General features: G+C 40.5%; 1 protein-coding gene and 1 pseudogene across 2 annotated transcripts; both read left to right on the top strand.

The window, feature by feature from the left end:
- Positions 1-22558: 22558 nt before the first annotated feature.
- On the top strand, positions 22559-31237 carry Zic3 (Zic family member 3). 2 transcript variants are annotated; one of them, XM_060374601.1, is made up of 5 exons: positions 22559-22928; positions 23036-23108; positions 25695-26915; positions 28017-28180; positions 29013-31237. In XM_060374601.1, the coding sequence occupies exons 2-5, from the start codon at positions 23075-23077 to the stop codon at positions 29190-29192; spliced, it is 1599 nt and encodes a 532-aa protein (XP_060230584.1). In that variant the 5' UTR covers positions 22559-22928; positions 23036-23074; the 3' UTR covers positions 29193-31237. The 2 variants fall into 2 exon arrangements, with proteins under 2 accessions (XP_060230584.1, XP_060230585.1); XM_060374602.1 differs by lacking the exons at positions 22559-22928; positions 23036-23108 and adding an exon at positions 25336-25460.
- Positions 31238-58754: 27517 nt separating this feature from the next.
- On the top strand, positions 58755-59172 carry LOC110562724 (large ribosomal subunit protein eL31-like; annotated as a pseudogene).
- The last annotated feature ends 12917 nt before the right edge of the window (positions 59173-72089 follow it).

A 72089-nucleotide genomic window follows, 5' to 3' on the forward strand; every position in this document is an offset into this window, starting at 1 on the left:
GTAGGGAGAGAGGGAGGGAAGAAGGGAGCAAGGGAGGGAAAACAGGAAGGGAGGAAGAAATGAAGGAAGAAAAGGAGGGAGGGAGGGATGGAAAAGAGGGAGGAAAGGAGAAAGGAAGGAGAAAAAGAATTTCTTCCAGTCAACAAAGAACCCCATTTATGAATGGACTACGACTATTTCTACAAAGATTTACAAATAGTCAATCAACACATGAAAAGAAATTAAGCACAATTCCTCCCATAGAAATGCAAATTACAAGCACAATGAGATACTGCTTCAGACCTACACAGGTGGCCATAATAAAAAAATAAATAAATAAGCAAACAGTAGCAAGGAAGTGATGTTAAATGGTACAGCCAGTGTGGATGGGAAGTAGTTTTTCAAAAGAGTAAACCTAGAATGATGAGTTGACCTATCATTTGTACTCCTAGGTTATAACCAAAAGAATTGAAAGCAGGGATTCAAACAAATTCATTTATTCACAACAGCCACAAGGTGGACACAGTACAAGCAAGAATACATAAGCAAATTTTCATGTATACATATACATACAGAGAAATATCACTCCACTTTAAAATACGGGAAACTTGGCAAACACTACAACATAGATAAAATTGAAAATATGAATTAAAAAAAGAAAATATGAATTTTAAAAGTTAACAAAAATAAGTTGACTCTACTTAAAGAAAATACCTAGAGTAGTCAGAATGCTACTTTGAGTAGAGAATGAGTAGTTAGAAGGGCTGAGGGGACTGGTAAATGGAGAGTAATGGTTGAAATGACAGTTTCTATTTGAAAGATGGAATCTTTGTGAAGAGGGATGGTGGGATGGTTGCAAAGCAATAAGAAATAATTTCATGACACTAAAGTGGAAGCTTTAAAATAGTTACAGTAGTAAATATTATGTTTTACATGTTTTATAATAGTAAAACATAAACCTGAGAGATTTCTTGATTTAAAAGAAACTCAACCAGAAATCTATCATGTCTTTTTCTAATTAATACCCTCAGGAAAAAAACAAAACAAAAACCTAATTTCTCCATTTCTCCACCTTCATTCTATTGTCTATTTCCTTCTCCAAGTTCCCCACTGCACATTGAAGACAGAGGGAGTCTTTTGTTATGATTATAGGCTTTGGATGCTGTTAGGCCTTCAAAGCCCAACTCCAAATCTTCCACTTGATTAGCCAAGGGACCTTAAACAAATGATTGAGTCTCTCTGACTGCTTTCTGCCTGAAAAACTACACTCCATTCTAAATGAGATGACACAGATGACATGGAGGTTATGGAGATGACTTAAGAGCTTTTATTTTCTTTTCAGAGCACCTACGTTTGATTCTCAGCACCTACATAGTGACCTACAACCATATGTAACTCCAGTTCCAGGAGATCCAACAGGCATGCATGTGGTATACATACAAGAGTGCAGGAAAAACATCCATCCATATTAAGTGAAATAAATAAATTCCAAAAATATGTAAGCAGATATACATGTAATGTGCCTGGAAACAAACCTACTCAAAAACTAGTTGCAATAACAATAACTATTGTAATTATACATATTAAATGATCCTAGTATAAAAATAGCAAATTTGCTAAACATAATGACTGGTAGTACAAGTTTTGTTTTCTTTTTTTTTTTTTTTTCTTTTTCTTTTTGGTTTTTAGAGGAGATAGGATTTTTCTGTATAGCCTTGGCTGTCCAGGACTTGCTTTATAGACCAGGTTAGCCTTGAACTCATAGAGATCTGTCTGCTTCTGCTTCCCAAAGTGCTGGGATTACAGGTGTGTCCAGCTAGTAGAAGTATTTGTATGCTTTAAAGATTTTTTTATTTTTATTTTTTATTCACGTACCTGTGTCTGTGCATGTGGTACCTGAGGAATCCAGAAGAGGGTGTCTGATTTTATCAGTAAAAGTTACAGGTAGGCTGGACGAGGTGTGAAACACCTTTAATCCCAGATCTAGGGAGGCAGAGGCAGGCTGGTCTCTGTGAATTTGAATTTGAATTTGAATTTGAATTTGAATTTGAATTTGAATTTGAATTTGAATTTGAAGCCAGCTTGATCTACAGAGCAAGTCACAAGACAACCTGGGCTACACCAAGAAACCCTGACTTGAAAAACCAAAATAATAACAACAACAACAATGATAATAATAATAAAGTTACAGATAATAGGGACTGCTTATCTGTAAGTGCAAGGAACAGAACTCAGGTCCTATACAAGAGTAGCGAACAATCTTAACTGCTGAGCCATCCCTCCAGCTCTGTGTTACAAATGTTATAGTCAACATCCAACACATAATGGCAAAGGTGCTGGTAGATAGCAAAAAACTTGTGTTTACCAAACCCTAACTGCCAACAACAATTCATTCTTTTTTAATAATTAATTTAATTTAATTTTATGTATATTAGTATAAGGGTGTCAGATCCCTTGGAACTAGAGTTACAGACAATTGTGAGCTGCCATGTGGTTGCTGAAAAGTGAACCCAGGTCTTCTTAAAGAACACTCAGTGCTTTTAACTACTGAGCCATCCTTCCAGGACCAATTTATTCTTTTTTTAACTGTCCTCTTCACTACACTGGAAGTTCACTGATGACTCAATCTGTACATTAGCTCAGCCAGTACATGGATCATAGTAGAAACTCAATACATGGCAGCTTGTGAACTAGCTCCCAAGGGCCTGTTTTGGCCACTTGGTGATACTGTTTTGGGACCCTATGGAAACTGGAAGATGTGGAGTCAGCTGTTCAAAGTAAGGTGGGGGGGCAGGTGTTTGAAGGCTACAACTAGCTCCTATTTTTAATCCCCTCTTCTGCTTCATCCTGATTTACCTATGATGTGGTAGGAGCCCTACCACATGCTCCTGTCACTATGAATCCTGCCATAGTGTCCTGAAATCCCTGAAACAGTGGGCAAAAATAAATTTATCCCTCTTTCAAGATGATCCATAGAGTTGATTTGGTGGCTTTTGCTGTTGCTGCTCTACAGTAATGTGATACAAAAGGAACTAGTAACTTTGGAAACCCACAAGTGGAAACCCCCAGAAGGAGCAAGAAAGGAAACAGTACTTCAATTCTCTACAGGTCTCCTATACTTCTTCTTAAGACTTGGGAGGTCTTGATTTATTTTTAATAAGGAATGGCATTTCCTTTTCCATGCTTAAGGGTTAGCTGCCATGGATTTGCCTGTTTCGTTTCTTTGCCTCTCTTCTCCAGACTGTGTGCTCCTGGAGGAAAGACTGTCTCCTGTTCAATTTTGTATGCCAGCCATTTAAAGCAGTGCCTGACGGATAGTCACAGGTGTTCAGTCCATGTTTAATGATGCCTGGAAGAACATAGACGAGAAGTGGGTCTGAGGTGTACATTTTACTTTATGACAGGAGACTACCATGAAGTCTGGGTACAGTGCTTTCCTAACAGAAAAACATCAGTGAACTGTCTTAAATAAATGATTTGCTCTTGTTTTTTATTGATTGATGTGGAAGCAGACTTTTCACTGTGTAACTTAGACTACAGTAGAACTTGAGGCCTCCCACCCCACTTCAACCTCCCAAGCACAGGAATTATATGTGTATGCCCCAATGTCAAGTCCTGATTCTCTGTTTACACAGTGTTTGACCTATGTTTGTCTTCAAAACAATGCAACAAAATTTTCCTTGTTTCGTGTATTTTAAATATGTTTTAAGTGAGGTGCTTATAATGACCTCTGACATACAAACCAATAGGAATGCCAATGCTTTGAAGGTATTATAGTAGGGAAATAGGAAAGATGAAGGAGTGAAAGATATACCTGAAGGTAATAGTAAAACCATCACAAATTAAAACATCAAAATGTCAGATAAATAGGCCACTGTATCACACACCTGGAAAGAAACCAGCTAAGGTAGGAGGAATGCTGAATGTTCAAGGCTAGTATGTGCTACATAGCAAGTTCCAGGCCAGCCAAGGCTGCATATTAAGACCCTGTCTCAAGTACAGACAAAAAAAATTAATCAGCGAATTAATAGTTATAAAAACATGAGATAAAGAGACAGACAAAAAATGTAGGGATATGTGAGAAAGAGTACTCATTGATATGTTTCCTATAATAGGAAGGACAGAAATTAATAACATTGTTTCTATTTAGAATAACTGTATTCTTATTTTGAGGCAACGCACTTCTACCTCTCTACCCTTCTACTGTAAGCCCTTACAAACTGGTTTCTTTTTTATTTACTTCATAAATTGTACTTTTTAGCTGTTTTCAATTTGGGGAGACAAGGTTAAAAATTCACCTACTTGACTCTATTCTGTCAGTTTTCTTGGTTTTTCAGAGATCATGTAACAGTTTAGGCAGCCATGGTAGTTCATGCCTTTAATTACAGCATTTGGGAGGCAGATGTAGGTGGATCTCTGAGCTCGAGGCCAGCCTGCTCTACAGAGAGTTCCAGGATAGCCAGGGATACACAGAGAAACCCTGTCTTGAAAGAATCGAAACAAACAAACAAACAAACAAAATGCATCATTTTAAGAGCTGCTGTGATGGCTCAGTGGATAAAGGCACTTGTTGCTAACCCTAGTGACCTAAATATAATCCACCCAGGACCCATTTGGGAAAAGGAGAGGAAAAAAAATACTGAAGGTTGTCCTCTGACCTCCACATGCTCATTCACACACATACACACACACAAATGGAAAAATTAAAGACAAAATGTTAAGATTACCTGAAACATATGTTTATCCTTGAATAAGTTGTACTATCTTAAAACATTCTCTGATAATAGGTCACTTTATTCTAGATGGTTTTCAGCAACATCTTTCACCATCATCAATAAACATACAAACATTTAGGTTAGCCAGGTAACCATTTTAACCAACAGTATTAATTATGGGTCATAGTCTGTTGCATTTGGTTTCATGAAGATGTCAGCTGTCCCTGCAAACAATACTGTGTAGAATAAATTCTTCATGACCACTCCTGCACCTCATCTATCCTTAACTCGGGCATCAGAGAAACCTAGAATTTAGCTCCAGTAACAGGACAAATTCTGTTAAAACAAACTGTGTGCTATAAAGGAATTCAGCTATAGCAAATAGTGCTTGGAATCCAGCCATCCAGGGGATTTCCTGCAACCATTTGGAGTGTATGTGTGTATGTGTGTGTGCTTGTGTGTTTCTTGTAGCACAAGTTGACCTGGGGCCCAGCCCTGCTTCCTTCCCAAACTTGAATATCTGAAGATGGCCAGATACAAAGACTACTGCTTTGAATTGATCCTTCTGTTTTAAAACATTTAGAGGATTAAGAAACACAAAGGTGTCAAGTCTCCATTTTCACAAAGAAGACTTAAGTATTTCTAATTACAAAAGGCTACTAAGTTTCTGTTTGTGAAAAATGCCAAAGAGAAGACAATGATGCTAAAACCTTTTGTGGATTTACAAAGAAACTGTACATATGGCAAACTTTTATGTCTCATTACGTAGCCTAATCTCATCTTTCTAATTCCCTTTGCATTTCTGAAGGAAAGAAGTTTGAAATTCCTCCACATACATCCAGGTGTGCCCATTCACACTCTTTCACAACTTCTTAAGCCTATTGTCACTCTGCTTGGAATTTCCATATTATATTAGATCTCATCTTCGCCGAGGCCGTTTGGCATCTGAAACAATCTATTGCCCCAATCCTAATAATACCGTCTTACATCATGAGATATTTCCTTGTATTAACTCTTTAATCAGTAGCAAAGCTGTACTTGACAAACTAAATATCAGGAAACTTAAGTAACTTGTGATAATCATACAGTCAGGTAGCTCCAGGTTTGAAATTTGTGTACAGACTCTTTTTTTTTTTCTCATGAGGATGTCTAAGTCATACATTAATGTTAACATTGTATTTTTTTTCTCATTCCGTTACTGAGGCCAGACATTCCATATTGTATATTGAAACTGAAATGTATTTTTACTTAAGGATATGTATTATAGACAGTATTGGTGAGATGAGAGAGAAAATAGTCAGAGGATTAAGTTAGAGACAAAAAGCCCAGACAGAAACCACTGACCAATGGGAAAGATGCTACTGTGTCCACACTTATAAAAATGAGGTTCATTTCTTCTAAAACTGATACATTATCACAGGAGTCAATTATTATAATATAGATGCAGGCAGCGTGTGGTAAAGCAATTACCTAAGTATAGATGCTGGAAGCTTAAAAACGTGTATTGCCTCCCTAACCCAGATAGAAAGTGCCTGCTAACAACAAAGTGTCATTTCTCTAAAATTATATTCACAGCAATTGTGAATACAACACAGAAAGCCAGGGACTCTCAACCCACAGGGCCCAAACCGCATAATTTTACTTGCTAAGCAGAGAAAAGCTATGCTATTTTTAGAGCCATTTACCCTAACTACCCTGTGTCTTTTCTCCAGTAATCCAAAGCTGAGGAAAAGCCAACTGTAGCTATGCTGCCAAATCCAGTGGCATACCTATCTAAATACTCAAATATTCGGTTGAATAAAATCATGAGTCAAACTACAACCACCTAATGCCAGAACAGTTTAGAAATCCCTTTGCTTTCTTTGTCTATAAGTTCAGAATTTTTGACACACACACAAAAAATAACACTTATTAGAAAACCAACTTAAAATATGCTGTGAGTCATGTGAGGATCCTTAAAATTAAAAACCACTGGTTCCAGAATGATGTGTTTGAAGTAGCTATTATAGAGGCTTGATAAAAATTTAAATGGTACAAACCAAAGGAGCACACGGAAATATTTTTCTTCACTGAGAAACATTTTATAAACGCACTTCTTACATGTCAGAAAGCTATCCTTCCAAGAATCGGACAAGAGAAAAGCTGAATAATGTGAATAGTTCCTCAGGAAGCAAATGTTAACCTCTAAATGGCATACATTCTCTTTGTCAAGAAAAGGAAAATAAAAACAAGTACTTCTCTGTCCATGCAAGAAAGAGAGAGAGAGAGAGAGAGAAAGTTATACTTCATCATGAAAAGATTCCTGCAGTCAATACATCTGCTTATGTGGATGGGCATTTGGTGACATGAGGGGCCAATTTCATGCATAACTTGTAAGCTGAGATGGATATGTTGCTGCTAGAGTGGTCAGTTGCCTAACGTAGCCATCTGATAGCTATGGATGACTCTGGAAAGCCTGGGAAACAGATGTGCCCTACCTTAGAAAGGATGAAAAGAAAAACATTTTCATCCCCTGATTTTCCACCACTGAACTACTTGAGGAACCAAAAACAAGGAATGCACAGGGGCTAGCCAAAAATACATAAAAACACCATAGGGATTTAGAAGAATTCCATCTAGAGGCGTTGAACACTTTCCAATACAGGTGTAATTAGGGTGTACGTTGACACTTCAATTGTGATTGACAGACGAAGCTGGGCAAAAAGTCAAAGTGTTCATCACAAGGCCATTACCCGACACTTCTAACTTCACTATTAGACTGTACTACCTCTTGATCTGAATTACTGAAATAATGAATTGTGAAGTTTTATTGCTTATTCTTCAATTAGGAAATATGCTTTTTTTTTCAGAAATAATTAAAAAAAATCCTTCATCCATACCTCCCTATTTCATCCCAGCTGTACCCCTAAAATCTCTCAGTGGTATCAGTTTGGATCCTCAAGAATGGAAGGCATCATATGACTTGAACAGAAATGCAGATAGCTTAAGTGACTTATCTAAGGTTGTAATGCCTCTGAATGCCTAGTTAAAGGTGGGAGCTGACCTGTGTTTATGGAAAAGAAAGCAGTAGTGTTGCAGAAGGTCAGAGATTTCTCCAATTGCCACCGCTCAAGTATCAAAAAGTGCAGTCCAGTTAGTCCTCTCTACCTGCCTTCTACTTCTGATTTCTTGGCCTGTATCCCATACATTGCAGGGCTGCTGTTAATAATAATGAGGTTACCTTCACCTCAAGTAGAGGAGAATACACTGGACTGAAAATGAAGGAGTCATTCTATTGCACTATACTCCCTAGTGTCAGGGACTTTAACTGCTTTTGTAAATCCTTATACTGACAGGCCACAGGACAAGAGAAGGGTTGCCTTATTCTGGGAAGTGAGATGTTTTACTCTGATAAGACTGAGCTAACTATATTTCCAAGTGGCATAAAATTGTTTGGTGGGAACCTAACAGGATTAAAAAAAAATGTGTTATTAGTTCGTATGATGTGATGTACAGTGGGGTGTCATACTTTTAACACTATGTTTGTGAGGTTGTAAAAGTAGCTTTCTCTCCAAGACTCCACAAACACAGCAGAGTGCATGAACCACTGTGAGCCACTTTGTCTCCTTTACCAGAGGTCCCTTCATTCATCTTTATAGCTACTCCTAAGTGGCCACTATTTTCTGCCACTAAACTTTTATTTTATTTCACTTAATTCATCTGAAAACTCAAAAGATAGTCATTATTATTCACCATCTCTCAAAAATATGAAAGCTGAGGTGTTGGATTCCTAAATCATTTATCCTAGGCCAGAAAGTAAGTTAGCAGCAAGATGTATGGGACCTAAACCTAATTGATTGTAGGTCAAAGGCCATGCACTGACCACAGGATTTTTGAGAAGGTGAAAGAATGAATGAGTCTAAGAATGAGTAAAGTGTATGTGAAACAGACAAAGAGATGAGAGAAAAAGGGGAAGGAGTTGGAACTAGGGATGTCTTCAGTGGTAAAGTGAGGTGACTAGAGAGATATTTGTGTTGGGGGGAGGACAGACTGAATTTCCCATAATGTAATATGGCACAGAGGAGGAGAGTCTATTCAAGCTTACTAGGAACTGGAATGGTTTGTGGTGAAAGCAGAATGAGTCATGCTCCTCTTATCCTGTTTGACTAACAGAATGGTTTCCTGCAGAGCCATTTGAGTTGTCCCAAAGGCCCCCAGCCCATCCTCTAACACCATAAAGTATGACTGTTAAGATGAGAGCAGTAATTATTCATTAGACTGTTCTTAGATACCTTTCCCAAAGCTCAATAGATAGATAACTTGCTCCATTCCTTCCTTCCAAAAAATAAAACAAAACTATACCAAGTCCTCCATTCCTCCAAGTGAAGGTAGGAGAGGCTAAGGGTGGGTTGAGTGTCCTAATGGTGCAGGCAAGCACAAACCTTACTTTTTCAACAAATCTTCCCGCAGAGAGACTGAGCAATCTCTTGTAGGCCTACTCTGTTTATATTTGATTGTGCCTTTTGTTTTGTCCTCTGGCCTGAAGCAAAGGATATAGTAGAAGGTGACTTAGAACACCTGACCATCCAGTTTCTATTTTCCAAGTGTTGGAATTACAGGCGTGAGCCATCATGCTGGGATGTACTCCTGCTTTGTAAAGATGCTAGGTGTGAACCCAGCAACCGCCAAATGCTACCCAGTGTCGCCTTGGTGCTCTGGAATGCAAGACCATTTAAGGAACAGCCAGGGACCCAGAGGTGAATTTGAATTACAAGCTTCCCCAGCCAGCGTTAACTCTCTCACTTACTGCCTGGCCCCTGAGGCCTCCTGGAGAGCCACAGGCTTGGCATTTCAAAGGCGTCTCCTGTGGAGTCTGAGAATTTCCCAGAGAAGTCTTTGACCACAAACTATCAGGCTCATACCCAACGCCTTGGTTCAAGAAGTATTCCTCCAGTTCTTCCTTGGAAAGTCAGAATCAGCTAGGTTTTACAGTACACTGTCCTTGACAGCATTGACAAGCCCCTGATTCTGATGTTTGTTAATGAGAAAATAATTGGTTCTTGGTACCCCAGTCTTAAACATGAAGAATGCCAGGAGAGGGATAACACAGCTATAGTCTAGCTAAACTGGGTTATAGTTTAAGTTCCAAGTCAGATGACAATAACAAGGAGGAGAAAACACATTGAAGAGACATGTTTGCACCCAAGAGTCACTGCTGGACAGTGGCACTCTAGACATTATTCTAGATCTACTACCTCATGAAAAACATTGGCTAAAGTCAGATTCATTGAATCCTGTGCTCTCCACTCAGATCCCCCTTAATTTTAGGGCTTCTGTTCCAGCCTCGGGATAGGAAGACCAGTCAGGAATAGAGACTTCATAACTTAACCTATTAAGGTGGAAGATGATTTTTAATTCTGAAATGCAAGCCACTTCAGGCCAGTGCCTCACTTTCCCCATACGTAAATTATTGTGGAGGTGTGTGTGTGTGTGTGTGTGTGTGTGTGTGGTGTTCTTGAGATGATTTGCATTCAGTGTCTGACTATCAGTGTTAGACAGATACCTGTATTTTTTCCCTTGAGTCCTCTGTTTACCTGACTATTGTGGGGAAAGCCAGGTGGAGAGGGACTGGAAGCAGATATTAATGCGGAGCTAGTCGAACACGGACGTTTTGAAAAGTTACAAGCACAAAGGGCCAAAGGGTCAGTCCCAGCACTGGACAAACAGAACTAAATGAACGCATGGCTTTTTGAGGGCTAGGCTTTGAAGATCTAGATTGGGGCGGGAAAGGGGCGTGCCGGGGGCCCTTCTGGGTCAGATAGCCTTCTGTGCACAGCGCCATTTATCCCAAGCCTTCAAGTCCCGGATTCTCGAGTCCAGAAAGGGCAAGGGTGGCCACGTTCCTCGCTTTCGCCTTTTGGTCTTGGATGTGGCGGGCAGCGCCAAGACGGAGAAAGTGAACCAGGAGAGCATAAGCGACAAAGTAGCTTGAGGAGCAGCCAAGCAAGCTAGAGCCCTGTTTCAGGCGCGAGGCTCTCCATGGGGAGCTTAGCGGAGCTCTGGAATCCTCACCTTTTGCCTTGCTCTGGCAGGCGGAGCAAAGAGGCTACACTAAAGACGAGATTTCAACGGGTGCGAAAGAAGCTATTAGTGTCTGATGATCTCCAACCATGCAGTTTCACAACTACTCAGCAGTCACAGCCACATACGAGAGAGCGAATTGAGTTGAAGCGCAGCATCTGCTGCTCTCCTTTAAATATCCAGCCGCTACCTTCCTGCGCCCAACCTAGGATCGGCTTCAGCTTCTTCGAAGGAACTTGGATCACCGATATTTTTAATGATTCCTAAGTGTTTAACGTCCTCAGTTTTTGAAGAGTCAATCTGAGAACAAAGCAGCCTTTTTGTGCTTCCAGGGTGGAAAGAGGGGTACGGACTACTCTTTTTAAGTTAAAGCCCCGAGGAAGGCCAGCAAACAGCTGATAAAATCCTAGACCTTACTCTCCACCCTTGCTTCTGCGGAGAGGTCACTCCTGAACTTCTAGGAATCACTGAGCTCAGGAACTGGAGGATGAAGAGGGGGTGTGGGAGGAGGTCTACTCCACAGAGACACTGTCCATCTTTCATCCGGTTCATGTAAAACTTCCCTCCTGAGTGGGGCTCGGGAGACACAGGAAAAAAGGTGTTTAAAAAACAGGCCCAAAGGAAGTTTTTAGAAAAAAAGCATCAAACGGGAACTAAAAGGAAAAGTTTTCTTTGCCCTAGAAACACAAGAGCCTGTATCTGTGACACCAGATCAAGTACTGTGCGAATGCACTAGAAGGACCTCTTGTTTTACAAAAAAAAAAGTACCTGAAAGGGTGGAAAGGCTGATCAAACCTAGAGAGTCATCTGAACAGAGTACAGGTTTCCTATTTGAAGGTGGCACCTGGTTTCCTATTTGAATGAAATGGTCTCATTTTTCAAAGGTAGACAACACATACCCTATCATACCCATGCATTTCCCACACCCTGGACTAAAAGAGCAATAGCTACTTCATTTGTGCAGGCAGTAGTAAATACTATGAGTCTGCCGGACCTCAGACATAGGCAGGCCTCACACACAAAAATAATAAATAAATAAATAAATAAAATTTGAAAATTAAAAAAAAAAATCCCAATGGCAGCCATTCTGAGTAGAGATTTCACCTGGGCTTTCTGGCTTGGTTCTTGAATCACAAGGATAGGCAGACTTAAGTTCTGTCATTCACAAATAGTGACAGCAAAAGCCCAGCCCTTCTCAACTTGCTAAACCGAGACAGAAGAAATCCCATCCTTCCTATCTGTTACAATGCATGGGATCCTGGGATCCGGTTTTGTTTGCACTGGGACCAAGGTCAGGCTTGCAGACTCCACCAAAGGAAACAAAATAACAATAAAAGAGGCAAAGCATAGTTTCCCCCCCACAAAGCTGTGAAACCAGTCTTAAGAGTACTCATTCCTTCAGGCTTCCAGAGAGATAACAGCAACTCTTGGCTGCAAGAGGCAAGAATGACTTGCCAAGGGAGACACACACCTCTTTTCCACCCTGCTGCTTTGCACAAGGGCCTCAGCTACCGAAACAGCAAGGCTTGCTCTGCATGGGTAGCTTCTGGGGTGGGGGGGGGAGAAGACAAGCAGAGTTACCTTGCAGCCAATGAGTGCACCTCAGGGTTTGGCTACTGCTCCAGGTGGTCCACTTCCCAACCATCTTGTGAACCCAAACAGGATATGGTAAAGGTGCACAGGAGGCGCGCTCTCTCTCTCTCTCTCTCTCTCTCTCTCTCTCTCTCTCTGTGTGTGTGTGTGTGTGTGTGTGTCTCTGACTCCGTCTCTCTCTCTCTCCCTCTCTCCCTTTCTCCTTCTCTCCCTCTATTCCTCTCTTCCTCCCTCCTTCCCTCCTTCCCTCCTTCCCTCTAATTAGAGAGGTAGCCTGAGATACTTCTTGGAAAGGAATAGGAATGAGAATTGATATCTCTTCCAAGGAGTGACATCCCGGAGATTAGCAAAAATTCAATAGATAGGGTTGAGCTCCCCTCTCATTTTGCTCCCTGCTCTCAGAAGCACCAGGGTCCCAGGCAACAAATAAATCCTTTTGGGAATGCTGACTTTGGTGTTGGGGGCGAAGATGAGGATGAAAATGTGTCTTAGGAATTGAACGTGTTCCCAGAGGGTGCTCGTAATCTGAATATAAGGGATGTGTGCTTGTGTGTATGAGACAGAACAGACAGTTAAGAGACCTATCCAGAGGCAGGATGGATGATTTGCACTGATGGTTTCAAATGCAAAGTTTGATCTATTTTACAAATATGTAAAGCTCAGGCAGTTTTTGACTAGACCACTGAGAACATGGATGTTTGCACTCTCTTCGTTCAAGTTCTCTCCATCTGAGCTTGAAAGCCCTTGTGAGGATCAAAAGCTTCTACAATTTCTCATCAGGATTCTTTCCCGACCGCCAGGCTGACTAAACTGTGGCAAGGGAAAGAATTTATGGAATTTTTGGTCTAAGAGATCGCCTTCACTTATCCTAGTCCCCAGGGAAGAAGCAGGAATAAGCCCTTTCTCTCAAACATTCTTCACTGTCATCTAATATTGGTTTATACTTGGTCATTCTAAGCCAGTCATAGCTGCCTTTTGGCTTCATGTTCCAGTAGGCTGATAAGACTCATTGCTGGGGAACTGTAGATTTAATCCGACCTGTGGGACTCAGGTGGGAGATTCTTTCTCAGAACAGGTTGAAAGCTGCTAGAGGTTTAGGTCATTTTGTATTAGTCCCTTCAGGAATGCGATGGCTCCAAGGAAGTCAAGGGTCCTCCAAACTCTGGGCATGATGGAGCAGGAAGAGAAGTACAGAGTAAAGACTGGCTGGCTGGCTGGCTGGCTAGCTTGCTTGTAACCAAAGCCCTAACATAAAAAAAAGTGAAAAGGATACCTCTAAACAACCTTCTGTTCCATCCTACAGCTCTGGAGACTTGCATCTTTAAAACGTTGCTTTAGGGGCCCCTGACTCCAGTGGTACACCGCCAGGTTACATGGGATCTTGCAATCCCAAGCACACTGGACAAGAGGATGGGTATTGAGCCTAGCCCGCCAAAGCCTGTAGTAGCCTGGTGAAAAGGCTCTCTGAAACTTCTCCAAGCCAGGTCCGGAGCATTATTGACCCTGGTTGATGTCAGGATTACCACGTAAAGTGACTGCCACGTGAGAAAGTCTGTGAGACGCATAATGCCCAGCACCTCGTTAGGGCCAGGCGGGCATTCCGGGAACCTAGGCCTGCACCATCCGCGGCCCCATCATTCATTTCCCTGGACTTGCTGGTAAAAATGCATCAAAACAGGCTGCAGTTCGGGGTATAAAAGCACAGCGGGATGAGCTGCTTTCCAAAAAGGATCTCGGTGATTGGACCAAGCTCGGAGTGATTGACAAGAGCTTAGTTTGGTAAAGGGAAGACACGCAAGCTTTCACAGCGGGATCTCTTTTCTAAAATATATCACACTAGCCTTTGAAAAGCGCCGCACACTATAAGGAAATAGCGTTTCACGGATCGCTTTATGGTGCGATGACATTTCTTTAAAACACCGAGAAGATCAAAAATAAAAAGAGAGAGAGAGAAAAAAAAAAATAAAATGTGTTGCAAACACAATGTTTTAATTAGTTTATTCTGCGCCTTGCTTTTATCTGACGTATACATTGCGGGCGCCCCCCCTCCTTTCTAATTAAACAGCCCCTCTTGAGCGGCGGCGGGCTAGGAAAGGAGGAGAGGCACTGCACCCCTTCGTCCCCTTTGGGAAAAACGGAAGGGTTAGATGGCCTCAGAGCCCAGCTCATAGGCCTCTGTGCCCCCCCCCCCCGCCACCACCCCCCCGGGACAGGCCGATTGCGAGTCTGGGCTTCGGGAAACCCTGGGACCTGAGCGCCCCACAGAGGCAGAAAAGAGGGAGGGGAAGAGGAGAAAAAGCGGAGGAGATTCTGCACAGAAAATCGAATAGAAAGAAAGCCTTCCAAGTATTTTGGGCTTGGCGCCAGCCCCCAATCCCTTTCCTCCCACCTCTTGCCAGCAACTGACTCCCTCCTGTCCAGGCCCTCTCTTGGGTGCAAGGACGCAGCAGACATCGGAAAGAGCTCTGGGGGACCCTGCCCTCCCTAGTTTTTGCACTCGGATCTGCCACTATTTCACCCTCCCTGGATCGAAAAGTAGCTCATCTTCTGATTCCTGCCCAAGCAGAAGAGGAGACAAAGCAAACACCAGTTTATCGAAAGCGCGGGAGCCCCAGGCACTATCCTAAGTGGTGCCCCCAGAAAGGAGCAGCAAAAGCTACTGGGACTGGGGGGAGGAGCATCGTGGATCTAACAAGGCCTGTCCTTACATACACATACACTATAGTAATTCTTTTCGCTGTTTTTCGGGGTTTTGTTTTTATTTTTGAAGAGGGGGTGATGGTGTTTGCTTGCTTTGTTTTTAGCAGGTCCTTACTCAGTAGCTTTGGCTGAATTGGAGCTAAGCTGGGCTCCACCTCACCATTCTCCCTCCGTCTCAGCCTCCTGAGTGCTGTGATTTCAGGTGTGAGACGCCCCTTTGTTTTACAAGCTCTCAACAGAGCATCAAAACTTGTGGCTCAGACCTAGAGGTAGTTGTTCTGGGTGGTTGTAACGTTAAAATCGATGTGTCGTTTTGTTAATTTTTCTGCTGATATCTAAAAACTCAAAACAGCCCCAAAATTCTGGTAAGATAGATGGGGAAGTTGAGTGATAGAGATGCGGCATCCTCAACATGTCTCAGGGAACAATAATCCTTCCTCTCCAGCCCAAATGGAATGGGAATAGAAGGGACTGCCTCAAGGCTTTCAGCGTGGAGGTGAGGAGATTGGGATTGGAGGTGATAACAGCTATCTAGTGGGTGGCGTGCTTCTCTTCCACTGTTGCTCAAGGGAGAAGTTCCTTCAGATGTGTTTCTCCTCAGAGACATGTACAGAAAGTGCTATGCTCTGCAAATGCCTCTGTGGCCTGTGACTACCAGTGATGTCTGTAACGTTGTTTCTCTTGGGAATGGGAAAAAATTTATCAATATTCCAACCACATATTTTTAAATATCCAAATATGTGCAAATGTTTGAAATTTCTGTTGGTTGAGATCAAGGACACAGTTCCTACTTGTGTACCCTTTCCATGGAACAAGAGCACATTTAAGTAGTGACAATATTACTGAATGGAGCCTTTTAAACAACTGAAAAGATCTCTTGGTGATAGCCGAAATTATCCATTTAATGTGTGGTTTCTATGAATCAGAAAATTTCATGTTTCAGACTATATACATACTATACTTTCTCCATTGTGTTATCCTCAGGGGACTCCTTTCCTGTCACTAAGTTATTTGAAGTCTACCTACATTATAATAACAATGAATGGAAATTAAATGATATGTGTGATGAACAAAGTAGAGCCAAGCAATCTCCCAGAGCAGTTTGCTTCCCAACTCATTTGTGCATTACATTCAAAATAATCATTTGAATTCAACACAGCTGCAGAATGACAGTATAGCTTAGATATGGGTCGATGGAGCTACAAAGCCTCTTTCATTGCTACCCTTGTGTGTATGTGTGTAGTTCTGGAACTGAAGAATTTAAAAGAATAAGCCTCAAATTGCTGCCAGGTGATATTTAAATTTATTTTAAAATGCCCAGACTGTAAGGAATACTGAATTAAATCCTTGATCTAAAAAACTATATGCAGAAATAGACAAAAGTAAATTATGAAAAAGTTTCTTCACAAGTTTAAAAAAGGCATGAACTCAAGCTGATTCTTTTTGATTCCCAAAATGCAGGGACTTCCCATCTGACTGTTTGTCCCAACAAGCATCAAAACACATCTGGATTGAAAAGGACATAGAAGAAAAAGAAGCATCTTTGTTCTAAAATTTACTCTCAAACTTGTAAGTGATCAACATAGTAATTAACACACATACACACACACACACAAATTATTCTAAAACTTCAAACCTTAGCTTTCATTTTCAGGGGGCTAAATTGTTTTGTTGAATTATGTGCATTGCTAGTAACTGGGATCATCATTTAACATAACTTTCTCATGGTACCCCAGAATGTCTTAAATGTAGTATAAAAGCTATAAATATTTGATGAGTGAAGTCAAGTATTGCTTATATCAATAAAGTCATTCTCTGAAACCAAAATTCCCCTATTACCCTTCGACTCCTGCTATCTCAGAGATGTCTTAGGAACTGGAATCAAGCCACAATAAACTTAGGCAGCTTTGTTGATTTAAATTGTCAAGAAACTGAGTGGCATAAAGTTGCCTTTCCCAAGACATACCTTGTGTGTATTTGGCTAGGGCAGAAAGAGAGGCAGCAAAGGGAATGTCACTAGAGAGTGACTGTAAGTAATCCCCTATCCCCTTCTCTTTTCTTCTAAGACTAGGACTGGAGCTGCTGGGATGATGAAGACAACAGCCTAATTCTTCATCTAGCTCCCTCCCTCCCTATTTTCCAGTAAAAATCATATTTACGTAGCTCAAACAGTCCTTTCAAAATAACTGTGCCCAGACCTAGGAACAGATTATTTCTATCAGCATTCTTTAATTTCATCCCCTTTTGATGATGGCAAAGGACTATTTCTGAACAGTAGGAAGAGTGAGACAGAAGTTGAAGATTGCCCTACGTGTGAACATCTGGTGAACCAAAGGATGTCTAGAATGGGGAACTTCGGGTTTACAGGCAATTAAATCCTGGGCAATAATACCACCAAGAACATAGTCCTGGAACATCTGCAGGAGCAAAGAGGCTCCAGATAGCTGCCTAGGGTAGGACAATCTCACATTCCAATTAGCAAAAGTGCTTGAAAAATAGTGTCCTGGACCTCCCCCCCCCCCCGATAATGAGTAAGATGGTCTGGGGTGGGTCTAGGTATCTTTTTATTTCAGAGATTCTAAGGTTACTGTAACCTGAAGGCAGGACTTTCAGCCTGGATCCCACCTATTGTTTTTACATCAGAAACAGTACCCCTTCCCTTCTCAACTCAATGATGGGGGAGGAGGAGTTAGATACTCAATATTACTTCCTAATTGAGGCCCATATAGCTAACAGATCTTGTGGGAGCTTGAGTGTTTAAGTGGCTCCATTAAGGCCACTAATACTCCCCTCCTAGGGAGCAAATTACAAACTCCTGTTTAGGTATGTCACACTAGTTATAAACTATATATAAACCACCAAAAAATAAGTTTGTTTCAGAAGGCAGTGGAGAATCTCTTGACTCCAAAACCTTAGACATTAAAAGCACTTCAGGAAGCTGGGAGAGAGGAAAAGTGGTCATCTTTTCTAAAGTGGAGAAACGGTCTTTAAATGATAAGATGAGAAGATTTTCCAGAATATTTTAAGGCTGCACTGGTCCTCACAAGAACTGATCCAGTAGTATGCACTGAAGTGTGTGCATGGGGGTAGGGAAGTCAGGGCTGGACAGAGAGCTTGGACTCAGGAATTTCACTTGATTAAGTGTCTTGGAGGTATCCAGGACTTTCTCATTGAAATCAGACCCTTCTGTTCTTGAAGCCTTCTTTATGAATTTGAGATATGAAGAAGAAAACATGACATAGAGAATGCAAAGGGCCAAGTGAACATTGACCTTGAATCCTGAAAGATGAAGAGAAAGAATGTTTGGGCTCACACAGCCAAAATAAATAGGAAAAGAGGTTCAGATATATGTGGTATGGTGGGCAAAGGGTCAAGGCTATGCTCTGTGCTGAATCTCAGGGGTCCTCTTTGTCTGCAGTGTATCTGGTGCGTAGGGATAAGGCTTGGGCAAGAGACAATAATCAGACCTCCTTCCCATCTGTAAGCATCACTCTCTCCTGATGGCTCCTGTGGTTTTAGAAGAAAAAGGGCATGCTGAGCCATATTAGGAAGCTTGTACTATCTCTTTTTAGACCTTCAAGCTACTCTGTCTTCAAGCTGACTTTTCCACAATTACCACCTTTGGAATGAACTTAGGTACAGGAAGTTTTCTCCACCCACTCTCCCACGTGGCACATGGATAGGCCACATTTAAGTAAGTTCCTTGATGTAATAATTTATCCCATCCACACCAAAATCCTGAAAGCAGGATTTCCAAGTAAGATACAGGATGAACACGTAAAGAATGAAAATTTTAGGACATATATATTTCTCACAGTGTATATGAGGAGAAAAGAAAAAAATCTTTCATTTGAAACTTATTATAACTGAGCGTGTGTGTGTGTGTGTGTGTGTGTGTGTGTGTGTATAAGCATATATATACTCACAAGTCAGATTTTTGGAAATGTCTTCTTGGCATCATTACAGCAATCTATTTAGTTATTTTACTTTATTATTTTTAGAGGGGGGTGGTAGAAGCCAGGATCTGGAGTATTATTAGCACTCTGTCTACCAGTAAGCTATACTCTAGCTCATTCCATCTTCATAGCATGCAAACAGAAGGTATGTAGGAAGAAGACCTACAAATCTACTAGCTAAAGGAAGGTAGGGAGTGGTTCCAGGAGAGAGAGAGGGGTGTGTGTGTGTGTGTGTGTGTGTGTGTGTGTGTGTGTTTGTGTGCTTGTGTGTGCTGAGTGGAGCAGAAGCAAGGCACTGACCTCTGTGTTCCAAAAGGCCCCTTGGGCCTAGGGAACTGAGGTCACTTCCCTCTGGCTTCCTGAAGGCAAGCCGCTAAGCAGCCTTAGCCTGGACTCACATGCCTTGTTTGGTTGGTGGCTGTGGTTGCCCCTCAGGGTTCAGTCACGCAGAAAGGGTCAATAAACTATGTATCTCTAGCCAAAGAAGAGAGACAATAAAACCACCCTCCAGGTCAGAGGTCACCTAGTCACTTATTGAGATATTCACAACTCTTTTTCCTCATTTCTCTCACTCACCTCTTCCTCGTTCTCCAAAGCCAGAATGATCCTCACAAATAATTGAGGTGTTTAGCCATAATAATAATAATAATAATGTATTTAATACCAAATGCATCTTGAAAACTAGGTGTGTGTAAAAAATTTACCCAAATATCTATTTTTCCCTGAGACTGTAGTCATGACCCAGCCCAGGGGTCAGCAGACTTTTCCTGTAAAAGGCCCAATAGAAAATGTTTTAAGCTTTTCAGGCCACCTGCAGTCTCTGTAGCATAATCTCCTCTCACTTCTCTTCCCTTTTCTACTTCTAACCCTTTAAAGATGATTTGAGAACCATTTTTGGCTCCTAGACCATTGGGACATTACAGGGTAGGCACTGCATGTGATAGTTTGCCATTCAAGTACAAACCACACATTTGTCTAACACTCCTTGACTCTGGTGTAGAGGTAGGAAAGAGGAAAGGCAGACCCTGTGCTTTGTTTTAATATCAAAGTCCCTACCTCCTATCTTTTCACTAGGAAAGGAGTAGATAAATGACCTCCAAACAAGTGCAATTTGATTTTACAAAATGTCACTCCTGACCTGTGTGAAGTCCCTCAGAGATCTGAGAGAGAATTTTTTTTTTCTGAGAGAGAATTTTAAGGGGTCAAGAATCTGCTTTTAACTGTATAGAAGAAAAAAGTAACCAAGAAAACAGCAACCTCTGCCCCATAACAAGGAGAAAGTTGGAGTGTGGAATAGGCCTGAATTGGGGAAAATGGCTGTTCAATAACTAAGGCTTCTTCACTGGTTTGAGAACTGAGATAGTCTACATTTTAGAATTAAACTGAGCATTTAGTAGCCTAGCGACAACCTTGGCAGAGTAAATGCACATTACTGAATGTTCTGTAATGGTGGGCAAACTTGATCAGAAATCCTTTCTTCTTATCCCATCTCACTGGAGAAGAACTTGTAAATGTAAGTCAAAAGTACTATTGTCTGATGAAAATAGTTAATGTAAAACTGTACCATTGTGTTTCTCTTCTGTAGTCTCTGTATGCATATCTCCTAGATGGGCCACTCCTCTCCTAACAAGGTAGTCTGGCAAAAAAAAAAAAAAAAAAAAAAATCCTTTTTCAACGTGACTTGTCCTTTTTGGCATCCAAGCCACTTTGGTTTGTTTGTTGGAGACAAACAACAGGAAACCCTTGGAAGCATAAAGGAACTCTTTGGTGACAGCACCTGAAAGACAGGATCACCATTTATCTCCAACCTTTCACCAGGGATCTGATGATGAGTGCTGCCTAGTACTTAAAGTTTCACTCAATTTCCTGTACTTCAGGAGCTGCTTCCTTAATCTCAAACTAAATTTTGATGGTCCCTTAGTTTAACTCCCTACCTTCTGTGTCCAAGTTTGGTCTCCAAAGTTCAAGTGTACATATCTGCACAGCCCTGATTGACAAGTGCAATGAAAATGTCTCATTCTTGTCCAGTTTGCATTTCATTACATCAGACAACAATATGCCTTGAAATTGCATAGGACAAAGACAAAACAAATTTATTTAAGGAAAAAAAGTTTCATTAACAGTATCTCTCTGATGATACTCTATTAATTTTTAAGGGTATTTAGAGCTTATGAAATATTTGCCAAATGACCAGACCATAGTGAAAACTGATGGAGTCAGTAAAATCTAGGTCTCGGTGAGCTCTTGTTAAGTGTGTGCGCAGGTCCCAGAGTCATTCAGCTCAGCCACTGAAGCCAATTAAGAGCTTTATCTTAGCATAAAAATAAAGACGGGTTAAAAACGCATTCTTTCCCCCTGTTTTCTTCCCCCTTCATTTTTTATTGCTATTTGCCGTTTGCTTTTCTTTTCTTTTTTCTTTCTTCTTCTTTTTGAAAGATCTGGGACTCTGGAGAGAGGGTGGAGATTTATGTAAAGAAATTGTCGTTTACCAGGAAAAAAAAAAACCTGCAAATAATAGTGAGTTTCAAGGACATGTTTCAATGAGAAATACTTTGTACTCCATTGGGGAGAGGCAAGGGCACCAAATTCAGCGTCTTGAAATAATTCCCTTCCTGGATTCAAAGATTCATTTATTGAAATAAATCAGGAAGCATTGGCAGAACGGAAATCCGCTTGCTGGGTTTAAAGGGTCTTTAAAATGTTGTGAGTGTTAGATTGCAAGTCTTTTCTAAATATAAAACAGAAGTAAAGACCGCAGTGTTTCTCTTGGACTTAAAGAAAATTACTAGGTCTCCGACTTAGGATCATTTCGTGTCCGATACAGAATTTTTAAAAATACTGCATGATAACAGAACGTGTGGCATATGTTTTGTGTTTTGAGGCGACTAGAAAAAAGGGCAAAGTGTTGCGGACTGAGGCTCTGGGTTCTATGGAGAAACCAGTTCTACTCTGTTGCCCCTCACAGCCATCTTATTTTCATTCCTCCTCTTCCTCCTCCTCCTCCTCCTTCTCCTCCCCCTCCAAGATAGGTTCTACAAAGAATCAGACTCAAAATCTTTGCTCCTTTGGCAATGATAAGCCTCTCTGATTTTATTTATTGCTTTAGATTTGGGTATAAAAAATAAATCTTTTCCCCCTTTACTGTTTGAACTCAGTGTGAGGGAAAGGATCCTATTATATTTCTTATCCATGCAGACATGTGGATATTTAGACCAGACCACATACAACTGGGGGACACATAAAAGAGATTTATTGGTTAATTTAGGCTACCTAATACACATGTAAACCCCATAAGCCAAAGCTGCTGAGGGAAACCTCGGTTATAGTGGAAAATAAGAACCACGACCTGGGTTCAAGTGGTCCTGCCTGATGCTATGATTCTTTTCTGCACCTGGGGGAAAGGGGAGGGGGGCATGAACGCTCTCCATGTCTTGCCCTAGCTTCAGTGCAGGGACAATTTTGCTCTTTCAAGTCGCCACTTGGCTGGCTCTCAGATTCAGCTCCTGAAAGTTCTCTGTCCACCCCCACCCACTGCAAGTCGTTCCAAATGTCTCCTTCAAAAAGGCAGCTTGGGAGAGAAGCCGCAACTTATGAGAAAAAGTTAACTTTCCTCGTACCCTAAAATACTGGTTTATTTTGTGAGGTGTAGGGAGCTTTATTTTTTCATGCAGCGACTTGCTACAGCTGAAGAGATAATACTTTCCAACGCTAATAAGAGTCAGGGCGTCCCCTCTGAAAATATGGAAACTCCCATCCGTCGTAACCACAACAGAATTCGAATGGCCGGCCCCGTGCCCTGTTGCTCAGAGATTTCTCAGTCTCATCCTTTGTCGGGCCGGGGGAGATTACCTGGAAACCCTGAGCCTCACTGGACAACTGCTCTCCAAAGAGGCCTGGCTACCGGGAGAAGAGCTCCTCTGCCCAGGTTTTGGCCTAGCTGAATCTGCTCCTTAAGTAGCACTCCCCCTCCCCCTTTCCCACCTTCCCATTTCTCGGTTGATAATCTAATTGAATTATGCCTTTTTGTTCCAGGGACTGCAGAGCGCGTGCTAGAGGCAATTAATTATCGGAATGTGGCCGCATCAAAACGGACACTGGGTACTCGGTAGGTCAGCTGCGACAACTTATCCCCTGGCCCTGCGTTCGAGACTCCTCCCCAAAAAAAGGCATGCTAGTCCCCAACTGCCAACCCACTTCTACAATCCTTTGCCGGGTGGCTTGCCCAGATTTCCAATCTTGCAAGACCCTCGCTTATCCAGGCATCTGCAGGGATTGCTGGGAAACTCTTGCAGCTTCAGTGGAGCAACAGCCGCCTGTCAATATCCAAGCTTCCAGAATGGCTATTTCTAGGACCCGCTCAGCGAGGGCATCCAAACTTTTTCTCCTAGGCAGCTACACACCCTGGGTTGATAAGGTTGATGAGAGGTAGAGGGATGCTCAAGAGGAAATTGAGAAAAAATAAGAGAAAGAGGAAAGGAAGAAAAGCAGTTCTCCCTTTTTGCAAACCTGGCTCCACGGAATTAATTTGCATGGTTTAAGCATATTTGTCATTCTCCAAAACTCCCCAGACCCTCTTAAAGAAACTCTGTAGAGGGATAATGAAGCCATTTTTTGGAGAGCTTATTTTCAGAAGATGGAATAATTTAAGTCAGCAGTGAGCTCACCTTCCTTCTTGTGGAGAAGGCTCTGAATGTGAAGGGAGACTGGGGTGAATTGGATGTGAAGGGGTGACTATTATAAGATGTGGGGCCAGTAACACTTTCTTTTAGCAAACTAGCGTAGAGGTGAAGTGTTGGCCAAATTAATCAGATAGGAGGGCAGAAAAGCTGCAGTTAGAAAGCGCTGCTTGAGAGGGTTTCTCCTGGCGCCTCTGAACTTGAGCAGATGTTGTTTCCTACAGAGAGATGGTGGCCAGGCTGTGAACCCCCCTCTCCCCCAAGGAATAGACTTCGGGGCTCTGCCCTGCTCAAGATTTGACCACAGCCATCTCACAACCTTTTTTTCCCACTTACTTCCCTCCATCCTTTGCTGGACAAACCATGAGTGGATTTATAACCCTGTTTCTTGTCATTTTGTTCAGGAAACAAACAATCTAAATTCACACCAGGAGAACAGTAGTGGGGTAAGGAGGCCACTCAAACACAATCCCCTGTAAAGTAATTCACTAGATGCTTCTCTGGGTAGGCATAGAAGAGAGCAAAGCACAGGATGTTAAAAGGGAAGGATAATTCCAGATACTAGTTGTCCTTTCCACTTTTGTGGTTCAAAACGTTGAGGAGTCAAAGCTTGTTGATTCAGGCACAGGGAAACCAGTGACTGTCTAGTGTGTTTACTGTGTTTTGTGTGCATAGGCTGTTTTCTTGCATATTTAGGATTTATGCATGTTTCTGGTTTGTGTCTATTATGTTTGCTGTGCTGTGTTTAATGTTGATGCTGTATTCTGTGTTCTTTATCATGCTCTGCGTGTTTCATGAGGTGTGTTTGTTTTCTGTCTCAATTGTGTTTCCTGCCGTTTGCTTAGCTTATGCTTTATATGGTTGTTGTATTGTGTATGTCGCATCACCGGGCGGGGAGAATGCTGCTGAGTAGCAGTGAGTACAGCCGCTAATCACAGACCGCAGGTCACAGCCTGACTCCGAAGTTCCGGACGTCAGTTCTATGAGCAATTGTTTCTTCTAGTTAAGGCGGTGGACGTCTACCTTGAGTTCGGGACACAGAAAGAGAGCAGCTAACTCTGCCTGGGTCCGGGATCTTCTAATGGGGTGTAGGGTGGAAGCCGCGGCTGGTCAGGAATACGGATCTACTCCACTCGTGCAGGAATTTGTTCTCGGAACTTACGGAGGGAACGCGTTCTTAAAGCGGTGCGGTGGCAGGGTCCTAAGTGGGCACCAGAGTGTCTGCTGGACAAAAAAAAGGAACGGTAGAGAGAAGTATCTTCTCGGGTCAAAGAGTTTCTTTAGTCCAAGCGGGTACAGATCGCGGGAGCGGTGCTTGGGACAGGCTTGGAACAGGGAAAGTCAAGGAGAGGCCCAACTCTGTCCCCTAGCTTGCCAAAGCCTGGCCCCAGTTCTTCACAGCCTGGGAAGCCCAGCGCAACCCACTTAGGGAAGCTGAGCAGCCGCCGCCTCACCTGCCAGGGCGCTCCGCAGATACCCAATCAGCTGTGGTCGCCCGGCAGCGGCTGCCATGTTCTTCTGTTCACACTGCCAATCAGTGTGGCGGTGGCCAATGGGCGGCAGGGCCGGGGGTCAGGTGATCTCAGGCCTGCTGGCTCCCCATTGGTGTGCGCTGCCCAGCCTCCCGCTTGGTTTATGTGTGAGTGAGTGATTGACTTTATCAGTCCAAGGACATTACTCTGGAAGTGAAGAGGCTTGGACTCGCCAGGCGAACATACAGGCTGCCTGCCTGCTAGCCAGGATCCTCCTGCACTACTTGGTGCAGTCGCGCCGGAAAGCCGGTACCCAAGGAGCCTTCTGGCCGGGTGGCTCCGCGCTCTAGAGTAGAGGAGGGGTGTCCGGGACAGGATTGACAAACCCCGCCCTCCACTTATTATTTTGCTTATTTTTCTTTGTGCGCTCCTGTTAGTTTGTTAAGCAAATTTAGTCCTAGAGTCTTTTCTCCTCCCTTCTCCTCTCCCTTCACCCCCACCCCCAATCCTTTTTCTTCCCTCCTCCTTCCTGTCCCTCTGCAGGAGACTCTTACAGCCAAGGAAAGTTGCTGCTCCCGGTAGCGCCTAGGGGTTCTCCGAGCTGTGTTCAGCCGCCGCCATCCCTCTACAACTACGGCCCTTCAGAGATCTCCTTCGCCTGTACCTGTACCTTTGCTCACTTCAGCCTGATCTTCTGTGTCCAGGACGCCCCACCTATGACGATGCTCCTGGACGGAGGCCCGCAGTTCCCTGGGCTGGGAGTGGGCAGCTTCGGTGCTCCGCGCCACCATGAGATGCCCAACCGCGAGCCTGCAGGCATGGGATTGAATCCCTTCGGGGACTCAACCCACGCTGCGGCTGCTGCTGCGGCCGCCGCCTTCAAGTTGAGCCCAGCCACCGCTCATGATCTGTCTTCGGGCCAGAGCTCAGCTTTCACACCGCAAGGTTCAGGTTATGCCAACGCCCTGGGCCACCACCACCATCACCACCATCACGCCAGCCAGGTGCCCACCTACGGCGGTGCTGCTTCTGCCGCCTTCAACTCTACTCGCGACTTTCTGTTCCGTCAGCGTGGTTCTGGGCTCAGCGAGGCAGCCTCCGGGGGCGGGCAGCATGGGCTTTTCGCTGGCTCGGCCAGCGGTCTTCACGGTCCAGCTGGTATTCCTGAGCCTCCTGGGTACTTGCTCTTTCCTGGGCTTCATGAGCAGGGCGCTGGGCACCCGTCACCCACAGGGCACATGGACAACAACCAGGTCCATCTCGGGCTCCGCGGGGAGCTATTTGGCCGTGCAGACCCATACCGCCCAGTAGCTAGCCCGCGCACAGACCCCTATGCGGCCAGTGCGCAGTTCCCTAACTATAGCCCCATGAACATGAACATGGGCGTGAACGTGGCGGCACACCACGGGCCTGGCGCATTCTTCCGTTACATGCGGCAGCCCATCAAGCAGGAGCTGTCCTGTAAGTGGATCGAGGAGGCTCAGCTGAGCCGGCCCAAGAAGAGCTGTGACCGGACCTTCAGTACCATGCACGAGTTGGTTACTCATGTCACCATGGAGCATGTCGGGGGCCCTGAGCAGAATAACCACGTCTGCTATTGGGAGGAATGTCCCCGCGAAGGCAAATCTTTCAAGGCGAAGTACAAACTGGTCAACCATATCCGAGTGCACACAGGCGAGAAGCCCTTTCCATGTCCCTTCCCAGGTTGTGGGAAGATTTTTGCCCGCTCTGAGAACCTCAAGATCCACAAAAGGACCCACACAGGTAAGGGGAGCAGACAGGTGGGCACTGGCCTTCCTGGGGGAACCCTGCCACTAAACGTACTTGAACAGAGTGGGGGGTGGAGGCCAAGCAGAGGGGCGGCGCCCCGCCGAGGCTATTCAGTAAAGAAGTACTGTCACAGCCTCTCCACCCCTCACCCTCCGGGAACCTGAGGCGCTTTAGCCGAGTTCTAACTTCCCTTGCCTACTGCTGTGGTCTCAGGAACTTAACTGGGACCTTCTCGCGCCCAGGAACCAACTGACGCCACCTCTTTTTGTTTTCTGGGTTACTAGGAGGAGACTCCGAAAGTGTTGAGATAGAGTATATTGCTTACAAGCGACTTAGCTCTCTGAACACATTCGAGGAAGGCAACCATAGAAATGCTAATGAAAACTAACTTTGGTTACTTCCGTTCTTTTTTACACTTGATTGGCATATCTCCTAATTAAATGACTGATACTTTTGTCAAAGTATTTTTATTTGGAGCTTCAGGTTCAGTTCAGTCCTCTGGAGGAAAGCTAAAGTAGAAAAGGCACTACAGTTTCCTTGGTTTGCTCAGAACAACCTCTTGTAAAATTCTGTGTAGCCCCTGGATTTATAGTGTTTTCTTTCCGAAAATTAGTAAGACTACGAGGCTGTACAAAATTGCTACATTTGAAAGAGGCAAATTAAAAGACACAAAGAAGGGGACGGATAGGACTGTCCCATGCCGGCCCATTGTCCTGCCAGGCTTAGTTACACCGCCTAGGTGGTGGCACAATGTGTTCGCACATTCGGAACCCTGGTTCTTTTGGCATGGGACCACAACTTAGGGCAAACTTCGGAGGGTCCGAGAGCTTTCTCTTGTCCTGAGAAAACAAAGGGATGATGAGGTTCTGGGCCGGCCCTACTCTACCCCTGCCTCAGATCACCGTTCCCCAATCCAGCGAGCTCAACCAACACTCTAGGTTTTTCTCCTGGGAAAACAGATGCCACATCCTTCCACAGTCCGCGCTTCCCTCAACAGAAACACTGCCTGACGCTAATCTCCCGCGGTAGCACTTGGAGAAGTTTCTGGGTTTAAGTATGTTCTCCCCCTCCTTTTGCATTTTTCCCCTTTTGCAGGTGAGAAACCTTTTAAATGTGAATTCGAAGGCTGCGACAGACGGTTTGCCAATAGCAGTGACCGCAAGAAGCACATGCATGTTCATACCTCGGATAAGCCCTACATATGCAAAGTGTGCGACAAGTCTTACACACACCCGAGCTCCCTGCGCAAACACATGAAGGTAATTACCTCTTTATTAGCGGTCGGCGGTTTGTAAACATTTGGTCTGATACAGGGCTGCAGAACGGAAGCGCCCACGCTGCCAACCCTCTATCATCCACGTTAAATCCGATTTGCTCCAGCACTGACACCTTGAACCCATTTTGAGGATGGGGGTGGTGGGGGGGGAGCAGAAGGAGAGTGAGCACGGTCGGGAGGGGGAGAGAGAGTGGAGGGAACAATCAGTTGTTTACCGGAAAGCTCTAACCGAGCTCGCCAGGGCTTCAGGCTTCAGCGGCCACCTCCTCCTGTCTTAGCCCACGGTGGGAATCCGGAGTGGACCCGCCGAACCCGAGGTAGAGTCGTTCGTTTGCTCCTCGGCTTCTCATGAAACAATAGGGCTGAGGAGCACAGTCTGATTCCAAGACATATGTGGGAATTCACAGCCCCCAGTCTCCAATCCACCCCTGTGCCACTCATCTCTATACCTGGTTTCCCAGGACGAAATATGGCTGTGAAATCAGGAGTGACTATTTCATAAGGCCCGCAAAATAACTACTTGCCCACTCCATCCACGGAGAAAGCATTTTTAAAGTAGCACGACTAAAATGAAATTCTTTATTTCTTTTCCAGCTTGGTTTTTTGATGGAAATACTAGGGGTATCTAGACATTAGTAATATGGAAAAAAATTTAAATCACGTTTTTCTTTTAAGTGGGTCAGTGGGCGGTCTTGCTCTTACAGTGTTCAAATCTGCTATTGTTTTGTTGTTGTTGGGGGTTTTTATTTATTTATATTGCTTTCACATTGCCAGTTGGAATTATATTCATTATAATATATACATGTTAATTTTAGGTTCATGAATCTCAAGGGTCAGATTCATCCCCTGCTGCCAGTTCAGGCTATGAATCTTCCACTCCACCCGCTATAGCTTCTGCAAACAGTAAAGATACCACTAAAACCCCTTCTGCAGTTCAAACTAGCACCAGCCACAACCCTGGACTTCCTCCCAATTTTAACGAATGGTACGTCTGAGGACAACCAAAACGCATTAAAAAAAGAAAACCGAGACAAATCAGATGGAAATGGAGTTTTAAAGCAAGAGGCCATATATAGGGCTACATCTTGGTAATTGCAATTGTTCAGGAAGGTTTTGGACAAGATCCAAAAGTAGCCATGCCCTTTTCTCAGGATTAGAAAATATGTTTTGGAATTTGAAGGATTTTTTTTTTTTACAAAATCTTTTCACTGCTTTTCCTGCCCCTTCCTCTTGCTCTCTGTACACCCCGTTCTGAAACTCCTTCAAATCATTTTAACACTTGTCCTGTTTCTTGAGGAAGTTATCGAAGGCTTGGTGGTGGTGATGTTAAACTGATGGAAATTCTTCTTCGCCTTAGTGGTGATTGTTTAAACTCTCACAGTCTTAAACCATGCCAAAGTCCTGTTATGTCTTGAACTTTTCTTCAAAGCATTACACTTGTGAATGTATCTTCGTCTAATGGGGTCGAAACTTGTTGTTCAGTATTTTTTCAGGCTGAGGATATGATGTTACTCTACACAGATTGTGACGTTTAGTATACAGTTGCCTTTTGTAATAACTTTTTTTTTTTGTAAATACATATCCGTTGATGCCATATTTATCGTTTGTAATTTAATTATTGCTGCAAGTGCCGGGAACTGAACAATATTTATGGATAAATGTTTTCTAACAAAGTCTGTACAGCTTTTGATTATAACTGCTTTAGCATTAAACAATTATTGTTTTGAGAGAAGGAACACAATTTACAATTTTTGAACCACACTGACTTTTGTTTTGTAACAGCCTCCTACAAATAGGAGATGTTAGTAAATTGAATTTTGTTTGTTGGTATTTATAACTCACTCAGATCCCTTTTTTTAATTGTTAAATTATTTTTCTATTGCAGTGTAGATTCCTTACAATGTCAGTGTCCATCTGGGAAGAACCCTCCTTTCTTAATCTCTAGCTCAGATGGTTGTTTAACTGCAGGTTTAAATGTGTTTGTCCTGGATTTTCGGCATGCAAATCAAATAATAGTGATCAATTCATTTAGTGGCCATGACATCTCAATCTTGTACTTCAAAGACTGAGAAGCTGGATTTAATCATCCCTGCCCTACATATATAAACATAAGGTAACCTAATTAGTTTTATGTCCCTTAGTTCTTTATCACCTTACATAAAAACGAAAATTATGGCAGGATGCATGTCTATCAAGAGATCACTCATATACCTATATGTTTGTATCTATGACTTACCTAATCTGCCTATCAATTCTATTTAGCGCTATATTTTCAAAAGATAGCACATCTCTGAAATAATGACAATGACAGAGGCCAGTATAGCAGTGCTTCTCATGGTTAAAGTGCTTCTTAAAAAAACAAAAACAAAAAAAAAAAACATAGTCTTTGAATTTTGGATGGTAAAGGCTGATTTGTTTACTGTATATAGTTAAATTCATGATTATCACAATTATTCATAACATTTGTATAGCGGTGTAATAACTGCAGAATTTCCTAAATGGTATTGTGGAAAGAAAAATATTTGCAAAATATGTTATTTTTAAAGTTCATTACTTGTAGACAAAGATGATAAGAGCATTGTTTTCATTAAAATCAGTAACAATGAAAAACGGTTGTTTGTTCTGTGATAAAATGTTAACAATCCATTTAATCTTCAGTGAAGCAACTCATTTGGACAAACAGTTCTTTTTACAATGGGTCTATGGAAAAGAAACTGATTACTATTTTGGGGGGTTGAAGTGGGTAGAGTTTGAAGACCTTTTTAAGGGTGCTGATGGTTATTGAGAGCACAATATCTACATGAATAACAGAAAAGTGGAGATAAGGAATTGTAAAGTATTTAGAAATGTAATGAATAATAGGCTTAAGTACCCCTTTCTCTTTAAGGGGCAATGCTCTCAGCTTTTGGTGGCAGTCAATTTGGTATTATATAATCATTTTCAATTCTAGACGTTTGTTGATTGTTCTTTTTGAAGAAATAAAGTCTTGGCACATCATATTTATGTTATAACATTTTTTGTATTTGGTGCCCAATATTTTCCCATGTTCAAATAAATCAATGTAAAATTGAAATGCTTAGAGGATTTCTGGTGATTTAAAACAAACTTTGCTTCCCAGGATACATTGAAACAATTTATTTTGTTATATACTTATTTTTTTGTCAACGATTAATTACTGGAAATTTTTAATTGTAATTTGCTTTGGAAGCAATATTTTCTTAGTGAAAAATGCTGTCTTTTGCACTTCACTTTGCTAGTATCAGTCTGAAAGCCAAGAACATTAATTGGAATCATCACTCATGTGCAGAGCAGGTAACCCGTACCACACCCTTCCCAGCCATTCCAGTCTTGACCTTGACACTGAAGGGTTTGGGCCAGATCGATATTTCAGACTTTCCCTCTCATACAGACCAGAGATCATTTTAAGTTCTCAGCAATTTTTCAGAAAAGTTTTAATCATAAGACTTAAAAAAATGTTGTCATTGTGAAATGCAAATGGCTAGCCTTTCTTCTCCATATTCAATGAGCCTCCACAATTTACTGTTCTCCATGGGTTCCCTCCCTGCTGACCCAATCCTAACCTAACTTTAAGTAGAGATAGGTTAAAACCCTTGCTTACATTAATTAAATAATAAGAAAGCTCTCATTAACAGACACAAATAGTTCTAGGTTTTCTTAGTGGCTTGAAAATATTTTACTATAGATATTGACATACAGCACTGAGTGTCCTATGAGAGGAAGCTGAAAAATAACATTGATAACCTAATAACTATAAAAAGTGTGCTTCTCATGATTCCTTCTTGATTTGAGTACAGCAAATTTCTCAAAAATGTACTTTATGCAATTTTTTTCTTGATTTTTTTTTAATTCTTTGATTTTTCTTGCCGATAATCTGGCATTGGGAGTGCGTATTCATATTCTTGAATTTAAAGTAAGCAGCCTAAGAGAATAATCACACACAACCATGTCACAAATGCTAAAACTCAAAAGTCCATGCTAGGTCCTTAGTAATCTACTCCTATAAATGGGGGTTAGCTTAAAAGTCCCAACTGTTAAGTAGGGGGAAAGGGAGATAGCGTTTCCAAGCATGACAAATGAACCCTGGCCTTCATCTGGTTTGGAAGGTTCAAAGATCAGCATCCAGGCTAAGCATGACTGTCTAGTAGGTATTGTGAAGGATGAACTAGTGTTCCCAAAGCCTTCCAGGAGAGTTAGTGCATTCCCCATTTCTGCTTGACTTGTCCTTGTCTCTTTAGCTCCGGGCTTTGGCTGTCTCTTACATCTTTTCCTCCTAAGAAAATCCACCCAAATCAAACCAGAAGTCCAAAGAAATGATAACTTGTAAGTTTCTGACAGGCTGTCCCAACAGCTGAATGAAGGGTACTGCTATACTAGTGCCTATACCTCTCCTGTCACAGGCCCTGGAGAGCCAAGTCTCCAGTTGGGCTCTAGCTGGGTATAAGGCAGGGAGGGTGACACCAGAGGTTTCAGAAGTCCTTAGGAAGCTCCTGGACCTTGTCCACAACACGAAATTCTTCTAAATCTCCGCTTGAGGTTTGGCTAGAGAGGAGGGGGACCTCATTTCCTAACGTCAATTCTCTCGCGGTTTCTGCCCGCTGACCCTTTGACCTCCACCAACAGGACCCTTGGCGGCCATAAGCTAGCGGATCGCCTTTGGCTCCTACGCGGCTTCGCGCCCCATCGCCTCTCGGCCTCATTAGGCTGTCGGGGCTGTAAAGCAGAAATCAGCCTCTGCCTAATCCCGACCTGGGGTCAATACGAGCCCAAACAATGGCGAGCTCCGAAGGCTACAGCATAGAGCTGCCAGCAAACTTTGTGTTCAATTCCTTTTCCACTGGAGGTGGGGGTGGGAGTAAGGACGATGGTGCCCAGAGGGCGCTTGCTGCCTTTCCATAGCGGTCCGCGAAAACCCTCTTGCTCGGCCCTCCAAACGCATTTGTCGTACCAGGGATGGAGGCACTCAGGTTCCAGCCCGTTAGGCGGCCTGCTCTGAGTATGAGGCTGACCCAAAAGGGGCCTCCTCTTCACTGGGAACACACTTTGAAGTGGGTTTTTAGCGCGCACGTGTGAGAGCTCGGCCGGCGCCTTAGTAGGGACTCGCAGGAAGGACAGAAGAGGCTCCAGTCCGGGCCTCAACCCCTCCCCTACTCCCGGTGGCTTCGGCCTTTTCAAGCCAGAGTGCGGGGTCCATAGGACTCCCCCAACCCCCACACTCCCGGGCGCGGCGCGCAGGCGCGTAGTCTTGCAGCCGTCGAGGAGGATTTTGTGGCTAGGGGGTGGTGGTGGTGAGTTTGAAAGGAGCCTCGCGGGGAGGGCGGCCTCGCCTAAGCGGGGGTTGGGGGGAAGAAAGGACAGGGATGTGGGAAGGAAGGTTGGTTTGGGGGCGGCTTTAGAGTAGGGAACATGGCGGCCGGATACGAACCCCCACGGTGAGCAGTGCAACGCAGACTACTGGCTGCTGTGCTGTGGTGGAGTTGAAACTCAAAGCTCACGGGACAATGTAGGTCGTGGCAGTTGAACGCACTTTAAAAACAAACAAACAAAAATGGAAGCGAAGAAGTTCTTCCTGGGCACGCTGGTGGGGAATTGATGTGCTTTGTGGGGGGAGGCTATCACAAGATTTGGGCACAAAACCCACCAGAAGAAGCTCCTGTTACACACATAAACACACACAATCCCTCTCTCCTCACTGTTCTCACGTAGTGTGTGTGTTTGTCGAATTAAGCGTGTCCTTGTTGGGATTCCACAGTACCTTCGAATCCTTAAAAAAGAACAACAGCGCACAACGTTTTCTCAGGACAATAGTCAAGCCGCGTTTGGAGGGAAACGAAGGCTTGTCAACACATTTGTACCTTTGAGAGTTTGTATGCTACTCCTTCCCCAGGCTTCTTTTTTTGCATAACCCATTTACATATTCTTAACGAAAATTCAGCACTGTTAATGCTTTTTGTGAGGTAGTCTTAGGTTAAAGGAAAAAGGGGGCCGAAATGCAGTTTTAGCTTAACTGTCTTCATGCGGGACTGATAACTCTGGGGTCTTGAGCTTCTGTTTGCTGCACAGGAAAATAAAAATGCTACGGATTCATCTGAACATGTGTTATTAGTAAGGAAAATGACACCTTACACGCGTATTTTATTGACTCCTCTCTCCTTTAGACAAGCTGCCGGAACTGTTCTAGGTGTGTTCCTAGAGACCAGCGTCCAATCGAACCGACAAACCTTTTTGGGTTGTCCAATATCAAGCTTTCTGGAAAACGAAGATGTGGGGCAGTTCCTGAGGGCCACCTTGGAAAGGGCCCCAGGTGGGTGGGCAGGTCATTAGCAAGTCTGGCACTGATCTGGGGGAAATCTGCAAAACAGTGCCTTTATCTGCAGAGAACAATTGATGGGGTTGTCTTTCCTCCTTTTCAATGCACAAAGACAGTGGTTTTGGAGCAAGAATTTGGACTATGCATTTAAGTTTCGGTGTTTGCTTTGAAAACCTCTGGGCAATTAAAATTAGCATGCTCGATAGTATTTCCTGTGCTTTTATTATGTGTGATTTCTGCATGTTAAAGGAATTGGAGACTCTTCTGCAGTTTGAAAACTTATTTTGAAATTGCCACCAAGCTTCCCTGTTCTTTCCTGTGGGTGAAATTTCCTTCCCAGGATTGGCCACCCCACATGCCCGCGGTGGAATAATCTACTGACATCTTTGAGATATCAAATGAAGTAAACTGTGCTTGCTTTAGTCTTTTTGTGTGTGTGTATGTGCTGTTGTCTGAAGCCTGAAACGTAAGCTTTTTTCTGGTTAAATTTCTTAATATCGAATTTAGAATATAAAGTTTTTAAAATTGGAGACATGTTAGCCAAGGGTTAGACAGGGGTTTGTCTCTTTAAATACTACATATTCTGTATTATATAATACAGATTGTCTTCATTTTTCTTTAAAATCAAGTTAAGATGTTTTAGTGAATGGTTTCCTTGGGATACCTGAGCTGCTGTTATTGGGTCACTTCATAAACTGTTTTTTTTTTTTTTAATAGGAGTTTCTGGAAAACAGAGCAAGTTATATTTGTTGACTCCAAAGGGCACTTCTTTTCTCACTAAAGCTTTTGTTTCATATAACCATTGAAAACTCTTACCTCTGCAGAAAACATTTGAAAAGAGAACTGTTCGCAACACTGTGTTCTAATGGTAACTTAACACAGGAGCCCAATTTTTTTGAAAGTTAAGAGAGACTGTTTCAAAACACACGCTAAAAGTAAAACAGCTGAGGGACTAAGCAGTGTTGCATATTTCAAATGTGATAGCACTTCAACCTGTTTGCTAATCTGCTGACTGGAGAGAAGTGGAACCTTTATAGCAGCTATAAAACACCTTTCAACAAATGGCAGGTTTATATTTGCTCTCGAGTAGGCTATGTGCCTTGTCTAAATTGCTTTTTGAAAATACAGTCTATGTAGAGAGCATTTGGAAATAAGACTCGAGAAATAAGATGCTAGAAATAAGACATTCCTTCTTGTTTTATTATAAACTAGCCATTTAAGACGACAAATCCGTGTAATATTCTATGACATTTTTCTGTAAGAAAACGTGGCCTGTTTTGACCTACCTGCAGTTCACTTTTTGTTTTCTTGCCAGTGTTGTCCTGCTTGGTATCTGGGACAGACTCTAATTCCTGACGAAGAACTTGGTACTGACGTTGGTATGCAGCAACCAGCCCTCTATAATACTACCTATCGTAAATGCAGGGTTAATGCCGAACCTACTGTGCGAGAAATGTTTTACTGATGAGATTTCAAAGAGAACCACCTCAATTTGGATGTCTGACACTTTGAAGTGATCATTTTAAGAGTAGTAGCTGTTTCCTTAGGTCTAAAAAAAAAAAAACAAAACTTTTTTTTTGTGTGTATTGCATTCTGTTTTCAACAACCATTTGTGAAGTGAAAAAAGCAAAAGGCTCCCTCTCCAATTTAAGATTTATAAATGGAAAAATGGTACTGAAGAAGGGCCTTGTTCAGAAGCCAGTAAACACTATCTCATGCTTTGTTTCAAATCTCTTTCAAATATCCGAGCTGATATTTAAAACCAGAAATGTAGAGTATTTATTTGGCTACTGTTAATTTGTTAATGTTTGTATCCAAAAAGCAATATCCAAAATCTCTACTATTGCTGTTTGAGTTAATAAACCATTTAAATTATTTTTGTGATTATTGCTTTATTACAGTTATAATCATAATCCCTAAATAACTGTTATTAACCTGTTGAATAGGGACAATTTATATTCTATTCACATTTTCACATGATAGCTGGCTTTTCAGTAGCCAGTCAACTTGAGAAAACCCATGGAACAAACCCAAACTAACTGTTGAGCTCTCAGTTCCCTCTACCCTGGGGCTCAAGGCCAATTGCTGGGGGGTAAAGGGAGATTGGGGAAGAGTTCAGATGTAAGGATTAATGGTGGTCAGTAGAAGGAAGGAAGACAGACCAGGAGTTGGAATAATGAAGAACATTTACATAACAATATTTGAGTAAGAAAGAAAAGTAAATACCCATCAAAGGTAAAAGGAGGGTATCTGTGACAATCTAGAAGAGACATTTTGTAACAGTAGAAGTGTATTTTCCTAAAGCCTTCATCTTGATTTATGGGGTAGTTTGGCAATCATTGATTAGGACAGTTACAGAATCATGGGACACAAGTGTTATTAAAATCAGGTTTAATGTTAATTAATTATAGATTATTGCTAAATATTTGTTAGAAACATGAAGACACTTGAAAGATTCTCCAGATACAACCTACTTGATCCATTAGTTTCAACTTGCCATCTGTAATCTAATGTAATCTCTGAATACCATCACTGTTTATATTTGCCTTGGTTATGCTATAGTGAAAGACATAAAATTTCCACCTGAGTATATTGCTGTTGGGACTTCAGGTCAGTTTCACTAAAACGGATACCTATTGTAATTTTTAAGTAATAGCTCATCTCTTTCTGATTCCTGTTGTTTATTTACACCAAGAGCAGAAAATACAGTGTTGAGTGCGGTGGTCCACAACTTTAATACCAGTTTACAGAAGGCTGAGTTCCAGCCCAGCCTGGACTACAGAGCAAGTTCCAGGACATCCAGGGCTGTTACACAGAGAAACCCTATCTCTAAAAACAAAACAATGAAAGAAAGAAAAAAAATTACAGAGTAGGAGAAAAAGAAGGGTGTTTGCCTAGTATACAAGAAACTAATCCCAAACACCATCTCCATTGTAATTCGTGCACTGGAGATGGAGAGACAGAAGAATCAGACCTTCATTTTTTCATTATTCTCAGCTACACAGAGTTGGAGGCCAACCTGGAAGTGATGAACCTGTCTTTAAAAAATAGAAAAGAAGGAGTGTTAGTATTTAGGCAAACAGCTTCTGGGTTGCCTAGTAACCTATGATGCCATCATGTGTCTCCCTGACCTGGCAGGCCTGGTTCAGTTGCTCCATAAAATAATCAACTGGCCACTTTGTCTCTCTTACTCTCTTGCCTTCTTGCTCTTATACTCCCTTCCCCTCGCCCCTTTCTCTGTCTGGATGTCCCCTCCCCTCCCCCTATCATGTCTCTCCTTCTCTCTCTCTATCCATTAAACCTCATCAGATTTAAGATTGATTGTGAGCGTGGCATTTTTATATAAATACTAACAGTTGTTGGTGGTGCACACCTTTAATGTCAGCACTGGCAGAGGCAGGCAGATTTCTTGAGTTTTCTGAGTTTGAGGCCAGCTTGGTCTACAGAGTACATTCCAGGAGAGCCAGGGCTACACAGAGAAATGCTATTCTTGAAACAAACAAGCAGAACAAAACAAACAAACAAAAACCCCCTGAAAATTAAAAAAGACAAAAACAGTCAAGGAAGGTTGATTTTTGCTTTTTACCATTTATATTATAAAGTTTATAACAATGTTGGTTAGAATCTTGTTCTGTGCTTGTTTTTAAGAGCAAGAACTACATTTTGGAATAGGCAGTAGAGTATGATGTTGTTGAGATTTTTAAAAAGCTATTGGAAAGGTAAGCTACAAGGTTGTGTGTGAGCTAGCTACACTATAATAATAATACATGCCAGAGCTGTCTAAGAACTAAGCAAAACAACAACAACAAAATCTTCCGTTAAGACTTTGTCACTGACTAGTCTCTGAACAAATGTTAGCTCGTGTCTTTTTCATTTGCAGGTAGTTAGCTTTGAGGCAGTTTTCAATTTTTAATAATGTGAAATATTTTATTACAAGCAAGTAACAGTTCATATTGAGGAACAAATGAATACATATTTTAAATAGCAAGTGGAGACTGGGAACATCATAAATGTAATCACTAAACCAAGCATGTAGACTTATGACCATAGCCTTGACTATTTAAACACACAAAGTTTACATTATTAGATGCCTATTGTTTATTGTGTTTCAATGAATACACTTATTCTTTGATTAAAAACCAGAGTTGAGTACTTGAAACTTGTAAACATGGTACTTAAACTGGATCAATTTTTACTCTCATCTACAACTTGCTTCTGACATTAAAACTCAGTGGTAGTCTACACTCACATGTAAAGAAAAGGTTAGATCATAAACTTGAAATCATCCAGTTTTCCCCTGCTAAAAATATGTTAGTATTATGCGAGTGTGACTATTGAGTAATGAGACTGATATTTCTGAGGAGCTTAGAAGCTAACCTAGAAAACAATTCCCAAGGAAGATGTCTTGAAGTGTTTTGACCAATGTCAGTATTGTAACAATAAGTTTATGGACTCCTGAGGTGACTGTTGTTTCATTTAAGATGAAAAAAATCAAAACAAAACAAACACTAGCCTCCAGGCTTATTACTTTCCAGTCATTCTTCCAGTTTTATCATGTTATGATGCATTCTGTTATGGTATGTATGGTGTGTATGGTGTGTGTGTGGGGGGGGGGGGTGTCATCTATAGCTCCATAGAGAAAAGTGAGTTTTGCTATAGGTATAAAGAGATGACACAAGTCTGCAATCTCAGCACTAAAGAATCTGAGGTAGAAAAATTACATATTTGAGAGTCAGCCTTGGATGCCCTGACACAAGACAAAAGAAGAAAGATTCAACTTTAAAAGGTAAAAATTAAATGTCCAATTTCAAAAGATGTCTTTGTTTCCTTGGATACTGTAGTGTCTACAGTGGCTGGATGGAAGAGAAGATGAGGACTAATCCTAATGATCAGGTCTGTCAGTTTCCATCTTTCCCTCTAGAAGAAAGTGCAGAAAAACATGCTCTTAAAGCCGGAGAGCTTTTGACTCCTTTTTCCTTTTGTTGTATTTTTCTTAGAAAATAAATAGTTAAAGCCTTCCTCAAAAATCAGGCCCACAGAAACTTCACTGGTGAGATGATGAGATATTGTTGGTGACAGTTACCTCTGTAAATGTTTGAGACAAAGAAAACTGATGGCTATTTGTGGTGAAAAAGTAAATAAGTGTACCTTGATATTGACCCCAGGCATAAAATTTGTTTACAAATTGCTACTCATGTTAGCTGCTGAGAACTCCCACAGAAAAGTTGCTCACCTATGTCTTGTATGCTAGTATCTGTGTAGCAGATTCCCAAAAGAGAATGTAATTTGAGAGTGTGGCCAAAGAGATACTGCTTCTTTGGAAATCTCACTATCTTCGATGAAAAAAAAAATGTTTTGTCACAGTGATACCCGACATGCAATTGGCTATGGTGATAACCCAAACTAGAAGGAACTATTTAATGCCTGACCAATGCTATATTAAATGAAGACACTCAGTTGGGCAACTTTAGCAATTTTCATTGACTCATCAGTCGTCAGTATCTATCTGCCATCATGTTTCACTTTGCTAACAAGTTCATATCCCACAACTGATGCCAACAATGCAGGTTCTTGCAACAAATGACATGTTTGATAACACAGTCTTTTCAAAACCATTATACACTTCAGCATTTGTCTTTTCTTCTAGCATAGCATCTGTTCATCTGATCCATCAGACATCTATTCCTTGATCATTTCTGAGGCCCCACAATTTTTGAGCTTGATTTGCTGTTATCTCAGGGATAGAAAATGAAACCTCCTCCATTGAATGTTAAACTGTTCAACACTGAAACACTTTATGCCAAAGGCACTAAATTTAATCTTACAGAAACAGTCTCATAAGACTGTCTGAGAAATCAGTGATGTAAGAGAAATCTAGTAGATAAATGTGGTAGGGGGCAAGAATCTAGTAGTGCTAGGTTAGAAAAAATATTGAAGACACCATTTTTGTTGTCTTTGCTATGGGTGTTTTAAAATTTCATGATGATATAAAGATTCATACCTGAAGTTTTAGTCTCTGAACTGGTGAAATGAAGAATTACAAGGTTCATCTGGAAAATATGGATGCAATTCATTCTTTATTGAGTGCTGTTTAACTGCATAATTTCCTTACATAAATAAAACTGAGGAAGTCTTAATCCCAGATTTGCATATATCTGGGTATATCTGTATGTGATCCCTTTTATTGAATATTGACTAATTGCATAACACTGCTATTAGAACATTGAATTTAAGCTCTGATGCTGCCACTAACAGTGTTATCACTTTGAATAACAAAAAGTTGGAAAGTATTACTTCAGTATCAAAATTAGGGACAAGAGCCATCTTCTATCTTTGAAAAAAAAATAAAGTCTGGAAACATCTAGCAAATAAGCCTGAACAAATATTAAGTCACAAAATAAATTACCACTGATAAATGTCAAATCTTGATATACACTAGATATTTAAATAAATCTATTCTTGCTTCTAAGTACTATGGATTCAGCATCCAGATACATTCTGAGACATGGTTCCTCTGTGTAGCCCTTGATGTCTTGGTCATCCTCTAGACCAGGATGGTCTCTAACTCAGAGATCTGATGCCTCTGCCTCCTGAGAGTTAGAATTAAATGTCTGCACCACCACTACCTGTCCTGATACTTTCTAAATACATTAAATAAAATTAGGTCATTCTAAAAAAAAAAAAAAAAAAAAAAAAACTACTCTTATTTGCTCTTATTTATGTAGTAGTATTAATTTTTTTTTGAGGCAAGGTTTCTCTGTGTAACAGCTCTGGCTTGATCTGTACACCAGGCTGGCCTTGAACTCACAGAGATCCACTTTCCACTGCCTCCCAAGAGCCAGCATTAAAGGCATGAACCACCATGCTCTCTGTACATTTGTTTATCATTTGTACTCATTTCTTTAAATGTATGCCCCCAGGCAATTTTTGTTGGGATTGTAGTGTATATTTTTTAGCCTTCACTAATTGAAACTGATTTGGTACATATGTGGTATTCTGTAAAGGGTATGTAAATGCACATCTGAACATTAGATTAGGTTTGAAAAAATATGTCCCAAGTAGTCTGGTGTTCAAAACTGAGTTGTGATAGAATCAGAAGAGGGGATCTCTTAACTAAGATAGATGGTAAAACTTACTTCCTTAGTGCTAGAGAAATAGAACTGCTATGGGTACAAGTATGTTGAGTGATTCAAATGCCTGCCTACATTTGACTTTTGTGTTTGCCCTGAAGTATTGTTCAGACTTCATCTTGAAATCCTGGGAAAATATCTTTCTTCATATATGTGTGTGTATGTATATATACATGTATATATTTATTTGTGTGTGTATATATATATGTATATATGTGTATATATATTCAATATACCTGAGTATATTGAGTGCTAGGAGTCTAGGAACATGCCACTGTATTCAGTTACAGTTGATTTAGAAATGCATTATCTACAATGCAAGAAGTAAGGCTCCTCATTGATTCTCAAGCGTATTGTGCAAGCCTAATTTTCTTTGTTTGTGCCATGGACTTTTCTTCTTTAAATGGTTACATTCAGGGCATAATTCTAAGTACCATCTCAGGAACTTCTTTAAGCCTTGAGGAAAGTAGTTACGGAAGTCTTCCAGTACATTTCTCCTTTATTCCATCAGACATTTCAAACCCAGAGGATAGTTGCATTTAATCAAAGCCAAAATATCAGTCATGTCAGAAAACATTCAATATTAATCACACAATTAAGCGGATGTTGTAATGTTGTGTCAAGAGGTAAGTGTGTTTTATGGACAAAATGGAATAAGGGCAGAGAAGTGATATGAATAGTTGAATGTTGAAAAAAATTTAAAGTTTGCACTGCTATGTGATTGCCTTGGCACACTGTTCTCCAATAAATGAGTTCAACAAGTGAATATCTGGGATGTTTGTTTCCATGGCATATATTGTGTGCTTTAATTGCATTTATTTATTTTTTATTATTTAGGTATTTCCATAGATTTATGGTTCTAAGATTGCCTGATTTGTGGGTTCCTGTCACCCGTCTTGAACTTTCTCAGGTAGAACTTAAATAAATGAAATTAAATTTCTCAGTGAAAATATCTAATGTTCTACCATTTAGATAATTGTCCCAGGTGAATATATTACATATGTACATTTTAGAACTACTTTTTTCATAGGAAATAAGACAAAAATCATCAAAACGTACGAATCTATTTAATGCCACTTATTCACTTATTCACCAGTGATGCTCAAAGACTCAGTAAACCTCAGGTTGGAGATATAGCTCTGTGGTAGAGTGTTTGCTTAGCATGTATAAGGCTCTGGGTTCCACCCCCAGCAATGGAAAATAATGTTCAGTATATCAAAATGTCATAGTAAATCAAGAATATCCTGAATTTTTATTGAGGTGGATTTTTTTTTTTTGCAGTGTGTTTAACTGTTTCATTTCTCTTAATTTTGTAAATGAGTTTGGACAACCAGTTGGAAGCATAACTACAAACAGGAAGTATATTCTAGATTCCTCAGCACCTGTTTGTTTGGTTTAACATTTAACTTAAAGGCAAAGCCCAAGCCTATTTGTATTTCTGATCATTTCCCATTCCTTATGCCCAACGTTTTCTTCCATGTTTTTTTGGTTTTCTATGCCAATGATCATGGAGTATTAAAGTGGTTACATTATAAATACTGTGCTGTCAAACAAATTTCTAACACATCAGAAAAGAATACCGTTGCTTTGCCTATAAAGAGTAAGAACAATAATTCTTTCAGTTTCTCTATAATTTTGTTAAACACATATTACAACAGTGTTAGCTAAAAGGAAAAACTAATTCCAAAAACAACTTTTAGTATTATGGGTCCTAAAGGTTTATTTTCCCCTTATATTAAAGAGATAGTCTATTTGAACCCAGCAAGAAGAGACACTTATCTAATGTGCATTTGCTGAGAAATAAAGTGTATCCCACCAAATCTATTCAATACAGCCAGTTCTGTCTAATAAGCAGTTAGGTTCCAAAATTTCCTTTTACTCTTTTAGCTTATTTTAAACCTACCATTTATTCCTCTACTGAAACAGAGATAGTTGGGGTTTCCAGATCAACTACTCAGAAAATATATTTTTTTTCTTATTTTAATGTTAATTCATGGTATAATCAGATGATAATATCATAATAATTGTAGTGTGGGATAATTCAACTGTACATGCCAAATACACACTTCTTGGCTCTCCCCTCCCTCAGCTACCAGGACACAGATGGGTATGGTAAAGGTGGATCTCTTTTCATATCTTCTTGGATTAGGTGAGACCAAGGATAAATTTCAATTAGAGTGTGTGCATTGGGCAGGGAAGAGTTGGCTGTGGAGCTCCTTGATAGACTATGCACTTAGCATACATAAGGCCCTGAATTTAATTGCCAGTATCAGAGCAGAAATAAATTGGATGTGGAGAGGGGAGGAGAAAAGAGAAGTAAACAACAACAGGGGTGGGGTGAGGAGATGCTGAATATGTATAGAAAATCATAAATTCAATTATTTAAACTCTGTTCAATTGAAGAAAACTATGCTTGGTGCTGGGTTTCTGGGATAGCTTTTAACTGCAGGTTAAAGAAACTGTGTCCTTGGCTTCCATTTTGTTTTATTTTAGCATTAAGTAATCATTTTCTCCTCCAAACAAAAGCTGTATTTTTGACTTTGTATTTGCATTTTTTGCCTCCAGCTTTCCAAAAAATGCACACTTCCTCCAAATGTGTTAATTCTCATCAAGCTTCTTCTATCTTGAGGGCAAAGTACAATAATGCTCACACAAATACTATTTACAAAAAAGAACTGTACAAAATCAGAAAGTCCTATTTTAGACTGTGGCTTTGGCTATTTTAGATCGTGAAAAACTTGCCATTTCCGGAGAACTCTTTGAGTATATTATTTACTTAAATGGCAAGTTGGGTAAATTCAGCATGTTTCTTCATTTTAATCTAATTCTATAAATCTTCCAGTTGTACCTTGTTTAGTACTGATTTTAAAGATATCCACTGGTGGCTTGTTTTACTTTAAAACCATTTTTAATTGGTCTTTATTCTCTTGGTTGTTGTTACTGAGACAGCTTGATGCATAGCACCAGTTGGGCTGGTGCTTATTAGGTAGTCCTGTCTGGCTTTCAACTCATCCTCCTCCTGCCTCTGCCTCCTTGTGTGCAGGCAAATCTTGCTCCTTGGATTTGGGAGTCTGTTAAGAATGTAGGTGATGGCTAATACTGTAAAGGGAGCCCTGTGGTGGAGTTGCCTCCTGGTAGCTTTCACTGGTTGTTTGTGAACTTCCCTACATTTTTAAAGACTCTCCTTATTGTTCCATAAAATTAAATTTCCTTTTTGTCTTTTCAGTCCCTTCTCTGCTGTTTTCAGAGTGATGCTTAAAACTAAGATGAAAGGCCTGATACTTTCTATCACTAAAAAAGTTTCAGTGACAGGTTTCACTAATTAATGTGAAACAACGGGGAGATTAGCCTTTCAGTTAGCTTTGTATTGAAGCTATAGCATATTTTCAAAGGCTGTAACTCAGAACATATTGGAGTACAAGATGTTTGAAATACAAATCTTCACACATGGCTTTGATTATGATATGCACACCAAATACAGGCACAGTACAGTAGGGTTTCCAGAATGCATTAAAACTGAAAACCTTATTGCAATGTAAATGTTTTGGATCTTAATCCTCTACTGCTGAAATAGGAAAGACCATAAGGGGAGTTGGAGGGGCAGGTTGTAGAGTCAGGCCTATATTGATTATGTATGAAGAGGCTTCCTTGGATTTCTGAGTATCAAAGAAGTGAATAGAGCACATGCGCTTTTAAAAGCCTGCATTTCCTTCCCTCAGTGGAAAAGCACATACTCAACCCTGTATTAATAAAGTCATATCCCTTTCTTGTGGTTTCCATACCCCCACAATGTGTTTAATGTCTTATTGGAATATTATCTCAAGGGACCAAATATTTGAGGCTATTGAGAACATTTGATGTGAGTCTTTGTTACTGGGCGGGGAGTCACAGGCTAAAATTTGTATGAATATTATCTAACCATACTTATGTAGATATAAAAATAAAATAATCAATGGAATTCTAGAGCCATCTAGCTGGAAGAGAGTGAAGAGAGAATAAGTAGAGAAAACAAAACCAGGTTTAAAAAATAATTTAGACGGGTTTAAATTAGTGATGAGTTATTAAGAAAAAAAAATGCCTATCATCCTACCACTCAGAAAGCAGAGGTAGGTGGATCTCTGTAAGAATAAGGCCAGCCTGGTCTACAGAGCATAGCAAATTTGAGCCTGTCCAGGGCTACACAGAGAAATCTTGTCTCAATAATGTAATTTTTTAATTTGAACTTCTAGGTTAAATATTTCTGACATTTCTGTAACTTTCTTAGTTAAAAAATGGTTCCTGACTCGATGACTGGCTCTTTGGTCTCCCCACCCCTGAAGGGAGGAGCAGTCCTGTTAGGCCACAGAGGAGGGCTTTGCAGCCAGTCCTGAAGATACCTGATAAAACAGGATCAGATGAATGGGGAGGAGGTCCCCCCCATCAGTGGACTTGGAAAGGGGCACGGTGGAGATGAGGGAGGGAGGGAGGGAGGGACTGGGAGGGAATGAGGGATCGGGACACGGCTGGGATACAGAGTTAATAAAATGTAACTGATAAAAAAAAAGAAAAAAAAAAAGAAAAAAAAAATGGTTCCTGGAACCGAGGCTGTAGATCACTGTTACAGCAAGTGGTGAGTTGATGCCTTGGGTCCTGGTTCACTCCCTAGAATTGTACACAATTCATGCTTTGTCGTGTCTACTTTCAGCTTCTTCTTCTTCTTCTTTTTTTTTTTTTTTTTTTTTTTTTTTTTTTTTTGCTTTGTAGTAGGAAGGATGAGACGCAAGTCCTTGCATATGGTAAGCAAGTACTTAGCTCTGAAGGTAAATGTCAATGACTTGTCACAGGCTTTATTTAATTTGAAGCCTGAACCAGGAAGAAACATGCCTTACTCTTCTTTTAGCCTTGAAGATGTAATATTGTGAATCTGATCCAAGCTGGAACAATCGTTTCTCTAACGTTGAAATATTTGTGTTCAAACACAAAACAAAAGAAAACCTCTCAACAGAAAAGTCCTGTGTAAGGCGATGGAGCTCAAAGTCACAGATGGAGAAAAGAAGCAAAGCTTGGAAGAATCGAAAAAGAGAGCAAAGGCATGCCAAGTCAAAGTATTTCCTATGAGCCTGGGAGGTCACCCTTTTCTGGCTTCTGAAGTTGATTTAGGAGCACATTGCTTGCACTCATGCTCAGTCGTTTTGTGATCACTTCCTTTTTTTCCTGAATCTTCATCTCATTCTGTCAAGTTCTAACCACTCTTTCTCGTGGTTAGAGCAAGGCACTCTTACTATTGTCTTTGCTTGCTCATGGGCTCTCCCGTTCAGATAGGTTCCCTCTACTCTCATTTTTCATCCTGAGGTCAGGTGAATCTTCCTAACACCCAACACTGAAGTGTCATTTTTGTACTCAGCAGCCTCCAGAAATTCTCCATTGCTTACCAAGTTACATTTATCTTTTAGAGCTTGCTGTAGAAGGTCTTTTCCATATAGACTTCTCCACATTTTTACCATATACCTTTCCATACATCCTATATTCCAGTCAAAAACAAAAAAACAAAAACAAAACAATTAAACCTTTCGGAAGTGACTTGAAATAATAGTCTTGTGGGACTCATTGTGTTGTTTTGGTATAACTCAGTCTTGTGGCCTCAGAGAACCCATTTATCTTTCTGAGTTTCAGTTTCCTCATCCAAGTAAAGGAGATAATGCTAACACCTACTGGGATGTTGTGAGGATGGAACAAACTATAGAGAATTTGCATTGTTGGGAGCAGCAGGGTATTTTAGATTATTTCTATCAATCACTCACTGGTTACTTGTTGGGCGACAAGCCCAGCAGGAGCCAGTTCTGGAGGGCCCAAGAGAAGCTCATCAAAGTTCACAGCAGTCACACAGAGGTAGGCTGTCCCTGTCTGAGCAATGGTGCTAAGCAGTATAGAGAACATCTGTTGTGTGTCATTGGAAGGAGATGTCTGGTGGTTCAGGATGGTGGGCCAAAGCTTCTGAGAAAAGGGACTTGAAATGGGCAGTTTTTCTTGTCTGTTTTGCTCTGTTTTTGAAAGAAAAATCTCATGTTGCCCTGGCTTGAACTAAATTTTTAGCAGAGGATGACCTTGAACTTACTCTCTTGACTCAACCTCCCAAGTGCTGAGATGGATTACAGGACTGCAGCACTATGCCCAGATGAACTAGAAAGGTTTGAGACAGGAAGATATATGTTAGGGATTTAGAAATGACACACTTCAGAGAATCATATCCTGCTTGGGGTGGAGGAGGTGGGGTTCTGCCTCAGTAAGTTTCTTTTGGAATGAAATTTCTTGGTCTTTGTTCAAGAGCAAGCAGCTAGTCAATTTGTTTAGTGATGTTAAATGAGTTAGATACAGTGCCTCTTTTTACTGTGGATGACATGAGTTGGGATCTGGTTGATGATGGTGCATTTTGGTGCATAAATTTTATCCCAATAAACTTCTCATTGAGAGGAAAAAGAGGTGGCCTGATAAGGAACTGAGCTGGGTCTGGCTTAGTACTGGCTAGATTACATGAAAGGCGGTCTTGCTTAGGATCATAGATAAGTCAGTCTTTAGGAAATAGACTGTGGACGCTTGTGATCTGATTTTGTGTTTGACTCAGTGTTATCTGGAGATGAGAAGCTGGGGATTTCCTCAGAAGTAAGTGGACAATCAGTGTCAGTCTTTCAGATGGGGAAGCAGGCAGACTGTCCTTTGATGAGCAGAAAGGGAGGACTTTCTCCCTTTTCTGAAGCCACAGGGAACTGTGTTTGCAATCTCAGGGATGGGGTATTCCTCAAGATTCTTGTTAAACGTGGCTTTTGAGCTGGTACCTACTATGAGTATACTGCCAGGAAGTTGTGAATTCCAAATTATCCAATCTACAACGTCAGTTGTCATGGCACCCTCTGAGCACTCTGTAAGAGTGCCTTAAAAGTTACAGATGGAAGGGATTTAGCTTAGCGACAGAGTTCTTTCCCAAGTTCAATCTGCAGTAGTGCCAAAAAAATATGTAGACTTAGGCTGGGTATGAATCACTGGGTATGAGTACTTGCTTAGCATTTTAATCCCTATGTACCATTCCCAGCACTGCACAAGTTTGGCCTAATGGAAAGAATCTGGACATTTTCTTTAAGAGGACATATGAGTGCCATGAGAAGTAAGCTTTCTTAAAAATTGATGTCACTGAGAAAAAGAAATCTTTTCTTACTCCATCACAAGAATAATAGGTGACCCTCTTGCAAAGAGTCATAAGAGAAAAACAATGATTTTGACCTCCCATTGAGACAGAATGCCCAGAACTCACTGTGTAGCCCCTTCTGACTTAAACTCTCAGTGATTCTCATACTTCAATATTCCTAGTGTTGAAATTATAGGTGTGAGACAACATGCTTGGCTCAGGAACTAAAGGAAACTGCCCCCTTTCCCCCCTGTGTTTGAGACAGGGTTTCTCTGTATAGCCCTGTCTGTCCCAGAACTCACTCTATAGACCAGGCTGATCTTCCTGCCTTTGCTTCACTTAGTGCTGGGATTAAAGGCATGCCCATCACTGCTTGGCTTCTTTTTTTTTTTTTTTTTAATACAGGGTCTCTCTATAGAGCTTGCACTGTCCTAGAACTTGACAACTTGTTATTGACCAGGCTGGCTTCAAACTCACAAAGATCTACCTAATTCGGTCTGTGGAGTTCTAGGATTAAAGCTCAGCTGGCCTTAGAACTGGGTCATTCAGAATGTGCAGTTGTACAACTTTCACTTCTACCATTCAAATATGTGAGTCCAGTTTTTTCACATTTTGTAAGACTTGTCTATCACTAATCTCAGAGTTATTGACATATAATTGACAAGGGCATTTCTTCTATATAAAACACTTTTAAAAATTAAGGAAAACAACATAATGTTAGGGGTACAGTTCCATGACATACCATTGCCCTATATGTGCCAGCCTTTGGTTTGATTTCCAAAGTTGTATAAATAAATAGTGTTAGGAAACTACTTTTATCTAAATTGGATTTCACGTGTTTTATGCTCTATAGTGAATGAAAGTATTAGATAAACAATCATTCCACATTTCTCCTTTGCATGAATACAAAATTATTCATGGAATTTTGTTGAATACAACAGGTAATAAACTATGTCCTTCCTAGAAACTTAAAAAAATGTTTATATGAAAGAAGAAGTTGAGAAAAATTGAAACCCACTAGTGTTTAAAAACATACGTTTGCTACTGAAGTATCAGGTATTTTAGCCTATCGAGTTTTATTTTTCTTACTTATGTCACATTTTATCAATGTGTAGATGTCACAGTAAGTTTCTAACTTTATTTCTATGATTTGAAGTGTTGGTTTTACTAGGAATATCAAACAATGTGCAGGATTACATTTATTTGTTTGTTTGTTATTTGCCTTAGCTTTAGAGTATTCTTTCAGATTCATTAAACGAAGCCCAGGATACCATTTGAGTCCCATTGCAAGCCCTTCTCACCACTAGGTTTACTTGACCTTGGGTCTAGTGGGTTGGAACCCCAAGTGTGAATGCTGCTCTTTCCCAGGTGCTGTTAACTTCAAAGCCTCCGGGAAGCATTTGAATGGGAATATTACGTGCCAGCATAGGAAGCAAACACTCATAAAGTGTCTTCTAATAATCCCCTCTCCACCTTCACTTTCAGCTCATCTGTCCATTCATTCCTAGCTGCATTTCCCTGTCACTCTTCTAGTGGAAAGCAGTTCCCTGATTGTTTTATGCCCTCAATTCTCTTCTTGTGAGAGCCGCATTAGGGAACACTCTCTTTAGCTTAGCAGATGGGCACAAAGCAACTTTGTTAGAGGTGTGAGTTGAACTTCCCTGAAATTTGAGAGCTACTCCTACTAGGATTTGAACTTTGAAGACCCAGAGGTAGGAAGTTTCCATAAAAAAGGATCAAAACACATCAGAGCAGAACCCACTGATTCAGGCTGGCAACTAAGGCTGCTAGGATTACGTTATTCAACAGCTCTAGACAGTGGACCCTGAGCTCTGAAAAACCACTTCACAAATGTCTGTATCAGTCCCAAAGATGACTGGAGAGAGCGTGAGGATAAACCAGTGTAACCTATCTCTATCTCTGAAAAAGCAAATCAAAGCATGGCCTAGTGAATATCATCCTTCATTCAACAGCTAATGTCTATGAGAGACTGTTATGTTCACAGCAGTGTGGCAAGCACAGAGAAATATAATTGTAGTGGTGTCTGCAGGAGGCTAGTGCTTAGTGAACACGGTGGTATCCAGTGGAAGCAGCAGTGGTGCCCAGTGGGGAGCATTGGTCCCTGGCAGGGGGTGAGAACAGGAAATGAGGAAAGAAATGGTGTATGGACTGTGGATGGGGGCTAGAGCATACACACTGGTGAGGTGCTCCTTGGAGCATCCCAGAAATACTTGAGGAGTACTTTGTGTGACAGGATCCCACAGAAGCAAATGAGGATGGAAATGAGAAAGTGCAGATATGTCACCCGGTTGGACCCAGGGCAATTCATATTATGTAATCCATCAGTGTAAGGAGCACGGTGGCCTTTCTTGGGGAGCTTTTCCACATGACAAGGAACATGCACAAGCCACTATATAAGAACTTGAAGAAAGTAAAAAATGAGGAGTTGGAGGACTTTGATGAGAAAGGTGGTAGGAGAGCTGGAAAAATTAGGATTTTTTTTAGTACTGCATGTGGGGATTCTTAAGGAAAAATAATTAGCTTTTTACCATGTGGGGGCCTGGAAGTTATATGTGCAGATGCAGACTGGCACAGGCCATGAGAAGGAAGATGCCTGACAGTCCAGCCTTTCTTCAAAAGAGTTGGCATGTGGGCTCTTGAAAATACTGAAGTCTTTATGTAGGCAGATTGTTGGGGATTAGAAAGACCCTGCTGGCATCAGCCCAGGACAGAAAGTGTGGGCCAGGAAGAGAAACTGAAAGATGCTAGATTCAGTAGGATGTAACTGAAGGGTAGGAAGGTAAAAAGGGCCCATAGTAAAGAAAGTCACAGCTCAGACCTAGAGCACAGTGCCCTGGATTCGATCACACACACACACACACACACACACACACACACACACACACACGAGCGCATGCGCACGTGGAAATGAAAAGTTTTGTGTTGGGAGCAGGAGTGCAATCAAGAGCAGTGAAGAGTTAGAAATAAAAGCCTGGCTGACAGGTTCTGGAGAACGAGGTGAGTCAAAGAGAATAGAGATTTTAGAACATGACCAAGGAACTCCTTGTTGCCAAAATGATACTTTTAAGATCAACTATACATTTGGTTGTCAAAGCCAGGGTATTGGCACACACTTGTAATTCCAGAATTTGGGGAGGCAGTGGCAGGTACATCTTTGTGAGTTCAAGGCTAGCCTGGACTATAAAAGAGAGTCTATCTAGGATAGCCAAGACTACACAGAGACACTCTGTCTTGAAAAACCAAAAACAAACAAATGTACATTTTGTTGCCAAAATAACTAAGTATGAGCCTGGCAGTGGTGACACACATCTTTAATCCCAGGACTTGGGAGGCAGAGGCACACAGTGTGTGAGTTTGAGGCCAGCCTGGTCTATGTAGTGAGTTCTAAGATAGTCAACAAACAAGCAAACAAGCAAGCAAACAAACAAACAGAAACTATGTACAGCCCAGAGACAAGCCTTCCTTTATACTTTCCTTAAAAAAATGATTTCTGGAAAACTGCATACATGTTAAAATATATCTTGATTATATATACCACAACATCCTTTAGTTTCTCCTTAGGCCTCAACAACACATCTCTCTCTCAACTTCATGCCTTTTTTTTCTTTCTTTTTAAGTAGTATAACCTACTGAGTCCAGTCCGAGCTGCATATATGCCCATCGGTGTGGGGCCAACCACTGATGCTTGGACAATCTACCAGTTGTTAATTCCCAAAGAAAAGAGATTCTCCCTTCACCCACAGCCTGTTCTTCTGCAAAAGGCCATCTCTGCTCAAGGTGTTAAATTTCCATAATTTTTTATAAACATGTTAGTCTTCTTGTTTTTAAACACAAATGAAAGTATGATCTACATACATTCATAATTTACCTGAAACAATGTACTACAGATACCTATCAATGCAATTATGTGTACATTTTTCTCACTTTTTCATAGCTATGTAACAATTCAGTAGATAGCCATAATGTTTATTTTATCATCAGCATTTAAATTATACATGTTTCTTTTTTCTTTTTTCTTTTTTTGTTTTTTTGAGACACGGTTTCTCTTTGTAGTCTTGGCTGTCCTGGTGCTCACCATATAGACCAGGCTAGCCTCAAACTCATATTTCTTTATGCTGTACCCAAATATATCTTGTTACAACCAATGCTTCAAATAAAATATATTTAGCCAACTATCGTAGGATAAATTCCTAGAAAAGAAATTGCTAGGTCAAAGGATATTAGAGTTTAGCCCCATTTGACATACATTGTAATTTTTTTTCTCCAAAATGTTTATGCGATTTAATTCTTTCAGGAGCAAGTCAATCAAGACCTCTTCTCAGATGTCTATGGCAGTTTGTCAACCTGTTCTTCCTACAACTGCAATAAATACCAGTTTACACCAATGGAAAGGGTTTTATTAGTCTGCAGATCCTAATGAATGAAGGGTTTCTTAATTAAAATAAGCAGAAAGTCATTACTTGTAAATATATAAACAAGTTGATTATAGCAAGAGGCTGAATACTTCTAATAAGCATGTGTGGATATTAAATTAACCATGGTTCACAAACCATCCATGGATGCATGGCTGATTGGAAATAACCACTTCACGGTGGTTATCCACTTCCTCTCTGCCAACTGCCAAATGGCAGTCCTACTTGTATGGTTATTAGAGTTTGATGTAACTCATGATATTCGCCAAACACATGTCAAATGAAGGATTTTTCTTCCTAGTGGGTATTTAAGATATTGAAATAAATCTGTCATATTTCCCCCATGTTAATCCACCTTTTTTAAAAAATATAAATATGCCAGCTAAGAATCTTAGGTTGAGTAAGGAATATATATTATTTTTCCTTCACTCTAATATAAATTTAAAAAAAATAGAAAAATGTAAATCTAACACTACTATTTTCTTCCAATCCACCTTTTAAATTAATAATAATGATGAAAGAAAGTAGTAAAGAGTGATGATACACAGCTGTAATATCACCCAGGATGCTGAGGTGAGAGGACTGTGAGTTCCAGGCCAGTTTGGGCTATGTAAAGAGACTCTATCGCAATAAACAAACAAACAAACATTAGCCTACCATCCTTTCAAAAAAATATATGTTTAGTTAAAAAAAATTACAAGATATATTCAAACCATCTTTATGGGTAAATAAGCTGTTTCTCTTATTTCATGTAGTTTATATCATGTATGACACAAAAATATGGGACTGGGAATCTACCTTCCTTGGTAGAGTTTGTCCCTTGATTGGTGAAACCCTGGGTTTAATCCCCAGCACTGCATTACTCTACTTAGCTGGAATTTTCTTCCTTGCTGGCAAGCCTTCATTGTTCAAGAAGGTACTTTGCATTCTGTTGGAAAAGGATTGTTGTTGACCATCTTGTTCAGTTGTGGACCCTTGGTACAATACTAGTGTCTGGTCAGGAAAAGTATAGTCATTGACGTACAGTAACAATTTTGCCAACTGCTTTCTAATTAGATATAAGGCTTGCTAAGGAGGAAATTCACTTTTTGTAACCATGGTGAGCATGGTACTGATGTTGTTTTGCTAAGTTGACATGATGCAGCTATCAAATTGCCTGCTAAATAGCTGTATTTATGCACATACATTAATGCTGTCATTAGCTTTAACCATTTAAGCTTTTTTTTTTTTTTTTTAGAGTCAATAGTGACTGCAGACACTAACAACTGATAAAAAATTGTTAGTGAGAGTAAATGACTGTTAAATACCCAGTCATAGCCAGGAATGGTAGAGCATGCCTTTAATCCTGCACTCAGGAGGCTGAGACAGGTGGATCTACACAAGTTTGAGGTCAACCTGGTCAGCCACGGATACCCAGAAAAAAAAAAAGCTTGCCTCAAAAAACTAAATAAATAGTAAAATTTAAAAACTGGCTAACTAAAGATGCACTCTTGATCTCCCGGCTGCTATGATTACTTACACAAAATCTCCACAGAACTGAGAATGTCAGCTTCATGTCTGGAGGTATTCAAGGACCTCCACCCTCTCTCTGAGCATTTATACACAGCTAATGATTGATGGGTTAGAGAGAGAGATTTTCTTAAGTAGAATAAGAACTGGTGAGGTATCCATGCTCCTGTAAACAGACCTTCACCTATGCTTGTATAACTAATTCTGATGTAAATGTAATTGAAATACATTATATATATGTATATTATATATATACATAATGTATTTAAATTACATTTATATATTTATATATATATATGTTACAATGAAACCTCATTATGAGACATAGTTAACATGTTCTGTTATTAGTATAAAACATTTTATACTAATAACACAATAGCTTTAGAAGTTAAGTTATGAAAAATGATCACTTCAAGAAACTTAAATAATGTGCCCAAAGTCTCCAAATTACTAAGGAGTCAAATAAAAAATGGATTTAAATCTATTAGGGTGCTATAGACTGATATCCTAGTACTTGGAACATGCAGGCAAGACGATCAGGCATTCAAGGTCATTCTCAACTATATCTATATGATAGTCTGTCTGAACTCATCCTCCATACAATATGAGCCTTATTTTTTGCATTCCTAACCACAGTGAATTACTTATGAATGCTCCCATGTTAGTAGGAAGGAATTTTAGAAGCCACCTAATAGTACTAAAGAAACAAGTGTTCATTCGATATAGATAGTAGGAGGACAGCACAGACAACTTTTCTTGAAAATGCCCTGTGTTGTTCCCTTTAGCAAGCAACATGAAAAAACTGTGGGCTATGGAGTAAATAAACATCACTTCATTTCTTTTTCTGCCTTGATATTTTTCTGTTTTGTGGTTGTTGTTTTGTTTATAAATAAAGCTTTGCTATGCTGCCTAAACTGACTTTGAACTCCGTTTTTTTTGCCTCCCCCTCAACAGTAGCTTGGACTACAGCTATGTACCACTTAGATACTCCCCAAGGGCTTGGGCTTCTCTGTAAACCATAGGAAGTGTTGTATCTGAACAGGAAGACTGATGTCCCGGGACTCTTGGGCAGACGACTACAAATAAGCCAGTACTTCAACAGAAGGATCACAAAGGATAGTGATTTTAGAGGAAGGATTCTGAAAAGTGATATTTGAACACTTAGACACATCACTGAACTGCAAGCCAAAAGTTCAAAGAGTGAACTCTGGAGGCTGGAGAAATGGTTTAGCGGCTAAGAGCTCTTACTGCTCTTGTAGAGGACTAGAGTTAAGTAAGTTCCCAGCACTCACTCATCGGGTGGCTTGCAAGTACCCATAAGTATAGCCCAAAGGGGCTCTGATAACTTCTCTGGCCCCCATGAGTACCTAGACACACGTCCACACACCCACATACAAACACAAACACACAATTAAAAATAAAATGTTCTAGTACTTACATGGTTTTGTTGTTCCAATTGTTCCAGCTCTGGCCTTTGGAAGTTCTGTCATCCAGTCCCTGCGAAAACTTCGTGATTGGGGTTTTTGATTTTGTGTGTGTGTGTGTGTGTGTGTGTGTGTGTGTGTGTGTGCGTGCTTCTTCTTCTTTTGATTTTTGACACAGGGTTTCTCTGTATAGGTAGCCTTGATTGTCCTGGACTCGCTTGGTTGACCAGTCTGGCCTCAAACTTACAGTGATCTGCCTGCCTCTGTCTCCCTGAGATTATAGGCATGTGCCATCTTGCCCGGCTGTGGTTTGCTTTTTTGGTATTAGATCCCATGTATCCCAAATTGCCTTTGAACTTGTGGCCAAGGCTGATCTTGAAGATGGTCTGATTCCCCTGCCTTCATCTTTTGAGAAAAGAATTACAGGCATGTACTGCAATGCCTGGCTCATGCAGTGCTGATGATTGAACCTAGAGCTCTGTGCATAATAGATAAGCAAGGATGTTGCCAGTTGTGCTGCATTACCAAGTCTAATTGTAGATTTTGTTTGAAGCAGCCACCTTTTTTTGGTCACTGTAGAATTTGTTGGGCTTGGATTTAACTTGTATATAGCTGCTCCAGTCCTAAGAATTAGCTTTTACTCTAGAAAGTCCTAGGTTTTTTTTGTTTGTTTATTTTTGTTTTTCAAGACAGGGTTTCTCTGTGTAACCCTGGCTGTCCTGAAACTTGAAGAGAGATTTACCTACCTCCCAAGCTGATATTAAAGACATGTGCCACACCACTGCCTTCCATGAATCATGGTTCTCTTGTTTAGGATAATGCCATTTGAAAACAAAATCCAAAGTCTACGTATGCCTATTGCTATTAGGATGTCATTCTGTCTGTCTATGCAGAAGAACAAGGAAACACATGTTTATAATGACTCCTATAACTAAAAATATTTCTATGGTTATTTATATGTGGCAATATAAAGTATAATGTGAGTTTTGCCTACTTACTTCATTTCTAATCAGTTATCACAGTTTAACCATATTGTTCTTATGAGAAATGCCCTGAAGGGTCAGGCATGGTGGTGTGCACACAGCTGGTGTTCAAAGCATATAGGTAGAACTGAATACCATCAAGCCTGGCATGTAGCATGTGCCTTTAGTCCCAGCACTAGGGAGGCAGAGGCAGGTGGATCTCTATGAATCTGACACTAGCCTAGTCTACATCTAGAGCTCCAAGACAGCCAGAGCTGCATAGTGAGGGGCTGTCTCTAAAATAATAATAATAATAATAATCAAAATAAATAAATAATCAAATAAAAAAATAATGTGTGCAAGAAGTGGGGAGAGGAGATGAAGAAGTACCGCAGTGGCAGGGTACTTATCTAAAACATATGAAGCCAAGGGTTCAAGCCCCAGCATTACAAAAATGAATTTAAAGAATCCAACTTTACTTTGGGCTGGTAAAATGACTCAGCCAGTAAAGATGTCTACTAAGTCAGGGTACTCTGGTTTAGTTCCTGGGATGCACATGTGGAAGGAACAACTGACTTCTGACTCTCACACATGTACATCCCACTCACAAATAAAACAAATACATAAGTGCATGTAAAAAAAAGTGATGTGATACTTGATATTTGCTCCCTATTGTATAACATTGACTACCCAACTGCAGATGTACAGGAGACCTCTACTGTGGCCCTGTGGGTCCACAGTTAACAATGGCAGTGAGAATATTTATCACATCGCATTTCATTGAGAGATTGGTTGTACCTACCACAAAGAGTGAAGTATCACAATGTAGCTCATAAATATATAGAATCATTATACAGTAGTTGGATATTTACAAAATAATGTGTTTGTTTGTTTGTTTCTTAAGACAGGGTTTCTCTGTATAGCCCTGGCTGTCCTGGAACTTACTCTATAGAACAGGCTGGCCTTGAACTCACAGAGATCACCCTGCCTCTGCCTCTTGAGTGCTGGTATTAAAGGCATGTGCCACCACCACCTGGCTCAAAATAATTTTTAAGACGATGGAAATCTTAACTACTCTAATTTGATCACTATACACTGTATATATGTATTACATGATCATACAGCACCTTATTCATTTGTACAATTAATACAATACTTAGTAAAAATTAAAAGAAAATAAATTTGACTTCTATTAATGTGTATGGTGGATGGGTTTATCTTGGTGAGGCTTATTTTTTTGGTGAATCACTAGGTTTTTATTGGTTTTTGCTTGTTTGTTTGTTTGTTTTTGGACACCTTTCCCCTGCTATACTGAGTTTCCAAAGTACTTCAGTTACTCATTTAAGAAGAGAATCTAGGGCTGGAGAGATGGCTCGGCAGTTAAGAGCACCGACTGCCCAGCCTAGAGGGCCCAGGTTCAAACCCCAGCACCCACGTGGCTGCTCACAACTGTCTACAACTCCAAGAGCTGACACCCTCACACAGATGTCCATGCAGGCTAACGACCAATGCACAGACATTAAAAATAAATACATTATATATTAAAAAAGAGAGAATCTAGGATGCAGCTTTCCATCCCATAATCCCTCGCACCCATGGTTTCTAACTTGGGCTCTGTAGAATGGATCCCACAAAAAAGGGTGGGGAGAAGAAGGGCCCTTCCGCCATCAATGAGATGGTGATGCGAGAATACACCAGCAACATTCATAGGTACATCCATGGAATGGGTTTCAAGAAACATGCTCCTCTGGCACTCAAAGAAATTCGAAAATTTGCCATGAAAGAATTGGGGACTCCAAATGTGTGCATACATACTAGGCTCAAGAGAGCTGTCTGGGCTAAAGGAACAATGAATGCTCCATATCGCATCCGGAGTACGTTTGTCCAGAAAACGTAATGAAGATAAGGATTCACCAAACAAGCTCTACACATTGGTAACTTAGGTGCCTGTTACCAAATTCAAAAATCTACAGCCGGTCAATGTGGATGATAACCAACCCACTGAATGTCAAATAAAATTGCAGAACTGAAGAAAATAATCTATTTCTTCTCATACTGACTTTTCCTTACCAAGTTACAAGGAGGCAAATCCTATTCTGTCTGACCTATAAGTCATTCTGAATCAAGTAAAGTAAGGATCTCAGGGTTTGTAATCTGAGCTTGTTTGTTTGTTTGTTTGCTCTGCCCTCCCTTCCAGTGAGAATGACCTTTAGGAAAACTTCCTATACATGTACACGTGGAACTGCTTTTTGAGTTGTTAGCGATTCACCATGAGATTTAGGTGCCAAGGTAAGCTTGTTCATCCAGAGGTATGACATTCTATTGACCACTGAATTTGAGTGCTGTTCAGGTAGTACCCCACATCCTCTGACTAGTTACTGCTTTTACTGTTTCCGATCCTACAGAGATGGCAGGAGTAGAGACCATCCTCCTGGCAAAATGTTGGTGAGAATATAGAGTATGACTGGGACTTCTACTTCTATTCATTTCTCTCTTAGCTTAGCTGGCTCTAGATTCAACTCCATGTCTACCCTCAATTTTGGGATCCACATACTTTTTCTGTTTGTAAGGATTCCTCATCATACTCATTCTGGATTCTGGAATCTCAGGACTCTTTCCTCAACCAGATTTCACTACAACATCTACTAGGGTAGAATTCAGGAGAAAGAGCCTGCAACGTATGCATGCACCATGTCATAAACTAGAAAGCTAAGTGTCATTGTTATGAGTGGTTACTGAAAAAGAAACAGCTACCCAAAAAAATTCTTGTTGAAGAAATTCTGAGTTACAAAATTAGAACCAGTGACCAGCTGGCTTATTTTATTTCTTTGGGAAATACTGTGGGTTGTATTGTGAATGGCTGAATGATATTTACGTTGTGAGATATTATGATAGCACACTGTTCTTCATCATCCTGAAATATTGTATAAACAGATTTGGAGTAGTAAGACATCCATTTAAGAAGTTTGTTACGTAATTTTCTTGTATCTTGTCTGTATTTTCAAGCATGTGTATACCCTAGGTTGACCCAGAACTTGTTAAGTCACCCAGACTGGTATTGAACTCACTCAATATCCTCATCCTTCTGCCTGAAGAAAGCACCAATGATTAAAATTATTCCTAGGAAAACCCCTCCAATTTTGTATTATATTGTCATCATGAATGAAAATAAATTTCTCACAGGCATAATACCTCACAATTTCAGCACACAAGAGGATGAAGCAGTAGGATTGCAATGAGTTTTAGTTCAGCAATTTCAGCACACAAGAGGATGAAGCAGTAGGATTGCAACGAGTTTTAGTTCTAGGAGAGCCCAGGCTACACAAAGAAACCTTGTCTCTAAAAACAAAACAAAAAAAGAAAAAGAAAAAGAAAAGCAAAGAAAGAAAGAAGGAAAAAAAGAAAGACCAAACCAAAAGAAAACAACAAATAGGAATGGAAAATTACTGATCATAAGATTATCAGCATGCAGTACTTCATTGGTACAATATAAATACTGTGCTCCACTCTTCCATAAATTGAAGCCATTAAAAAATTTAACTTACGTGGTGCTATAGTCTAAAATTATAAGCAGTAATTTTAAGAAAATTTAACGTACATATACAGAAAAGTCTCGTGAAGCTCAGATTTTATGTGAAAAGTTTCAGAGTGTAACAATTATATACATCCAAATCTTAACCCTGGAAAACAAGCTGTATAGAATTCTTCAGTGGGTTTTTAAGAGACACCACTATAATTAACTTTGGGCAGCTGCTATATATTTGCAGTTTTCTTAAGCTACAAAATTCTAACATATTTCAAGCATATGGAAACAAAGATATTCTTATCTTATTGAGTGACTCAAATAACAAAAATGTTGAGAAATATTTAAAGTTTTTATTTGATCCGGCATGTACCCATTTTAGTCTTGGCATCAAAATCTCTTACAAAAATGTTTCTCCTGTGAAAGTCTTCATTTAATGAAACGTTGAAAATGTCTACAACTCAGCCAGTGATCCATTTATTTCTAGAACTATTTGATACCACAAAAATCTCATCTAGTTAACACACTTGGCTTATCCTCTCATGCCACAGGTTTTTCACATCCCATTCTCAAAATTCTACTTTCATTGTCAGGGATCAACTGTTCTCATTTCCTTCATGTGTCCACATTCTGCAGAGCTTGAACATCAAATTGAGCTGACAGTATAATGAGGTTCTGAAGGTGTTTAGGAAGAATGTAAGCTCTGTTTCTATTAGGATTTGTACTTGAACATATGTCTTAGAACACATAAGCATGTGATCATAAAATAAAAGTGAAATGAAGTACTTAAAACAGAAAGCAGGTCAGGCACATCAAAAGATTACTGCCCTGGAAAGAAATATTGACCCAGAAAGACCTCAATACTCACTGTAATTTTGTTTTGTCTCTTAACATTTATCTGGTTTTATGCTGAGATTTTGCCCATACCAGTTTCTTTAAGAGTGACAGTATCTAGTTGGCTGGAAAGATGTCTCAGCTGTCAAGAGCACTGCTTGTTCTACTAGAGGATCCAGGTTCAATTCCCATTACCCATATAGAAGTTCAACCATCTCTAGCTCCAGTTCCAGGGCATCTGACACCCTCTTACCACCTCTGAGGGCTCCAGGCATGCACATAGGTACACAGACAGACACACATGCAGACAAACACCTATGCACATAAAGTAAATAAAATACAATTTATAAAATGAGAAAATTACTACTATTTAATGATCATGACTGTGATAAGAACATCATTTTAGAAGTGAATTCTATTCCACTTTATGGTATTTCCAAAGTTTTCTCAGAGATAGAGTCTGGTACCCCTATCCTCACGTAGAGCTCCAAAATTACTTAAAGAATTATTGAAGATGCTCTTAAAAAGTCTTTGCTGGCGTTTTTTTTTTTTTGTTTGTTTGTTTTTGTTTTTGTTTTCTTTTTGTTTTTTTCTTGTTTTTTTTTTTTTTTTCTGTAAAGAGTCCCAGAATTCTAGAAGAGATTTTTAATCACTTATCTAGATCATTCCCCACACCACAATTTTTACACATAGTATCTAAAATCCCTTAGTATGGCAGCACTCACCTTTAATTCCAGTGCTTGGGAGGCTGAGGCAGGCAGATCTTTATGAGTTTGAGGCTAGCCTGGTCTACATAGTGAGTTCCAGGACAGACAAAGTTACAAGGTGAGAATCTGAGACACACACACACACACACACACACACACAGAGAGAGAGAGAGAGAGAGAGAGAGAGAGATCTAAGAATTTTTTAAAATGTTTATGGCAGATTCTGGACTTTGGTGGGCCTCACATATATAGCAGAGGAAATTTCCCAGCATTGCTACTTTTCCTGAACTATAATGTCATTTTTCCACGCCTCATATCTCAGCTACAGCTCGTTTGTTTATGTATAGGACATTTAGTGGTTAAGGCACCCCTTTAGTGACTTTGATGTTTTGTACCACATACTTTTCTTATGATTCTGAGACTCTGGCCAAAATTCTCTTCAAATCACCTTGGGGAGTGCTTTGAAACTAAAAACTTTCACTTTACATCTCTCTAGGGCTTAGGAGATGACCTGCATGTTGTAAGAGTTTAATGAAGGGTGAGTATAAGAAAGACTCCAGAAGTTAACTTGGTCTTGGGAAACATGATAGAAAGAAAGAGCTGCTGAGTGTAGATACCTATTTAAATAGACAATTTTGATAAGAAAAGCCAAGGAGAAAATACAGGAGCAAAGCTGGGGAGGGTGGAAAGAGATAGGAATAAGAAGGACTTGTATATTAATGATATTCAAGCTAGCCCAGTCAGGATTTACCAAAGCAGAAGAAATTGTGTTGAATTCCAAGACATGGTGTTGAACTATGGAAGAAGAAATTTAGTCCACAAATTGTATTCTTTAACATGTGGCTCATGTGCAGTGTGTGTGTGTGTGTGTGTGTGTGTGTGTGTTTATACTCCAATGTGTTTTTTTGTGTGTGTGAAAGTCTGTATCTGCGTGTATAAGTGTGTACTTGTGTGCATGTGGAGGTCAGAGGTTAACCTCAGGTCCCGTTCAGCAGTTTCATCAGGAGCTATTCATATTGCTTTTTTTTTAATTTTTTACTTAACTTTTATTAATTACACTTTATTCATTTTGTATCCCCCCATAAGCCCCTCCCTCCTCCCCTCCTGGTCCCCCCTCCCCTCCTGGTTCCCCCTCCCCCCCTTTTCTGCATTCATGCCCCTCCCCAAGTCCACTGATAGGGGAGGTCCTCCTCTCCTTCTTTCTGATCTTAGTCTATCAGTTCTCATCAGAAGTGGCTGCACTGTCATCTTCTGTGGCCTGGTAAGGCTGCTCCCCCCTCAGGGGGAGGTGATCAATCTGATTGGCCTGCTCTTTTCATATTATTTTTGAGACTAGATCTTTTACTAGGATTAGAGGCTCACCACTGAGCCCTAGGGAACTACCAAGTTCTGTGTCCCCAGTACTGCAATTCCTGGTACTTGACACCATGCTTGACATTTTTTCATGAGTATTTGAAATCTAACTCAGGTCTTCATGCCTGTGTAGTAAGCACTTTATTGACTGAGTTGCCTCTCAGCCCACTTTCATACTTTTAAAATGACTATCCCCCCCCTTTTTTCCCCTTTTACTGAAATTAGACTACCCCACCCCCCTCACTTTATATATCCTGATTATGGTTTCTCCTCCCTCTACTTTTCACAGGTCCTTCCCATCTGCATCCATTCCCTTTCTGTCTCTCATTGGAAAACAGGCTCTTAATGAATAATAATAAAATAAAATAATAAAATAAAATCTATCATACCAGAATAGGACAAACAAACAGAAGGAGCCAAGCATGGTGGCACAGGCCTGTAATTCCAGCACTTGGAGAGGCAGAGGTAAGTGGATCTCTGTGAGTTTGGGATCAGCCTGGTGTACAAAGTGAGTCCAGAACAGCCAAGGCCACACAGATTAACTCTTGTGTTGAAAACCCCAAACCAAACTTACTCACGGAGTGGCTTCAGGTGGAAGAATTTTAATGACTGCCTCTATTTCACTAGGGGTATGAGCCTCCCTAAATTGCTTATCTGATCTTGATGTAACTTTGGTAAGTGGTATGTTTCAAGAGAATTCAGTCATTTAGGTTTTTCAAATTGGTAGAGTACAGGTTTTTAAAGTATGTCCTTGTGATTCTCTGGATTTCCTCTGTGTCTTTTGTTATGTCACCCTTTTTGTTTCTGTTTTTCTTAATTTAGATATTCTCTATGTGATTTTTTAGTGAATTTGTATAAGGGTTTGTCAACTTTTTCGATTTTCCCCTAAAAAGAAACTTCATTTTACTGATTTATGTATATTTCTTGTCATCTGCTCCTTTTGAGTGTGGTTTCTTCTTTTATCTAGAACTTTTTCATGTTTTTTTTATGTTTTATTTTTTTATATTGTAGGCTCTTAGTGTTATGAACTTACCTCTTAGAACTGCCTTTACTGTGTCCCATAAATTTGGGCATGTTGTGTATTTATTTTCATTAAATTTTAGAAAGTCTTTAATTTCTTTCTTTCTTTCTTTCTTTCTTTCTTTCTTTCTTTCTTTCTTTCTTTCTTTCTTTCTGCCTTGAACCAGTCATTCAGTTGAGAGTTGTTCATTTTCTATAAATTTCTAAGCTTTCTGTTGTTTCTCTTGTTGATATCCAGCTTTAATTCATGGTGATCAGATAGGGTGTAGAATGTTATTTCAGTTTTCGTGTATTTGTTGAGACTTGCTTTGTGTTTGAGTATGTGGCCAATTTTAGTACCATGAGTGCTGATAAGAAGGCATATACTTTGTGTTTGGGTAAAATATTCTGTACGTATCTGTTAGGTCCATTTTCTTTATGACATCATTTAGCTCCAGTATTTCTCTGTTTAGTTTTTGTCTAGATGACCTGTGTATTGGCAAAAGTGTGTGTTATTAAAGTCATCTACTATCACTGTGTGAGGGTCAGTTTGTGATTTAAGCTGAAGTAGTGCTTCTTTTATGAACTTGTGTGCCCTTGTGTTTGTTGTATAAATGTTAAGAATGGAAATGTCCTCTTGGTGGATTTTCCATTTAGTCGTGTTTGTTGATTCTCATTATTTTGTTGTAGTGTGTAGATGCATTCCTTTCTTCTTCTGATTTGTTTCTCATCTCTTCTTGCCTTTTGTAGAACTACATTTGTAGATAGATGCTGCTTAAATTTGGCTTTACCATGGAATGTTATTCTTTTTCCATCTATGATGATTGAAAGTTTTGTTAGAGATTAGAATATGGACTGGCACCTGTGGTCTTGGTGTTTAAAGAACATTTGCCCAGGCCCTTCTGGCTTTTAGATTCTCCTTTGAGGAGTCAGGCATTATTGTGATAGTGCTACCTTTATAGGTTTTTTAAACTTTTCCCCTTGAAGCTTTTGATACTGTTTCTTTGTACTGTATGTCTAGATTTTTTATTATATGTGAAGTGGGAAATTTCTTTTTTTGTTCCAGTTTATTTGGTGTTCTGTATGCTTCTTTTACCTTGCTAAGTATCTCCTTTAGGTTGGGGAAATTTTCTTTTATAATTTTTATGTTTTTCTTTTATGATTTTTTAATTTTTCTTTCATGTTTTTCATTTTCATTTGACCGGGTTTCTTAGCCTTCTTCTATTCCTATTATTCATAGATTTTGTCTTTTCATAGTGTTCCAGATTTCCTGGAGGTTTTTTTGCCTGTTTTTCTTTTATTTTTCTGAATTAAACATTCTTTTGATCAAGGTATTCATTACTTATATTTTGTCTTCAGTGCCTGAAATTCTTTCTACTTCTTGTATTCTGTTGTTGAGGCATGTCTCTGAGTTCCCTGACTAGTTCTAAATTTTTCATTTCCAAATTTACCTCAGTTTAGATTTTCTTTATTGATTCTTTACACTTTCAGGTCTTGAAATGTTTTATTCATTTCTTTCCACTGTTTGTTTTTGTTTTCATAGATTTCTTTACAAGATTTATTCATTTCCTCTTTAAGAACCTCTATCACATTCATAAGGGCTATTTTAAGGTCTTTTGTCTTGTGCTTCAGCTATGTCTCAAATCTCAGGATGTACCATGACAGGGTTTCTGGGCTCTGCTGAAGACGTATTGTCCTGGTTGTTACTGACCATGTTTATTAAAAAATATTATTTATTTATTATGAATACAATGTCTGTTTGCATGTATATCAGCATATCAGAAGAAAGCACCAGATCTCATTATAGATGGTTGTGAGCCACCATGTGGTTGCTGGGAACTGAACTCAGCACCTCTGGAAGAACAGCCAGTTCTTGTAACCTCTGAATCTCATGTTTTAAACCCTGGTGTCTAGGCATCTAGGTTTAGGAAGATTGTAAATCTAGGTACTGATGTCTTGTTTTGTCTTTTTTGGAATGGTGTTTTGTTCCTTGGTTTCAGTTGTAATCTCTAGTTCTTAAGAGAGTGTGGTGCCTGGTAGGGAATGCTTCTGGGATCCTGCTAGGTGTTTCAACTGAGGGTTCTGGGTCAAATGTGTTTCTAGATATTGGAAGCTGACACTTAGGAGTGGAGATAAGCTGGGAGTGGAGGGTTGAGGTGTACACAGGAGGGAAGAAAGCATGGTCTTCCACCAGGATCTGCTTAGTCCTTTGGGAATGGGAGCAGAGAGTGAGGAGAGGCCACAACAGGTATCTGCCACAGAGCTGGGCAAGAGACTGGGGAATTGGATTTGTGAAGATCTGAAGAGTGCCAGCTGCTTTGCTGGCCTACTTGCTTCTCTAGCAGGCTTGGCTGGAAGCTTCCCAGGAAATGGCTGCTAGAGTTGGGAGCTGGGATAATAAGATGATCTTAGAGGAAGGTTGGAGGGTATGATCTGTGTGATATGCTGGAGATGGGGCAAAAAGGCAGGTAGTCTTTTACTGAACTGAGTTGGAGACTAGGGGATTGATTTGGAAGAGAGGTGTGAGAGGTAATTATCTGAAGTTAGCCCACTGAGTTCCCTGTAAAATGAGTGTCCTACACTGAGCGTTATTGTTGTTTGTTTATTTTACAGTAGGGAGCACAACCTGAAACAGTATCTTTTTTTTTTTTTCGTCAGGGTCTTAATTTTTGCTGTATTTCTCATCTGAAGAACGTATACATCGGGTCTCAGGGCTTAAAGAACTTGCATGTGTTGTGAATAGTGGCAGTACAATTTGAACTTGAACTTAGGCAGTGTGCCTGTGGAATCCTGCTTTTTCACTACCATATTCTTTTACTGTTCCTTCATTTCTAGCATTCATTCTTTTTTTCTTTTTTTTGGCTTTAAATCTTTCATTGATACTGTTTCCATTATACTTCTTCAGCATATTGGGACATTTCTTCTTTCTCATTTATACATAGATAAAGCTTCCCAGGTTTGCCAAATGAATTGATTTCATAGTCAATTGATAACATGCCTGACATCCTTTCTTTGTTACGCTGTAGATGCTAGACTTTGAATTCTTTTAAGAATTTATTAGATGGATCAAGATCAAAAAGTCTAAAGATGCATCTATAGAAGTGACTTAAGGGAAGTTGTATTGTTACCTTTTAGGCATGTCATAATTTATTGTCATTGTCCACATTGCACAGAGTACCACAGTTTTACTTGATGCTGCTTTGGGAACAAAAGCTGTTTTTGCTTGTTTGTTCTGCTTTGTTTTTAAATCTGCACATTGTTAGCAGACATCTTAATTCTGTTCAGTGTCAATTTCAAGGAAATGTACTTTTCCTCGAAGAAAAGTATTTCGTCATTTTTTTCTTGCACAATTAAATCATACAGGAAACATAACTGACAATATTCTTGGAATGTTTTGACCTTTCAATATTCAACTCTTCAACACTATCCTCAATATATCATTACTGCTATGGGGCAGCCATTCCCACAAGCCCAACTTCTTTGTTAATGGAGCTCTTGTGCTCTGATGTTCACCTTCTGACATATCCAAGAAAAAGTTTCATCTTTCTCAAACCTAAGAGGTGACTCAAGGCCAGGTTGTTGGTTTCCATAACTATGACAAAATGCCTGAGATAACATAAAAGGAGGAAAGGTTTATTTTGGTTTCAGTCCATGGTCACTGCCCAGTTGCTTTTAGACTTGTTGTGAGGGGAGATACCATCATAGAATTATGAGCTAGAGGAAAACTACTCATTTCATGGTTTCCAAGAACACATACACAAAGAGAACCAGGTTCCTGATTTGAAGCATCTCCCCAATGACCTAACTTCATCCAACTAGATCTCACTTCCTAATATTTCCTGCATTTCCCAATGAAACTATCAGATGGGGACTAACACATCCATACATGAACTTTTAGAATGCATTTCACTTCAATGGTACCATAATGGGAAGCTTTGGAGAACAAATATTGCTGTTCACTTGGGAGTTTAGTATTCAGTTGAGGAGGTGGGGCACACATCAAAATTGGCAAATGTAAGTCATTAATAATGCTAAATGCCAAACATTTTTAATAAACAGTAGTTCCACAGATACTTATCTTAACATTAAAAGCCTCTTGTGAAAGTGTGTTGTTGGTGATGAAAACTATTATGCTTTGTTTACTGATAATGAAATGTATAGGCTCGATATTGATGAAAGCAATGAACTATAGTTACAGAATAAATAGGGTTATAATTTTTGAGAAAGCTCAAAATTATAAATCAACAGAAATTATCAATAAAAACAGTGTTTACTGTGTAATTTGCAGCAAATGGATGAAACTAGAAAAGATCATCCTAAATGAGGTAACACAGACCCAGAAAGACACGCATAGTTGGTATTAACTTATAAGTGGATATTAGCTATGAAGTTATGAAGTATAGGATATCCATGCTACAACCCATAGACATAAGAATTCAAAATCCCCAAAACAATAAGTAACAAAGAGGGCCCAAGGGAGGATGCTTGAATCTCACTAAGAAGGGGGAAAAGAATAGACACTGGAAATGGATGAAGAAAGAGAACTGGGTGGGAGAGGGGGTGGAGACAATAACAGGGTGAGATCAGATGTGAGAAGTGTATGGAGGAGTGGGAGTGGAAGGACTGAGAGAATGAAAAAGGGGAGCTCCCCTGGTAGTTGGGAGGACCCTTGGAGTCTACAGGGATGACCTTAGATGAGTCTCCTAGCAGCAGGGGTTAAGGAGCATGGGGGGTGTGGCTAAAGAGCCTGAAGTCACCACCTCCTGTAGTCAGGTAGGACATCCATTGGAGGAAGGAGGACACTCTCCCACCCATAAAACCTATGACTGAAGGTTAGTCTTGCCTCCAAGACATGTAGGGATAAAGATGGAACAGAGATTGAGGAAATATCAAAACAATAACTGGCCCGACTTGAGACCCACCCCATAGGAGAAAACCAACCCCTGACACTATGAATGATACTCTGCTATGCTTTCAGACAGGAGCCTAGAATAACTGCCTTCTGAGAGGCTCCACTCCACAGCTGATGGAAACAGATGCAGAGACCTACAGTAAAACAATAGGCTGAGCTTGGTTAGTTCTGTGGAAAAGTGGGAAGATGGGAGGAAGGATTGAAGGATGCAGAGTTGTAAGGATACCACAAGAAGACCTACAGAGTCAAGTAACCTGGGTCCATGGGGGCTCATAGAGACTGAACCACCAACCAAAGAACATTCGTAGACTAGACCTAGATCCCCTACACACATTTAGCAGATTTGCAGCTTGGTCAACATGGGGGTCCCCTAACAATGGGAGTAGGCATTGTCTCTTGAATCCATTGCCTGCCACTGGATCCTTTTTCCCTAGCTGGGCTGCCTTGTGTGGCCTCAGTGAGAGAAGATGCTCTTAGTCCTGCTGTAACTTGTGCCAGAGTAAATTGGTACTCATAGGGGACCTCCATTTCTCTGAGTAAAAGGAAAGGGAGAGTGCAAGAGGGGGAATGTGAGAAGAAGTGTGGGGGGGGGACTGGGAGGAGAGGAAGGACAAGGCTGCAATCAGGTTGTAAAGTGATTAAAGAAATTAATTAATAAACACACACACCAAACAAACAAGCAAGCAAAAAAGAAATGTCTGACTGTTATCTAGTGAATAATTGAGCAGACAAGTTGAAGGTGCCTCCCTATGCAGATGTCCCTCAACCAAAGAATGGATAAAGAAAGTGTGGTACATTTACACAAGGGAATACTATTCAGCTATTCAAAACAAGGAAATCTTGCAATTTTCCAGCAAATGGATGGAAGTAGCAAAGATCATCCTGAGTGAGGGAACCTAGACCCAGAAAGACATGCATTGTATGTACTCATTTATAAGTGGATATTAGCTATAAAGTACAGGATAATCATATTATAATTCACAGAATCAAAGAAGCCAAGGAGGGCTCCAGAGAGAATGCTTAAATCTCACTCAGAAGGGGAAATAAAATAGACATTAGAGGTGGATAAAGGGAGGGAACAGGATGGGAGAGAGGGTGGGGAAGACTAGGAGAGAGAACAGAAATCAGTGAGGGGAATCTCTGGGAAGGGAGAGACTTCCAGAAGTCTATGGGGGTGACCCTAAGAGCTGTGACTCCTAGCAACAGGGGATATGGAGACTGAAGGGGCCACCTCCTACAAACAGGTGGGATTTCCAGTGAAAGGAAGGGGATACCAATCCACCTATAAAATTTTCAACCCAAAATTTGTCCTGCATACAAGAAATGTAAGGATAAAGATGGAGCAGAAGTTGAGGGAATGACAAACTAGTAACTGACTCAACTTGAGACCCACCCCATTGGAGAGAGTCAAGCCATGACACTATTAATGACACTCTGCTATGCTTGCAGACAGGAGTCTAATATAACTGTCTTCTGAGAGACTTCATCCAGTAGCTGATGGAAAGAGATGCGGAGACCCAAAGCCAAACAATAAGCCAAATTCAGGGAGTTCAGTGGAAGAGTAGGAGGATGGATAGACGGATTCCCAGTGTTCTAGGAAACCACAAGAAGACCTACAGAGTAAACTTAACCTGAGCGCATGGATGTTCACAGATGCTGAACCACCAACCTAAAAGCATGCATGGACTAGACCTAGACCCCCTACGCATATGTAGCAGATGTGCAGCATGGTCATCATATGGGTCCCCTGACAACTGGAGTAGGGCCTGTCTCTGACTTTGTTGCCTTGTCAGGCCTCAGTGGGAGAAGATGCGGTTAGTCCTGCTGTCACTTGAATTGCTGGGGGTGAGGGGTGTTGGTACTCTTTAGGGGCCTCACCTTCTCTGAGAAGAAGAAGAGCAAAGTCCTTAGTCATCCAGGAAATGCAAATCAAAATGACCCAGAGATTCCACCTTACACTCATCAGAATGGGTAAGATCAAAACCTCAAGTGACAACACATGCTAGAAAGGATATGGAGAAAGAGGAACCCTCCTCCACTGCTGGTGGGAATTTAAACTTGTACAACCACTTTGGAAATCAATCTGGTGCTTTCTTAGACAATTAGGAATAGTGCTTCCTCAAGATCCAGCTATACCACTCCGGGACATATATCCGAAAGATGTTCAACCATGCAAGTACAAATACATTCATAGCAGCTTCATCCATAATAGCCAGAATCTGGAAACAATCCAGATGTCCCTCAACCAAGGAATGGATACAGAAATTGTGGTACATTTATACAATGAAATACTACTCAGCAATGAAAAACAAGGTAATCATGAAATTTTCGGACAAATGGATGGAACTAGAAAAGATCATCCTGAGTAAGATAACCCAGAAACAGAAAGACACACATGATACATACTCACTTATAAGTGAATATTAGCCATATAATATAGGATAAACATACTAAAAACTATAGTCATAAAGAAGCTAAACAACAAGGAGGAACCTAAGGAAGATGCTTAATCCTCATTCAGAAGTGAAAAACAAGATATACATTGGAAGTAGGAGGAGAAAGGGAACGGGACAGGAGCCTTCCACAGGGGACCTCTGGAAAAGTCTACCCATCAGGATA

Source organism: Meriones unguiculatus, chromosome X (genome assembly GCF_030254825.1).
Source record: "Meriones unguiculatus strain TT.TT164.6M chromosome X, Bangor_MerUng_6.1, whole genome shotgun sequence".
NCBI lineage: Eukaryota > Metazoa > Chordata > Mammalia > Rodentia > Muridae > Meriones > Meriones unguiculatus.

What these genes read in the sequence shown, in the direction of transcription:
- Zic3 (XM_060374601.1), top strand. Translation starts at nt 23,075, where the DNA reads ATGTGGCCGCATCAAAACGGACACTGGGTACTCG. An exon ending in CCACAAAAGGACCCACACAG is followed by an intron (nt 26,916 to 28,016) that starts GTAAGGGGAGCA and finishes CCCCTTTTGCAG; the next exon opens with GTGAGAAACCTTTTAAATGT. An exon ending in CCCTGCGCAAACACATGAAG is followed by an intron (nt 28,181 to 29,012) that starts GTAATTACCTCT and finishes TGTTAATTTTAG; the next exon opens with GTTCATGAATCTCAAGGGTC.